The 72,089-nt window shown below is 38.6% G+C and overlaps 2 pseudogenes; both read right to left on the reverse strand.

The window, feature by feature from the left end:
* Positions 1 to 27,761: 27,761 nt before the first annotated feature.
* On the reverse strand, positions 27,762 to 59,031 carry LOC122913468 (annotated as a pseudogene).
* Positions 59,032 to 62,953: 3,922 nt separating this feature from the next.
* On the reverse strand, positions 62,954 to 66,572 carry LOC122913469 (annotated as a pseudogene).
* Positions 66,573 to 72,089: the final 5,517 nt, after the last annotated feature.

Consider the following 72,089-nt stretch of genomic DNA (forward strand, 5'->3'; position numbering starts at 1 on the left):
ATCAGCCACTAGATGGTGCCATTGCCCCTCTCTATTTGTGTGGTAATGTACTCAGGATGTTGCCCCAGCATGCATAAAGAGGTCCAGCAGAGAAGTTCCAAACTTTTGAGGACATAAATCCTCTATATCTGTTTCCCATGAAATTCAGGAAATCATGAAGACAATTTTCCTTTAAGAAAATAGGAATCTGAGCTTTATGGATGTAGATAACTTGATTCATTATCTTTGAACCTGTCTTTGAAGGTTTTTAATTTTTTTTTTATCTCACTAGCAAATACATAAAAATGAATAAATGAAACCCAGGATAGAAAACAATAGCTCATGTTGTCTTTCTTGGTATATCTTTAATTTCATTTTTGAGGCAGAAAAGATCAGTCTGTTATAATCAGCTTTGCCAGTTCTATCAGGAGACTCAAAGAACTTGAACTTTGATACAGGGTATTATATCTCTAATCTCATTCCCTATTCACAACCACCATCAATTCTATGTTCTCATCTGGCCACCTTGCCAGACATGGGAATAAAACAGTGGACAATACAGAGACTTCTGTTCACAATAAAAACTTAATAATTACTAGTTGAACAAATGAAGAAATGAATGAATGACTGAAATCTCTTTCTAAATACCTCCAACCAGTAACAAGGGGATCATTACTTTTCTCAACTTCCCTCCTGCCATGATCTTGAGCTGTCCCACAAATTGGGTCAATAGTGATCGTGTTGAATATCAAAAATAATTGATGTTGAGTTTTGTCCTTTTCTATCCAGTGGTTATCTAGTCTTAACACTCATAAGATACTTAATTAATACCTTGTGCGTTGAGTATGTAGAAGTTGGTTCTAATTAGGAGAAATAGAAGAAACTGAGCCATAGAAAATAGAGTATGGAACAATTAGAGGGAGAGATTAATGATAAAATCTGTTCATGTGTGTAATCATTCTCCCATCAGGGCAATTACTGTCCCCAACCTTTATTAACTTAGAAAAAGAAAGTTAGGCCTTGAGGCCTTCCTGAGTCAGGGGAAGCACAGCAAAGATACCCAAATGGGTTTTCCACATCTAGGTTGATTGACCGTTGAGAAACGAAAGAACAGCTTGTACTATTCTGGGTAGTACAAGCACTGTAATTTGTGACAGCTATAGGTCATGTATCTATTTTTCTGTCTGACAAGGACAAAGAGCAGCTGGTGACTGGTACAAACCCAGACTGGCTTGTTCAGGCTGTGAACTATGGAGATAGAGGCTCAGCTTTCAGCCTAAGCAATAAAATAGGTGGGGTATATGGTTAATGCTTGCATGTCTGCACAAATTTAACTGGAGCTAACAAATTTCTGGCTACAGGTGGGAAAATGAAGCTTAATGATTTTAAGAACTCTGTTTCTTAATTTCCTGAGTACGAAAAGAAAGTAGATTTTACACCTTTTTCTTTTCCCTCTCCACTCCTGCTGTGGCCACCTTCAATTCAATTAAATCTAACAAATATCAGTGGAGCCCTTATTAAATCCCTGACACTATGCTAGGCACTGAGGAAGTGAGGTGAACATGGCATGCTGTCTGTGTTTTCAGGACTAGTTTAATATTGAAGGCAGACATTTGCAATGACATGGATGGAACTAAGATGTATTATGCTAAGTGAAATAAATTAGTCAGAGAAAGACAAACATCGTATGATTTCATGCACATGTGAAATTTAAGAAACAAAACAGATGAACATAGGGGAAGGGAAGGAAAAATAAAATGAGATAAAAACAGAGGGGGAGGCAAACCATAAGAGACTTTTAAATGTACAGAACAAAGTGAGGGTTGCTTGAGGGGAGATGAATGGGGTGATGAGCTAAATGGGTGATGGGCATTAAGGAGGGTACTTTTTGGAATGAGCACTGGGTGTTGTATATAAGTGATGAGCCACTAAATTCTACTCCTGAAACTAATATTACACTATATGTTAATTAACTTGACTTTAAATAATAAATATAAATAAATAAATAAATAAATAAAGGCCATCTTTAAAAACAAACAGAAATTCTGAAGGCGGACAAGTAATCAAATATTATGGTAATGGTGACAATAGATCTATGCACAAAAATTACTAGATGCAGTACAGATAAGGGGGAGTTTACCCCATTGCTGTAGAATAGGGAAAATTATAGAAAACTTCTTAGTGGAATTTAGAAGTATACTAAAGAGTACAATGGGTCTCCAGCACATAATCCCAATTTTCCCTGCCTGTAAGTCAACTCAAAAAAAGCAAATAGGTAGAAGGACTGTCTCATCTGCATAGGTATGGATTCTTTCCAGCATGTCCCAAATCATCTTCCACCTCATGCCAAAGGATAAGCCTCCATAGCTCTGTCTGATTTGCAGCCATTCTACTAATGTTGCTAGAAGGGTACCATTAGTGTATTTTTGCCCAACTCCATTTTATTTCACTTTTTTTTCCCCTATGAAACTGTCGTGATCTTCACTTTATTTCCTTTTGGACACACACAAAAAAGATCACAGAAAATGTACTTAGCTAGAGTGTTTTGCCTTCTGTAGGCCAAAAGTACCAATGTTCCCCTTAGGCATTGTCAAAGACCCATGTAGTTATGCCACAGGTTAATGCATGTAATTAAATCAGAAATTTAGGTAGTCCAAAACACAGGATTTCCTGCCTACTTTTAGATTTCTTTACATGCTCATTAATTCTGTCCTCATTTTCCAATAGTCCTTTCTTTCTCTTTTTTTTTTTTAGGATTTAAAAAAAAATAATTTCTTTTCAGTGTAACAGATTTCATTGTTTATGCACCACACCCAGTGCTCCATGCAATACGTGCCCTCCATAATACCCACCACCATGCTCCCCCAACATCCCAACCCCCGCCCCTTCAAAACTCTCAGATTTTATTTACTTATTTGAGAGAGAGCATGAGAGAGAGAGAGGATAAGCAGGCAAAGGGGGAGGGATAAGTAGGCTTTCCACTGACCAGGGAAACTGATGTGGGGTTCAATCCCAGGACCCTGAGATCATGACCGGAGCCAAAGGCAGATGCTTAACTGACTGAGCCACCCACATGCCCTCCACCTAGTCCCTTCTTAATGACACCTTCCAACAACTCATTTCACAGACCCTTTCCTTGTTTGCCTGTTACACCTCAACAAATGGGCATATTCTTATAAACTGTCATATGATAATAGTACAATGATTTTGAAATTAATGTTCTCTATTCGAGGGAACACAATCAATGGATTGGGGCAGTACAGTGCCTCAGAAGTAGTGGAGCAGGGGGGACAAGGTAGCGGGGAAGTAGGAGGAGACACCTTTTCAACCTGTACACTAAAGTGAGCTGATTACCTACCAAAGTACTCCGATCACCCATGAAATAAGCCTGAGATCAGAATTATACACGTCTGGATCTCTACAGGGGCAGAAGATGCCAGTGGGCAGGTGGGGAATCCTGATTGCTCAGAAGTGTTCCAGGGTGCACCTTGATGGCACCACGGTCAATACATCCAGCTACATCTGTTCAGAAATCTCTCACCTAAATGAATAGGAGGAGGAATGCCCAACAAAAGAAAAACAGAGGATGGACCTTCTGGAACAGAGCTAATGGCTATCAACATAGACAATATGTCGGAAAGAGAATTCAGGCTAACAATTATCCAGGCAATAGCTAGGTTGGAGAAAGGCATGGATGACCAAATGGAATTGATTAGGGCCAAACTGAAAGCGACCAGAAAGGATGTTCACAATGTTAGGGCTGAGATGAAAGCTACCAGAGATGAACTTCACAATGCTCTCAATGAGTTCCAATCTAATTTAAATTCTCTCAAAGCTAGATAACTGAGACAGAAGATAGAATTAGTGATCTGGAGGACAAACAGATATAGAGAAAAGATCAGGAGGAAGCCTGGAAAAAACAGCTTATAAACCACGAAAACAGAATCAGGGAAACAAATGATGCCATGAAACATTCCAACATCAGAATTATTGGAATCCCTGAAGGGGAGGAGAAAGATAGAAGTCTAGAAGATATAATGGAACAAGTTTTCATGACAACTTTCCCAATCTCACGAATGGACCCAGCGTTCATGTATTAGAAGCCGAAAGGTCTCCACCCAAGATTATACATTCCAAAAAAACACAAACGCACCTGATAGTCAAATTGAGGAATGATAATAGTAGGTATAATCTCTTGAAAGCCGTTAGGACAAAGAGGCTCCTTACTTACAGAGGAAAGCCCATCAGAATAATGTCAGACCTGTCCACAGAGACCTGGCAAACCAGGAAGGGGAGGCATTTATGTTCAGAGCACTAAATGAGAAGAACATGCAGCCAAGAATACTTTATCCAGCAAGACTGACATTCAAAATGGACGCAGATATAAAGAGTTTCCAAGAACGGCAAGGCTTAAAAGACTATGCAACCACCAAGCCAACACTGCAGGAAATATTAAGGGGGGTTCTATAAAAGAGGAAAAATCCCAAGAATAGCATTGAACAGAAATATAGAGACAGTCTACAGAAAGAAAGACTTCAAAGGTAACTCGATGTCAATAAAAACGTATCTATCAATAATCACTCTCAATGTGAATGGCCTAAATGCACCCATAAAACTGCACAAGGTTGCAGATTGAATAAAACGACAGGACCCATCCATATGTTGTCTCCAAGACACCCATTTTGAACCTAAAGATAAACCCAGACTGAAAGTGAAGGGATGGAGAAGCATCTTTCATGCTAATGGGCCTCAAAAGAAGGCTGGGGTAGCGATTCTCATATCAGATAAATTGGACTTCAAACTAAAGACTGTAGTCAGAGATACAGAAGGACACTACATAATCCTTAAAGGGACTATCCACCAAGATGATCTAACAATTGTAAATATCTATGCTCCCAATATGGGAGCAGCCAATTACTTAAGAAAACTGTTAATCAAGATAAAGAGTCATATTGATATGAATACACTAATCTTAGGAGATCTTAACATGCCTCTTTCAGAATTACACAGATCATTGAAGCAGAAAATCAATAAAGAAACAAGAACATTGAATGACACACTGGACCAGATGGACCTCATAGATATATACAGAACATTCCACCCTAAAACAACAGAATACTCATTCTTCTCAAGTGCACACGGAACCTTCTCCAGATTAGACCACATACTGGGTCACAAATCAGGACTCAACTGATACGAAAAGACTGAGATTATTCCCTGCATATTCTCAGATCACAATGCTTTGAAACTGGGCTCAATCACAAGGAAAATTCTGAAGGACACAAACACCTGGAAGCTAAAGACCACCTAGCTTAAGAATGCTTGGATAAACCAGGAGATCAAAGAAGAACTGAAACTATTCATGGAAACTAATGAGAAAGAAGACACTTTGGTCTTTTATCCATTTTGAGTTTATCTTTGTGTACGGTGTAAGAGAATGGTCAATTTTCATTCTTCTACATATAGCTGCCCAGTTTTTACAGCACCATTTATTGAAGAGACTGTCTTTTTTCCACTTTATATTTTTTCCTGTTTTGTCGAAGATTATTTGGCCATAGAGTTGAGGGTCCATATCTGGGCTCTCTACTCTGTTCCACTGGTCTATGTGTCTGTTTTTATGCCAGTACCATGCTGTCTTGGTGATCACAGTTTTGTAGTAAAGCTTGAAATCAGGTAACGTGATGCCCCCAGTTTTATTTTTGTTTTTCAACATTTCCTTAGCGATTTGGGGGTCTCTTCTGATTCCATACAAATTTTTGGATTATTTGCTCCAGCTCTTTGAAGAATGCCGGTGGAATTTTGATCAGAATGGCATTAAAAGTATAGATTGCTCTAGGCAGTATAGACATTTTAACAATGTTTATTCTTCCAATCCAAGAGCATGGAATGGTCTCCCATCTTTTTGTGTCTTCTCCAATTTCTTTCATGAGTGTTCTGTAGTTCCTCAAGTACAGACCCTTTACCTCTTTGGTAAGGTTTATCCCCAGGTATCTTATGGTTCTTGGTGCTATAGTAAATGGAATCAATTCTCTAATTTCCCTTTCTGTATTTTCATTGTTAGTGTATAAAAAAGCCACTGATTTCTGCACATTGACTTTGTATCCTGCCACGCTGCTGAATTGCTGTATGAGTTCTAGTAGTTTGGGGGTGGAGTCCTTTGGATTTTCCATATAAAGAATCATGTCATCTGCGAAGAGAGAGAGTTTGACTTCTTCATTGCCAATTTGGATAGCTTTTATTTCTCTTTGTTGTCTGATTGCTGTTGCTAGGACTTCTAATACTATGTTGAACAAGAGTGGTAAAAGTGGGCATCCTTGTCTTGTTCCTGATCTCAACGGGAAGGTTGCAAGCTTTTTCCCATTGAGGATGATATTTGCTGTGGGTCTTTCATAGATAGATTTGATGAAGTTCAGGAATGTTCCCTCTATCCCTATACTTTGAAGCGTTTTAATCAGGAACGGATGCTGGATTTTGTCAAGTGCTTTTTCAGCATCAATTGAGAGGACCATGTAGTTCTTCTCTCTTCTCATATTAATTTGTTGTGTCACATTGATTGATTTGCGAATATTCAACCATCTTTGTAGCCCAGGGATGAATCTCACCTAATCATGGTGGATAATCTTTTTAATGTGCTGTTGGATCCTGTTGGCTAGGATCTTGTTGAGAATCTTTGTATCCATATTCATCAGTGATATTGGTCTGAAATTCTCCTTTGTGGTAGGGTCTTTGCCTACCACAGGGTAGGGACCAGGGTAATGCTGGATTCATAGAAAAAGTCAGGAAGTTTTCCTTCTGCTTCAATTTTTTGAAAAAGCTTCAGGAGAATAGGTGTTATTTCTTCTTTGAAAGTTTGGTAGAATTCCCCAGGGAATCCGTCAGGTCCTGGGCTCTTGTTTTTTGGGAAGTTTTTGATCACTGCTTCAATCTCGTTATTAGACATCGGTCCATTCAGGTTGTCGATTTCTTCCTGGTTCAATTTTGGTAGTTTATAGTTTTCCAGGAATGCATCCATTTCATTTAGGTTGCTAAGCTTATTGGCATATAACTGTTGATAATAACTTCTGATGATTGTTTCTACTTCCTTGGTGTTAGTTGTGATCTCTCCCTTTTCATTCATAATTTTATGAATTTGGGCTTTCTCTCTTTTCTTTTGGATTAGTGTGGCCAATGGTTTATCCATCTTTTTGATTCTTTCAAAAAACCAGCTCCTAGTTTCATTGATACGTTCTACTGTATCTCTGGTTTCTACCTCATTGATCTCAGCTCTAATCTTGATTATTTCCCTTCATATGTGTAGAGTCGGCTTGATTTGTTATTGATTCTCCAGTTCTTTAAGGTGTAGAGACAGCTGGTGTGTTCTAGATTTTTCAATTTTTTTGAGGGAGGCTTGGATGGCTATGTATTTCCCCCTTAGGACTGCCTTTGCTGTATCCCATAGGTTTTGGACAGAAGTGTCTTCATTGTCATTGGTTTTCCTTAAATTGTTTCAGTTCCTCTTTGATCTCCTGGTTGATCCAAGCATTCTTTTTTTTTTTTTTTTTAAAGATTTTACTTGACAGAGAGAGAGATCACAAGTAGGCAGAGAGATAGGCAGAGAGAGAGGGGGAAAGCAGGCTTCCTGCCGAGCAGAGAGCCCAATGCGGGGCTCGATCCCAGGACCCTGAGATCATGACCCGAGCCGCAGGCAGAGGCTTAACCCACTGAGCCACCCAAGTGCCCCTGATCCAAGCATTCTTAAGAAAGGTGGTCTTTAGCTTCCAGGTGTTTGAGTTCCTTCTGAACTTTTCCTTGTGATTGAGCTCCAGTTTCAAATCATTGTGATCTGAGAATATGCAGGGAATCATCTCAGTCTTTTAGTATCGGTTGAGTCCTGATTTGTGACCCAGTATGTGGTCTATCCTGGAGAAGGTTCCATGTGCACTTGAGAAGAATGAGTATTCTGTTGTTTTAGGGTGGAATGTTCTGTATATATCTATGAAGTCCATCTGGTCCAATGTGTCATTCAATGCTCTTGTTTCTTTATTGATTTTCTGCTTTGATGATCTGTCTATTTCTGAGAGAGGCATGTTAAGATCTCCTAAGATTAGTGTATTCATATCAATATGACTCTTTATCTTGATTAATATTTTTCTTAAGTAATTGGCTGCTCCCATATTGGGAGCATAGATATTTACAATTGTTAGATCACATTGGTGTTTCCTCAGAGCCCACTCCCTTCAGGGGGGGCGGGAGGACTCAACTCAGGATAGTCCCTTTAGGATTATGTAGTGTCCTTCTGTATCTCTGACTACAGTCTTTAGTTTAAAGTGTAATTTATCTGATATGAGAATCACTACCAGCCTTCTCTTGAGGCCCATTGGCATGAAAGATGCTTCTCCATCCCTTCACTTTCAGTCTGCGTGTATCTTTAGGTTCAAAATGGGTCTCTTGAAGACAACATATGGATGGGTCCTGTCGTTTTATCCAATCTGCAACACTGTGCCATTTTATGGGCACATTTAGGCCATTCACATTGAGAGTGATTATTGATAGATACGTTTTTATTGACATCGAGTTACCTTTGAAGTCTTTCTTTCTGTACACTGTCTTTATATTTCTGCTCAATGCTATTCTTAGGATTTTTCCTTTTTTATAGAACCCCCCTTAATATTTCCTGCATTGTCGGCTTGGTGGTTGCATAGTCTTTTAAGCCTTGCCGTTCTTGGAAACTCTTTATCTCTCCATCCATTTTGAATGTCAGTCTTGCTGGATAAAGTAACCTTGGCTGCATGTTCTTCTCATTTAGTGCCCTGAATATATCTTGCCAGCCTTTTCTGGCTTGCCAGATCTCTATGGACAGGTCTGACTTTTCTGATTGGCTTCCCTCTGTAGGTAAGGAGTCTCTTTGCCCTGGCGGCTTTCAAGAGATTATACCTACAATTATAATTCCTCAATTTGACTATCAGGTGTCGTGATGTTTTTTTGGAATGTATAATCTTGGGTGGAGAATGTTCAGCCTCTAGTGCATGAATGCTGGTTCAAGTCGTGAAATTGGGAAAATATTCATGAAGGACTTGTTCCACTATATCTTCTAGACTTCTTTCTTTCTCCTCCCCTTCAGGGATTCCAATAATTCTGATGTTGGAACGCTTCATGGCATCATTTATTTCCCTAATTCTGCTTTCATGGGATCTAAGCTGTTTGTTCCAGGCTTCCTCCTGATCCTTTCTCTCCATCTGTTTGTCTTCCAGATCACTAATTCTATCTTCTGTCTCAGTTACCCTAGCTTTGAGAGAGTTTAGATTAAATTGGAACTCATTGAGAGCATTGTGAACCTCCTCCCTGGTAGCTTTAAGCTCCGCCCTAACATTGTGAACATCCTGTCTGGTCGCTTTCAGTTTGGCCCTAATCAATTCCGTTTGGTCATCCATGGCTTTCTCCAACCTAGCTATTGCCTGGATAATTGTTAGCCTGAATTCTCCTTCCGACATATTGTCTATGTTGATAGCCATTAGCTCTGTTTCAGAAGGTCCATCCTCTGTATTTTTCTTCTGTTGGGCATTCCTCCTTCAAGTCATTTTGGTCGGAGATGACTGAACAGATGTATCAGTTGAATATATCAACTGTGGTGCAGTCAAGGTGCACCCTGGAACACTTCTGAGCAATCAGGATTCCCCACCCAAACGAGAGACAAAAGAAAAGGAAAAGAAAAAGAAAAGAAAAAAAGAGAGAGAGAGTGAAAGACAGGAAAGAAAGGGAAGATGAAAGAGAAGGTTCAGCCCACTTGGGCCCCAAGGTAAGATTTATGAAGTAGACAAACAAAAAGAGACAAAAAGACTGATACAAATATGACAAGAGAAAAAAAAATATATCTGCAAATAAAGGAAGAACCTCGTCAAAAAGAACCCCAAGTGTAAGATTTATATGCTATAAGGACAAACACAAAAACACAGAAACACTGGGGGAAGAAGAAGATGGGAGAGTTCTTATAAATTCTCAGTGTGAGTGAGGAAGGTTGTTTTGATTTTTCCTGGATGTATCTTGATATCTTTGTTAAAGGACTCAACTTTCCTAAGATAAAGGGGATTAAAAATTGGTTTCCCTATAGGGGTAGTATTGACTGGGGAAAGGGGATTACTTTGAAGTTTAACTCTATATGAATATTAGAGGATAAAAATAAAAAGGAATAAACTAGATTATACTAAACTAAAATTTAAAAAAAGGAATTCAAAAAATAAAAATGCAAAAGAAAAACAGGTGTATGTATCAAAAAGTTCGGGTTAGAAGGGTATTATGGAATTTGATGTACTGTACAGCTCGCTGTGATGGTAAATAGGTTAAAAAAATTACCTATGTGTAAAAAAAAAAAAAAAAAAAGGAACCTCAATAGTGGGAACGAGTGAACAATACAAGTTTTCCTATGAAGTAGTGGTTGTTCTCTTGTAGTCCTTTTTTTTTTTTTTATCTCTCTCTCTCTCTTTTTTTTTTTTTCTTCGTTTGTTTTCTGGGGGAGGGACCTGCCACGTGGGTTGTCAGTCAATGATGTTTCCTGAGTTGAGTCCTCCCACCCCGCTCAAGGGGGTGGGCTCTGAGGAAACTGTTTTTTTTCAGGCTTTTGTTTTCTGTCGTTTTTTATGTTTGTTCATTTTTTTTCTCTCACCTTGACCGCCTTTGATGGTTTTTGTAGTTTTAGAGGAAAACAAACCGCACCCTGATCTCCCTCTCAGAGAGAAGCCTCAGACTGGGTGCAGAGTCTAAATAGGTTCCTCCTTGGCCACTGGCAGAGCAGGTTCCAAGTTGCAGACCCTGGGGGTGCAGGATCTTTTGCTTGTAGCCAAAGCCAAGGCAGTGGCGGCTGTCTGCGAGCTCCCGACCAGAGAGGTTCCAAGCAGCAATCGCACACTGAGATTTTGCTGCAGGCCTGGGCTGGGAGGGCCTGGTCTTGCTGGGTCTAAGAGTCCCTGGCTTGCGCACACCTCTTTCAGGGGCGGCTATGGGTCACGCGCGTGTCTCAGGCACTGAGAACGGGGCGCAGGTCGGAGAGCACGAGGCTGGGCTTTTGTGCACCTTTATCAGGGGAGAGTTTGGGGCACTCAGCTTAGGCTTTGAAACAATGGCGCGTGTCAAAGAGCGCTGGCTGGGCCTTTGTAACTCTCTCAGGGGAGCATGAGGGGCGTGTGGACATATCTCAGGGTTTGTAGCTGGGCTCACATGTTCTGCCCACCGGCTTGGCTCCCATCCCCTCACAGGAGCTAGAACCCACCCATTCTCGGGTGCGCTGGTGGCTTAGGGACCAAGACCTGGTTTCTCCGCCGCACTCTCTCTGCCTCAGCACAGGGGAGGCTGTCCTGGGACCGGGGACTTAAGCCCCTCTCCCTAGCCGCCCCGATTCCCACAATTCCCACCCGCGATCCTTTGCGCTTTTGGAGTGCTTTCAACCAGTCTCCAAGTTAATGCTGGTCCTCAGATGCAAAGCACTCTCTCTCGGATTGGGGTATTACTTTCCAGCCGGTCGCCTCTGGTGGCTCCCTCCCCCTTTTGTTTATCTTCTGATATCAGGCCGCCATTCCCATTCCGCTTTACCTGCCCACTGGTGTCTTCTGCCCCTGTAGAGTTCCAGATGTGTATAATTCTGATTTCAGGCTTATTTTATAGGCTAATGGAGTTCTTTGGTAGGTAATCAGCTCACTTTGGGGTACCGCTGAAAAGGCGCCTCCTCCTACTCCCCCGCCATCTTGTCCCCCATCTCCTCTAACCACTCTTGTGTGCACTCATCAGCCACTGTGGCATATCAGGTGATCTGGCATAGGATTGGTGCCCCATTGCAAATTTTGCTAGCACCACCACCTTGCACCCAATTTCCACAATAGGAATGCTTCCTCAGAACTGGCATAACTGGGTCTCACTAACACCACAGAATGCAAACACAGCCTACAATAGGAAGAAAGTCAATGCAAACACCTGCACTGTAAGGTAAAGTGACTCAGGCACAATAATAAGGCATATGAACCACACATAGGATACTCTCCTGAAGTGCTAGGTTACAGTGGAGAGTAAACAATGTTCTTCAGGACACTTCAGGACCTCTTCTTCATTAGATCACTATTTTCAAGAGTAGAATACATAGCTGACTTTTTTTAACACACATAATCAGATACAGAGAAGAAAAGAAGAGGAAGAAAAAAGGAAATAATCAAAACAGAAATAAGTAACATGCCAGAAAGAGGATTTAAAGCAATGATCATAAGAATACTCACTCGATTCTAGAATAAAAGATGGAAGATATGAGTGAAAGACCCTTAACAGAGATAAGCAACAACATACCAGAGGTAAAGGGCCCAATAAACAAAATGAGAAATATGTCTGATGGAATGAACAGGAAAATGGAAGAAGGAGGGGAATTATTTAATGGCCTAATAGACAAGTAATGGATAGCTGAACAAAAGAGAGACAAAAGAATTATGCAGAAGAAGAATAGAATTATGAATTATGGAACCCAGTGACTCCATCAAACTTGATAAGAGTAGCATTATAAAAGACCCAGAAGAGTCTATCCAACAAGAAAATCTAACCATTGTAAATATCTATGCCCTGATCATGGAAGCAGCCAGCTACACAAGCCAGCTGTTAACCAAAATAAAGAATCAGATAGACAATAATATATTGAGTAGAAGATTTTAACACTCCACTCTCGGCACTGCGCAGATCAACTAAACACAAGATCAAAAAAGAAACAAGAGGCTTGAACAACACATTGGACCAGATGGACTTCACAGATACATACAGAACATTTCACCCTAAAACAACAGAATACTCATTCTTCTTGAATCCATACAGAACTTTCTCCAAAATAGACTGTGTACTGGGTCACAAATCAGGTCTCAGCCAATACCAAAAGATTGAAATTATTCCCTGCATATTCTCAGACTGCAATGCCTTGAAACTGGAGCTCAATCACAAGAAAAAAAATTGGAAAGAATTCAAACACTTGGAAGCTAAAAATCATCCTGCTAAAGAATTAATGGGTCAACCAGGGAATTAAAGAAGAACTTAAACAATTCATGGAAACCAATGAGAACGAAAACACATAGGTCCAAAACCTGTGGGATGCTATAAAGACTGTCCTAAGGGGGTAATACATAGCTATCCAAGTCTTTCTCAAAAAAGCAGAAAAATCCCAAATGCACAAGCTAACCCTACACCTAAAGGAGCTGGAGCCAGAAGAGCAAATAAAACCTTAATCAAGCAGGAGAAGAGAAACAATAAAGATCAGAGCAGAGATCAATGAAGTAGAAACCAGAAAAATGGTAGAACAGATGAACGAAACCAGAAGCTGGTTCTTTGAAAGAATTAATAAGTTCAATAAACCACTGGCCATACTTACCCAAAATAAAAGTTAATAAATTAATTAATAAATTAATAAAGTTAATAAAATCATGAATGAAAAGGGAGACATCACAATGAACATCAAGGAACTAGAAACAATTTGAAATTATTACCAGCAACTGTATGCCAACAAATTAAGCAACTGTAAGAAATGGATGCCTTCCTGGAAACTTATAAACTACCAAGACTGAAACAGGAAGAAATAGACAATCTGAATAAGCCAATAACCAGTAACAACATTGCAACAGTAATCAAAAGCCTCCCAAAAAGCAAAAGTTCAGGGTCAGATGGCTTCCCAGGGGGAATTTTACCAAACATTTAAAAAGAAATAATCTTCTACTGAAGCTATTAAAAAAATTATAGGAACAGAAGGAAAACTTACAAAATCTTTCCATGTGGCCAGCATTACGCTGATCCCCAAACCAGGCAAAAACCCCTCCAAAAAGGGGAACATCCCTGATAAATATAGATGTCAAAATACTAAATAAGATTTTAGCTAATAGGATCCATCAGTACATTAAAAGGATTATTTACCATGGGCAAAGTGGATTTTATGCCTGGGATGCAAGGGTGGTTCAACATTCACAAATCAATCAACAGGGTAGAGTAAATCAATAAAAGAAAAGAAGCATATGATTCTCTCCATTGATGTAGAAAAAGCATTTGACAAAATACAACCATCTGTTCCTGCTTAAAAGTCTTCAAAGTATAGGGATGTAGGGAAAATTTTTCAATATAATAAAACCATCTATGAAAAGCCCACAGTGAATATCATTGTCAATGGGGAAATCAGGAAAATGACAGGATGTCTACTCTCACCACTATTTTCAACATAGTTCTAGAAGTCCTATCCTCAGCAATCAGACAAGAAAAAGAAATAAAAGGCATTCAATGTGTAAGACTGATGATTCACAGACCTGTATCCCTGAAGCAAATAATACATTATGTGTTTATAAAAAAATAAAATAAAAGACACTCAATTTGGCAAAGAAGTCAAACTTTGCCTCTTCATGGATGACATGATACTTTATGAGGAAAATCCAAAATCTCCACCCTCAAATTACTAGAACCCATACAGCAATTCATCAATGTGGCAGGATACAAAATCGAAGCCTGGAAATCAGTTGCTTTTCTATACACTAACAGTGTAACTGTAGAGAAAGAAATTAAGGAATCAATTCCATTCACAAGAGCAACAAACACCATAAGATACATAGGACTAAACTTAACTAAAGAGATAAAGGATCTATACTCTAGGAAGTATAGAACACTTAAGAAAGAAATTGAAGAAGATATAAAAAGACGGAAAAATATTCCATGCCCATGGACTGGAACAATAAAGATTGTTAAAATGTTGATCCTCCCCATAGCTATTTACATTTTCAATGCCATTTCTATTAAAATACCATTGGCATTTTTCAAAGAACTGGAACAAAAAATCCTAAAATTTGTAAGGAACCAGAAAAGACTCTGAATCGCCAAGGGAAGGATAAACAAACAAACAAACAACCCAAAAACAACTACAAAAAACAAAGCTAGGGGGCATCAAATTACCTGAGTTCAAGCTATATTGCAAAGCTCTGATCACCAAGACAGCATGGTATTGGCACAAAAACTGACATATAGACCAACGGAACAGAATAGAGACTCTGGAAATGGACCTTCAACTCTATGGCCAACTAATCTTTGACAAATTAGGAAAAAATATCCGATGGAAAAATGACAGTATCTTCAATCAGTGGTGCTGGGAATATTGGACTGCTACATATATTAGAATAAAACTGGACCATTCCCTTATGCCATACACAAAGATAAACCCAAGATGATGAAAGACCTCAGTGTGAGACAGGAATCCATCAGAATCCTAGAGGAGAACATAGGCAGTAACCTCTTTGACAATGGCCACAGTAACTTCTTTCAAGATGCGTCTCTAAAGGCAAGTGAAACAAAAGCAAAAATGAACTTTTGGGACTTCATTAAGATAAAAATTTCTACACAGCAAAGGACACATTCAAGAAAACTAAGGAGTAGCCCACAGATTGGGAGAAGATATTTGCAAATGACAATACAGATAAAAAGCTGATATCCAAGATCAATAAATAAGTTCTCAAACTCAACACTCAAAAAACTAATAACCCAGTCAAAAAATGGGCAGAAGTCATGGACAGACACTTCTCTACAAAGACATACAAATGGCGAACAGACACATGAAAAATATCCAACATCACTAGCCATCAGGAAAATACAAACAAAAACCACAATGAGATACCATCTTACACCAGTTAGAATGGCAAAAATGAACAAAACAGGAAACAACAAATGTTGGCAAGGATGTGGAGAAAGAGGAACTTTCTTACATTGTTGGTGGGGATGCAAGTTGGTACAGCCACTCTGGAAAACAATATGGATGTTCCTCAATATGTTAATAATAGAGCTACCCTATGGACCAGCAATTGCACTACTGGGTATTTACTGCAAAGATACAGACATACTGAAAAGAAGGGGCATATGCTCCCCAGTGCTCATAGCAGCAATGTCCACAACAGCCAAACTGTGGAAGGAGCTGAGATGCCCTTCAACAGATGAATGGATATACACAATGGAATATACACAATTGAATATTATTCAGAAATCAGAAAAGATGGATACCCATGATTTGTATTGACATAGATGGAACTGGAGGAGATTATGCTAAGTGAAAAAAGTCAAATAGAAAAAGACAATTATCCTATGGCTTTCTCATATGCGGAACATAAGCAATAGCACAGAGGAACATAGGGGAAGAGGAGAAATGCAAGGGGGAGAAATCAGAGAAGATGAACCATGATAAACTATAGGCCCTGAGAAACAATCTGGGGGTTTCAAAAGGGAAGGTTGGGGGAGGGGGTAACAGGATGATGGGCATTGAGGAGGGCACATGCTGTGATGAGCACTGGGTGTTATTCTTAAGTAATGAATCATCGAACACTGTATCAAGTACTAATTATGTAATATACAGTGGCTAAATGAACATTTTTAAAAAGTCCCAGAAGAAGAAGAGAGAGAAAGGGAGGCAGAAATTTTATTTGAAGAAGCAATAGATGAATACCTTCCTAACCTAGGGAACAAAGCAGATATTCAGATCCAGTAGGCACAGAACAAGGCCGTGACCCAACAGAATCAACAGAAACATATCCACACCAAGACACATTGTAATCATGTTGGTAAAATATGGTGAGAAAGAAATAATTGTAAGAACAATGGACAAAAGAAGATGGTAACTTATAAGGGAAAACCCACAAGTCTAGTATTTCTCAGCAGACACTTAGCAAACCAGAAGGGGAAGACACAATTTATTCAAAGTGCTGAATGGAAAAAAATCTGCAGCTAAGAATATAAAGCAAAGCTGTATAGAAATATAAAAATACAGAATAGAGAGAGAGGTGAAGAGTTTCCCAGACAAACAAGACCTAAAGGAGTTCATGACTACTATGCCAGCCCTGCAAGAAATATTGAAATGGACAATTTAAGTGGAAAGAAGAACAAAAGTGATGGCATAAAAGAGGGAAACACAAAAGCAGTAAAAATAAATATTTCTGTTAAAAATCAGTCAAGAAAATCACAAGATAAAAGCGTGTAAAATATGACAACATACACCTAAAATGTGGGAAGGAGAGGAGAAAACATTGGGTTAAAAATTAGGTGAATATCAACTGAATGCAGACTACTATATGCAGAAGACTTTATATACAAATTTCACGGTAACCACATATCAAAGACCACTATAGGCATGAAAGAAATAATAAGAAATCCAGAGGTGGATGAGTGGCTCAGTCAGTTAAGTGTCTGTCTTCAGCTCAGGTCATTATCCCAGTATTGGGATCAAGCCCCATGTCAGTCTCCCTGCTTAGTGAGAGGCTTCTCCCTCTCCCTCTCCCTCTGCCCCATCCCCTGTTCATACTTTCTCTCTCACACTCTTTCTGTCTCAAATAAATAAATAAAATCTAAAAAAATCCAAATATACCATCAAAGAAAATCAGCAAACCATAAAAAAGAGAAAAAAATGATCAGAGAAAATCTTCTGAATCAATCACAAAACAAGTAATAACATGAGCATAAATGTGCATCTCTCAATTATTTCTTAGAATAAAAATGAAGAATATACTACAATGAAAAGACATAGGGTGACCAAATGGATTAAAGAAAACAAAAACAAAAACAAAAACAGGACCCATCTATATGCTGCCTATAAGAGACAGCATATGTAGGTTGGAAGACACCTACAGACTGAAAGTGAAAGAATGGAGAAATATCTATTATCTATTATATCTATTGTCTAAATGGATGTAGAAAGAAAGCTGCAGTAGTAATATTTGTATCAGTCAAAGTAGACTTTAAAACAAACACTGTAACAAGGGACAAAAAAGACTATATAATATATAAAAAGGACTATATTAAATATAATACATATTAGATAATATATAATTACTATATAATAGAAAAGGGGAGAATCCAGCAGGAAAATACAACAACTGTAAATATTTATGCACACAGGGGCGCCTGGGTGGCTCAGTGGGTTAAGCCACTGCCTTCGGCTCAGGTCATGATCCCAGGGTCCTGGGATCGAGTCCCACGTCAGGCTCTCCGCTAGGCGGAGAGCCTGCTTTCCTCTCTCTCTCTCTCTCTGCCTACTTCTCTCCTACTTGTGATCTCTCTCTGTCAAATAAATAAATAAAATCTTAAAAAAAATATTTATGCACACAACATGGGAGCACCAAAATACATATAATAGTTAATAACAAATATAAAGAAACTAATTAATAGTAGTACAATAATAGTAGGGGACTTTAACACTCCACTAAAATCAACAGACAGATCATCTAACCAGAATATCAAAAAGGAAACATTGTCTTTAAATGACACACTGGAACAGATGGACTTAACAGATATGCCCAGAACATTCCATCCTAAAACAGCAGAATATACATTCCTTTCAAATTCACATAGATCTTTAGATAAGTCACATATTATCTCACAAAACAATTCTAAATAAATTTAAGGGTATCAAAATCACACCTTGAGTCTTTTCTGACAACAATGCTATGCAACTAATCAACCACAAGAAAAAATCTGGAATGAGCACAAATATATGGAGACTAAATAATATGCTACTAAGCAATGAATGGGTCAATCATAAAATAAAAGAAGAAATTAAAAAGTACATGGAAAAGATGAAAATAAAAACACAATTGTCCAATACCTCCAGGATGCAGCAAAAGAAGTTATAAGAAGGAAGCTTATAGCAATACAGGCCTACCTCAGGAAGGAGGAAAAATCTCATATAAACAACCTAACTGCACTTAAAGGAGTCAGAAAAAGAGAAGTAAATGAAACCCCAAACCAGTAGAAGGAAGGAATAATAGAGATTAGAGTACAAATATATGACATAAAAACTTAAAAATCAATATAACACATCAATAAAATTGTAAGCTAGTTCACTGAAAAAATCAATAAAATTGATAAATGTTTTGTGAGACAGCAAGAATAAAAAGAAAAAAATTAATAAAATCACAAGTTAGAGAAGAGAGATAACAACAAACATCACAGAAATACAAACAATTCTAAGAGAATATTATTTAACAAAAAGAACACAAAGATATATTTTGGAGCGCCTGGGTGGTTCAGTTCGTTAAGAGTCTGCCTTCAGCTCAAGTCATGATCCCAACTTCCTGGGATTGAGGCCCACATCAGACTCACTGCTCAGTGGGGTGTCTACCTCACCATCTTCTTCTGCCCCTCCTCCCTGCTTATGTGTGTTCACTGTTTCTCAAATAAACAAAATCTATAAAAAAAACAAAACAAAACAAAACAAAACTATATGCTAAGAAATTGGATGACCTGGAAGAAATGGATAAATTCTTAAAAACATATAACTTACCAACACTGAAACAGAAATAAATAAGTTTGAGCAGATCTATGACCAGCAAAGAAGTTGAAACAGTAATCAAAACATTCCCAAAAAGAAGTCCAGGACCAGATAGATTCACAGATGAACTCTACCAAATATTTAAAGTAGAGCTGATACTTATTCTGAAACTGTTCCAAAAAAATAAAAAAGGAAGGTAAAGTTCTAAATTCATTCTTGAGGCCAGCATTACCCTGACACCAAACCAGATAAAAATATCATAAAAAAAGAGAACTGTATGTATCTCTGTATCTCTGATGATATTCACCAATATCCAGTGAAATTCATTCCTAGGGTGCAAGAGTGGTTCAATATCGCAAATTAATCAACATGATACATCACGTTAATAAGAGAAAATAAAAACCACATGATAATTTCAATAAATGCAGAGAAAGCATTTGATAAAGTACAAATTCATTCATGATAAAGGTGAATAACAAAGAAAGTTTATAGGCAATCTACAAAAAACCCACAACTAACATCATCTTCAATGGGGAAAAAACAGAGCCTTTCCCCTAAGGTCAGGAACAAGACAAGGATGTCCATTCTCACCACTTTATTCAACATGATACTGGAAGTCCTAACCATAGCATTCAGAAAACAAAAAGAAATAATAGTCATCTAAATCAGTAATGAAGAAGTAAAGCTTTCAATATTTTCAAAAGACATGGTACTTAAATATAGAAAACCTGAATGGCTCTAGCAGAAACCTGCTAGAAATCATAAATGAAATCAGTAAAGTATCAGTATACAAAATCAATTTACAGAAATCTGCTTAATTTCTATGCATTGGTAATGAATAACAAAGCAGCAAAGAGATAAATAAAGAAAATAATGCCATTTACAATTGCATCCAAAATAATAAGATACCTAGGAATAAACTAAAGTGAAAGCCTTGTACTCTGAAAACTAGAAAACACTGATGAAAGAAATCGAAGATGACCTGAAGAAATGGAAAGATACTCCATGCTCATGGTTTGGAGGAACAAATACTGTTAAAATGTCTATACTATTCAAAGCACTCTACACATTTAATGAAATCCCTACCAAAATAACATAATTTTCATTTTCAGAGAAGTAGAACAATCTTAAAACTTGTATGGAACCACAAATGACCACAAATAGTCAAAGCACTCTGAAGAAAGAAAACAAAGCTGGAGGCATCACAATTCTAGACTTTGAGTTATAGTACAAATATTTAGTAATGAAAAAATACCATACTGCCACAAAGATAGACAAATAGATCAATGGAATAGAAAAGAAAATCCACAAATAAACCGACAATTATCTGGTCAGCTTTTGACAAAGCAGGAAAAAATAGGGAAAAATTTCTTCAACAAATGTTGGGAAAATTGTACAGCAACATGCAAAACAATGAAACTGGACCACTTTCTTAAACTATAAACAAAAATAAATTCAAAATGTATTAATGACCTAAAACAAGATATGAAACCCTAAAAATCCAGGAAGAGAGAACAGGCAGTAACTTCTTTGACTTTGGCAGTAGGAACTTCTTTCTAGATATGTCTCCTGTGGTAAGGAAAATAAAGCAAAAATAAACTATTAGGACTACATCAAAATAAAAAGCTTCTGCAACACTGAAGGAAATAATCAACAAAACTAAAAAGTAGCCTATGGAATGAGAGAACTTACTTGTAAATGACATATCTGATACAGAGTTAGTATACAAAAACTAAGAATAGCTTATACAATTAAACACCCAATAGTCAAACTGTGGAAGGACCTGAGATGTCCTTCAACAGATGAATGGATAAAGATGTGGTACATAGAAACAACGGAATATTATTCAGCAATCAGAAAGGATGGATACCCATGATTTGCATCGACATGGATAAAACTGGAGGGGATTATGTTAAGTGAAGTCAGTCAATCAGGAAGGACAATCATCACACGGTTTCACACATATGTGGAACATAAGAAACAACATGGAAGAATTAGGGGAAGGGAGGGAAATCTGAAGGAGGAGAAATCAGAGAGGGAGGTAAACCATGAGAGACTATGGACCCCAGGAAACAAACTAAGGTTTCAGATGGGAAGAGGATGGGGTTATGGGTCAGTCCAGTGATGGGTATTAAGTAGGGCACATGTTGTGATGAGCATTCGGTGTTATCAAAAGCTACTGATGTACTATACAGTGGTTAACTGAACATAATAAAAAAGTATATTCCCTATAAAAAATAAACACCCAAAGCCAAATAACCCAATTAAAAAATGGACAAAAGACAGACATTTCTCCAAAGAAGACATACAAATGTTAACAGACATATGAAAAGATGTTCATCATTATTTACCATAAATAAAATGTAAATCAAAGTACAATGAGATAATGCCTGACAACTATCAGACTGGCTAACATCAACAACACAAGAAACAACAGATGTTAAGGATGTGGAGGAAATGGACCACATGTGCAGTGTTTGTGGGAATGAAAACTGAGGCAGCCACACTGGAAAACAGTATGGAGATTCCTCAAAAGGTTAAAAAGAGAACTGGGTGACCGGCATTAAGGAGCACACATGATGTGATGAGCACTGAGTGTTATATGCAACTGATGAATTACTGAACTCTACATGTGAAACTAATGATGTACTATATGTTGGATAATTGAATTTTAAAAAGAGCCACCTTATGACCCAGCAATCATATTGCTGGATATTTACCTTAAAAATACAAAAACACCTACCAACAGATGGGCATGGATTGCATGGAACACTGGGTTTGGTACATAAACAATGAATCTTGAAACACTGAAAAAATAAAAATAAATTAAAAAATAAAAAACACTCAGTGTGGTTTTAATTTGAATCTCTCTGAGGGCTAGTGATGATGAACATTTTTTCATGTGTCTGATAGCCATTTGTATGTCTTTTTTAAAAAAATTAATTTTATTTATTTTCAGCATAACAGTATTCACTATTTTTTCACCACACCCAGTGCTCCATGCAATCCATGCCCTCTATAATACCCACCACTTGGTACCACAAACTCCAACCCCCCCCGCCACTTCAAACCCCTCAGATTGTTTTCAGAGTCCATAGTCTCTCATGATTCACCTCCCCTTCCAATTTACCCCAACTCCCTTCTCTCTAACCCCCATGTCCTCCATGCTATTTGTTATGCTCCACAAATAAGTGAAACCATATGATAATTGACTCTCTCTGCTCGACTTATTTCACTCAGCATAATCTCTTCCAATCCTGTCCATGTTGCTACAAAAGTTGGGTATTCATCCTTTCTGATGGAGGCATAATACTCCATAGTGTATATGGACCACATCTTTTTTTATCCATTCATCCGTTGAAGGGCATCTTGGTTCTTTCCACAGTTTGGCGACCGTGGCCATTGCTGCTATAAACATTGGGGTACAGATGGCCCTTCTTTTCATGACATCTGTATCTTTGGGGTAAATACCCAGGAGGGCAATTGCAGGGTCATAGGGAAGCTCCATTTTTAATTTCTTGAGGAATATGCACACTGTTCTCCAAAGAGGCTGCACCAACCTGCATTCCCACCAACAGTGGAAGAGGGTTCCCCTTTCTCCACATCCCCTCCAACACATGTTGTTTCCTGTCTTGCTAATTTTGGCCATTCTTACTGATGTAAGGTGGTATCTCAATGTATTTTAATTTGAATCTCCCTGAGGGCTAGTGATGATAAACATTTTTTCATGTGTCTGATAGCCATTTGTATGTCTTCATTGGAGAAGTCTCTGTTCATAACTTCTACCCATTTTTTGATATAATTGTCTGTTTTGTGTGTGTTGAGTTTGAGGAGTTCATTATAGATCCTGGATATCAATCTTTCGTCTGTACTGTCATTTGCAAATATCTTCTCCCATTCCGTGGGTTGCCTCTTTGTTTTTTTGGCTGTTTCCTTTGCTGTGCAGAAGCTTTTGATTTTGATGAAGTCCCAAAAGTTCATTTTCGCTTTTGTTTCCTTTGCCTTTGGAGACATATCTTGAAAGAAGTTGCTGTGGCTGATATCGAAGATATTACTGCTTATGTTCTCCTCTGGGATTCTGATGGATTCCTGTCTCACATTGAGGTCTTTTATCCATTTTGAGTTTATCTTTGTGTACGGTGTAAGAGAATGGTCGAATTTCATTCTTCTACATATAGCTGTCCAGTTTTCCCAGCACCATTTATTGAAGAGACTGTATTTTTTCCACTGTATATTTTTTCCTGTTTTGTCAAAGATTAATTGACTATAGAGTTGAGGGTCCATATCTGGGCTCTCAGGATACAAAATCAATGTGCAGAAATCAGTGGCTTTCTTATACACTAACAATGAAAATACAGAAAGGGAAATTAGAGAATTGATTCCATTTACCATAGCACCAAGAACCATAAGATACCTGGGAATAAACCTAACCAAAGAGGTAAAGGATCTGTACTTGAGGAACTACAGAACACTCATGAAGGAAATTGAAGAAGACACAAAAAGATGGAAGACCATTCCATGCTCTTGGATCGGAAGAATAAACATTATTAAAGTGTCTATACTGCCTAGAGCAATCTATCCTTTTAATGCCATTTCAATCAAAATTCCACCAGTATTCTTCAAAGAGCTGGAGCTAATAATCCAGAAATTTGTATGATTCCGAAGAGACCCCGAATCGCTAAGGAAATGTTGAAAAACAAAAAAATAAAACTGGGGGCATTTGTATGTCTTAATTGGAGAAGTGTCTGCTTACACCAGTTAGAATGGCCAAAATTAACAAAACAGGAAACAACATGTGTTGGAGAGGATGTGGAGAAAGGGGAACCCTCTTCCACTGTTGGTGGGAATGTAAGTTGGTGCAGCCTCTTTGGAGAATAGTGTGGAGATTCCTCAAGAAATTAAAAATAGAAATTCCCTATGACTCTGCAATTGCACTCCTGGGTATTGACCCCAAAGATACAGATGTCGTGAAAAGAAGGGCCATCTGTACCCCAATGTTTATAGAAGCAATGGCCACGGTCGCCAAACTGTGGAAAGAACCAAGATGCCCTTCAATGGATGAATGGATAAAAAAGATGTGGTCCATATACACTATGGAGTATTATGCCTCTGTCAGAAAGGATGAATACCCAACTTATGTAGCAACATGGACGGGACTGGAAGAGATTATGCTGAGTGAAATAAGTCGAGCAGAGAGAGTCAATTATCATAGGGTTTCACTTATTTGTGGAGCATAACAAATAGCATGGAGGACATGGGGAGTTAGATAGGTGAAGGGAGTTGGGGTAAATTGGAAGGGGAGGTGAATCATGAGAGACTATGGACTCTGAAAACAATCTGAGGGGTTTGAAGTGGTGGGGGTTGGGATGCGGGGTACCAGGTGGTGGGTATTATAGAGGGCATGGATTGCATGGAGCACTGGGTGTGGTGAAAAAATAATGAATACTGTTTTTCTGAAAATAAATAAATTGGAAAAAAATACAAAAACACTAATTCAAAGGGATACATGTGCTCCTACATTTATAGCAGTATTATTTACAATAGTCACGTTATGGTAGAAGTCCAAGTGTTCATCATAAAGAAGAATGTGACACATATATAATAGATAATTAGTCGGCCATAAAAAATGAAATCTTGCCATTTGCAATGATACGGATGACATGGATGGAACTATAGAGTATAATACTAAGAGAAATACATCAGTCGGAAAAAGACAAATACCATATGATATCACTCATATGTGGAATTTAAGAAACAAAACAAATGAACAGGGGAAAAACAGAGAGGAAGAGAGACAAATCAAGAAACACACTTTTAATTATAGATAACAAATTTATGGTTATCAGAAAGAAGGGGTGGAGATGGGTTAAAATGTGATGGGGATTATGACATACATTTGTCTTGATGAAAACCAGGTGATGTATGCATGTGTTGAATCACTATATTCTATACATGAAACTAATGTACCACTGCATATTATTGTTATAACATTATATATATTATAAGTACCACTGTAAATTATTGGAATTAAAATAAAAACTTTTTTTAAAAAAAGAAATTGTTACAAAACACCAAAAAGTGACTTTGACTGGGGTGGTGGCAGTGGAGTTAAACAGATGTGCATAGATTCCAAAATTATTGAACATAATCAACATGATTGTTCATTAGGTGGATTAAGAGAAGTGATATGGCTACACACAGTTAACTGATCATATTCATTCCTCCACTTGTCTCTTTGTCTTGTCTTCAGAGCCCAAGTACCTAGCATAGCATCAGTCACATAACAGGTATTCTGGGAATAATTCATTGGTTCACTCAACACATATTTATTCTAAAATACAATGAAAAGATGCTGATTTATTTTCTGGATGTTGCTATTTAGACACTAAGGGCTATCAAATATTATCTAGATGTAAAAATTGCTAATAAAGAATTTGAATAAATAGACTATCCTTGGTTTGCTCATCCTTGATAAAAGCATATATCCATGGATGGGACTGGAAGAGATTATGCTGAGTAAAATAAGTCAAGCAGAGAAAATCAATTATCTTATGGTTTCACTTATTTGTGGAGCATAACAAATAGCATGGAGGACAAGGGGCGTTAGAGAGGAGAAGGGAATTTGGGTAAATTGGAAGGGGAGGTGAACCATGAGAGACTATGGACTCTGAAAAACACTCTGAGGGTTTGAAGTGGCGGGGGTGGGGGGTGGGAGGTTGAGGTACCAGGTGGTGGGTATTATAGAGGGCACGGCTTGCATGGAGCACTGGGTGTGGTGAAAAAATAATGAATACTGTTTTTCTGAAAATAAATAAATTGAAATAAAAAAGCATATACCCACGTGAATTAATTTAAAATGAATTCTTGGATTTTTAAAAGCATTATAAAAAGTACATAATGGGGACACCCACTGGCTCAGTGGGTTAAAGCCTCTGCCTATTGCTCAGGTCATGATCTCAGGGTCCTGGGATCAAGCCCCGAATCGGGCTCTCTGCTCAGCAGTGAGCCTGCTTCCTCCTCTCTCTCTGCCTGCCTCTCTGCCTACTTGTGATTTCTGTCCGTCAAATAAATAAATAAAATCTTTAAAAAAAAAAAGAAAGTACATAATGACTAAGCACATTAAAAATCCAGTAGATTGAGATTCTACCAGCATGCAGTATATCTCAATTTGTAGTCAAAAGTCTAAATATTGAACGTGTTGGGATTTCTGTTTTGTTTTGCTTTTATGTTTTCATCACTGAAAGACTTCTCTGCCCCAGACAGGTTTTATTGACCTTTCAGGTTAGAACTCTATGAAAGCACTTACTGATTACATAAAAATGATTGGATTTCTAGTCAGACTCCTCTTGTTTGAGTTCAAACTTCCTAAGGATGTCAATGAAGTTTTATTTATTTTTATGTCCTTATAGATAGTATTTGGAACAAAACCAATGTTTAATAAATATTGAATAAGTGTAACTCTGTGTTCACTCTTCACTTCTGCTCCCCAAATGTATTTAGATTATCAAAAGAATGGATAAGTTGAGTGATATTCAGTCTAAAAATGCTTTTGGTTTGTAGTTTAGTTGAGTTCATGTTCACTATAAATTTAAGACTTATTCTTTCATGATTTAGCTACCTAATTTCTTTTTTTTTTTTTGGTACCTGGTTCTCAACTTCAGTATTGCAAACATTTTTGACAGATAATTCTTGTGTGTGTGTGTGTGTGTGTGTGTGTGTGTGTGTGCTTCCTTGTGCATTATGGATTGTTTGACAGCTTTCTTGGGCTCTACCCACTTAGCACCCACCCTGTTATCATAATCAAATATGCCTCCAGACAAGTTCAAGTGTCCCCTGTGGGGTAAAATCACTCCAGGCTAAAAACCACTGGTTATGTCTGTCTGGAACTGTATGGTACAGAGGAATAAGGAATACAAAGTAAGGCAAAACAAAACAAAACCTTAAGACAGGTCATTTAGCATGTATAACATTACCTGACTCAAAAGTGAGAGCCAGAATCCAATCTCCAGGTGGATTACAATGGGAATAAAGCCTACTCAAGTTTTATGGTGGGAATTACATGTGATAAAATGTGTAAGTATAACTGATAGAGTTCTTGGCATGTTGGTCTGTGGAAGTATTTGTGAATATGAATAGTGATATAGAATGGCTTTGGAAAAAAATGTAACTTAGCAAAAACTGGCATCAAAGACATTTTGTGTTTGCTATCAACATGTTCAACTTCTTTAGTGGTAGTTTTCATGTTCCAGTATACCTAGTTTCCATCCTTTGAATCTTTTCTCAGATTTCTCACTCTAGTTGTTGCATCAGTAACCATACCAAAACCACAGCATGTCTATCAGTGTGTTGAGGTAAAAACCCTGAATATGGTAAGGGAAAAATTCACATTAGTAATTTAAGCATTTCATTATAGTTCACAACTACTGCAGTAACATGGCTTCAGCAACATTTTTTTTTTGCAACATGTGTTTTTTAAGTTTTTTTTTTTAAATGGATCAGTTATTTAATTAGGTTCTTTGTAAGAAATTTAGAGCACCAATTTGTGAGGGTAAATTCCATTTGTGAGAGAAAACACAGAGTGGAGTTAGCCTTGAAGCTGAGGAACAGACTTGATTTTTGGCAGAATTTGCGAGTCCAGAGCTTTCTGATCAACCTTGCATTGCTCTGTAATCTCATATTTCTCTTTCTTGGTGTGGAAGATCTCACCCTCCTGGTGTCTGGGCTTATGCAACTTCTTCTTCTTGAAATAAGCATCAGTGAGATGTTTGCAGATTTTCACACTGCTGATACCAATTTTGGTAGAAGTGGCAATGACGAATTTCTGGTGTGTTCTACACAGAGGAACTTGATTGAGGGACAGAAGTCCAGTCACAAGTAGCAAACTCAGTTTTTTTCAGGAAAACTACCCTATTGATTCTGTGGTGCCCAGAGAGGATGATCAAAATGGTTCCAGGGGTGGGGCGCCTGGGTGGCTCAGTGGGTTGAAGCCTCTGCCTTCGGCTTGGGTCATGATCTCAGGGTCCTGGGATCGAGTCCTGCATCGGGCTCTCTGCTCAGCAGGGAGCCTGCTTCCTTTCCTCTCTCTCTGCCTGCCTCTCTGCCTACTTGTGATCTCTCTCTGTCAAATAAATAAATAAAATCTTTAAAAAAAAAATGGTTCCAGGGGTGATGCTAGCTCGCAGTTTTCTCACGTGCTGACTGCTCCAGGCAGTCCTTCAGTGGGATAATATCTAGGCATTTTGCAATGTTTAACCACTTGGGTACCACCATTCTTGTAACCACCAACTGGTTTTTTGACAGTAGCAAGAACCTTCTTTTTTTCCTTTTCAACCCTGGATTTAGCTGCCAAATACTTCCTCTCATACACGGCCTTTCTGGAATACATAGCCAATGGGGAGTATCTGCCAATTCTTTCGACTAGGACAGGGTTTCAGCTGCAGTGGGGCTTCCCCTCTTTGGCATTTGAGCCTTCTGGTTACCCTTCTTAGCCTTGCTACAGACATTAGCCTTCTTGGCTTCAGGTCTCTTCTCCTTAGTATTAAGTTTCTCAGTATTTTTCTCCCGCCATCTTGCAAAATGGGAAAAGAGCTGTCTTTCTTTTCTTTTTTTAAAGTTTTCACCTAGAAAAAAATAACACAAACAAGATAGCCTTCATCTTTAGAAATATGTACAAAAGAAGGATTATACTATCTATACCATCACAGAACATTATTGACATGCAGAATGAAATAACAAAATGGCCTATTTTCCATGCTTGAAATCCTCTTACTTCTTTACCTTTTGTTACCATTTACAAAAATATAGAACGACAGTGCCTTATCTTATAGTGCCTTAATTACTTTAATTGAATTATTATATATTGTTAAATTTTAATTTGTTCTATTTAAAATGCATTTTGACATAAATGGAGCCTCACTACCACCAAAGTCAACATTTGACAAAAGTCATTACATCTTCCAGACTATTTTAGCCATTTTTAAAAATTTTGACCTAAAAAGATAATTAAGGAGGGTAAGTAAACCTAAGTCTACATTTGTTTGTTGACAAGTCACTAAAAGAAGATACTAAATTATTACACAAAGGAACACTATGATTTTTAATATTTTAAGTTGTTATTTAAATGCCAATTAGCTAACAGTGCAATTAGTTTCAGTTGTGCAATATAGTGATTCAACACTTCCATATATCAAATAGTGCTCATCACAACAAGTGTACTCCTTTATCCCCATCACCTACTAAAAACAAACATACAAAAAAAGGACATTGCCACATACCCTCCAACACATGTTGTTTCCTGTCTTGTTAATTTTGGCCATTCTAACTGGTGTAAAGTGATATCTCAATGTGGTTTTAATTTGAATCTCACTGATGGCTAGTGATAATGAACATTTTTTCATGTGTCTGATAGCCATTTGTATGTCTTCATTGGAGAAGTGTCTGTTCATATCTTCTGTCCATTTTTTGATATGATTACCTGTTTTGTGTAGGTTGAGTTTGTCTGTACTGTCATTTACAAATATCTTATCCCATTCCGTGGGTTGTCTCTTTGTTTTCTTTTTTTTTTTTTTTCCCAATTTATTTATTTTCAGAAAAACAGTATTCATTATTTTTTCACCACACCCAGTGCTCCATGCAAGCTGTGCCCTCTATAATACCCACCACCTGGTACCCCAACCTCCCACCCCCCCGCCACTTCAAACCCCTCAGACTGTTTTTCAGAGTCCATAGTCTCTCATGGTTCACCTCCCCTTCCAATTTACCCAAATTCCCTACTACTCTCTAACGCCCCTTGTCCTCCATGCTATTGGTTATGCTCCACAAATGAGTGAAACCATATGATAATTGACTCTCTCTGCTTGACTGATTTCACTCAGCATAATCTCTTCCAGTCCCGTCCATGTTGCTACAAAAGTTGGATATTCGTCCTTTCTGATGGAGGCATAATACTCCATAGTGTATATGGACCACATCTTCCTTATCCATTCATCCGTTGAAGGGCATCTTGGTTCTTTCCATAGTTTGGCGACTGTGGCCATTGCTGCTATAAACATTGGGGTACAGATGGCCCTTCTTTTCACGACATCTGTATCTTTGGGGTAAATACCCAGGAGTGCAATTGCAGGGTCGTAGGGAAGCTCTATTTTTAATTTCTTGAGGAATCTCCACACTGTTCTCCAAAGAGGCTGCACCAACTTGCATTCCCACCAACAGTGTAAGAGGGTTCCCCTTTCTCCACATCCTCTCCAACACATGTTGTTTCCTGTTTTGTTAATTTTGGCCATTCTAACTGGTGTAAGGTGATATCTCAATGTGGTTTTAATTTGAATCTCCCTGAGGGCTAATGATGATGAGCATTTTTTCATGTGTCTGATAGCCATTTGTATTTCTTGATTGGAGAAGTGTCTGTTCATATCTTCTGCCCATTTTTTGATGTGTTTGTCTGTTTCGTGTGGGTTGAGTTTGAGGAGTTCATTATAGATCCTGGATATCAACCTTTTGTCTGTACTGTCATTTGCAAATATCTTCTCCCATTCCGTGGGTTGCCTCTTTGTTTTTTTGACTGTTTCCTTTGCTGTGCAGAAGCTTTTGATTTTGATGAAGTCCCAGAAGTCTATTTTCGCTTTTGTTTCCTTTGCCTTTGGAGACGTATCTTGAAAGAAGTTGCTGTGGCTGATATCGAAGAGATTACTGCCTATGTTCTCCTCTAAGATTCTGATAGATTCCTGTCTCTCATTGAGGTCTTTTATCCATTTTGAGTTGATCTTTGTGTACGGTGTAAGAGAATGGTCGAGTTTCATTCTTCTACATATAGCTGTCCAGTTTTCCCAGCACCATTTATTGAAGAGACTGTCTTTTTTCCACTGTATATTTTTTCCTGTTTTGTCGAAGATTAATTGACCATAGAGTTGAGGGTCCATATCAGGGCTCTCTACTCTGTTCCACTGGTCTATGTGTCTGTTTTTATGCCAGTACCATGCTGTCTTGGTGATCACAGCTTTGTAATAAAGCTTGAAATCAGGTAAGGTGATGCCGCCAGCTTTATTTTTGTTTTTCAACGTTTCCTTAGCGATTCGGGGTCTCTTCTGATTCCATACAAATTTTTGGATTATTTGCTCCAGCTCTTTGAAGAATGCCGGTGGAATTTTGATCGGAATGGCATTAAAAGTATAGATTGCTCTAGGCAGTATAGACATTTTAACGATGTTTATTCTTCCGATCCAAGAGCATGGAATGGTCTTCCATCTTTTTGTGTCTTCTTCAATTTCTTTCATGAGTGTTCTATAGTTCCTCAAGTATAGATCCTTTACCTCTTTAGTTAGGTTTATTCCCAGGTATCTTATGGTTCTTGGTGCTATAGTAAATGGAATCGATTCTCTAATTTCCCTTTCTGTATTTTCCTTGTTAGTGTATAAGAAAGCCACTGATTTCTGCACATTGACTTTGTATCCTGCCACGCTGCTGAATTGCTGTATGAGTTCTAGTAGTTTGGGGGTGGAGTCTTTTGGGTTTTCCATACAAAGAATCATGTCATCTGCGAAGAGAGAGAGTTTGACTTCTTCATTACCAATTTGGATACCTTTTATTTCTCTCTGTTGTCTGATTGCTGTTGCTAGGACTTCTAATACTATGTTGAACAAGAGTGGTGAAAGTGGGCATCCTTGTCTTGTTCCTGATCTCAACGGGAAGGCTGCAAGCTTTTTCCCATTGAGGATGATATTTGCTGTGGGTCTTTCATAGATAGATTTGATGAGGTTCAGGAATGTTCCCTCTATCCCTATACTTTGAAGCGTTTTAATCAGGAACGGATGTTGGATTTTGTCAAATGCTTTTTCTGCATCAATTGAGAGGACCATGTGGTTCTTCTCTCTTCTCCTATTAATTTGTTGTATCACATTGATTGATTTACGAATGTTGAACCATCCTTGTAGCCCAGGGATGAATCCCACCTGATCATGGTGGATAATCTTTTTAATGTGTTGTTGGATCCTGTTGGCTAGGATCTTGTTGAGAATCTTAGCATCCATATTCATCAGTGATATTGGTCTGAAATTCTCCTTTTTGGTATGGTCCTTGCCTGGTTTGGGGATCAGGGTAATGCTGGCTTCATAGAAAGAGTCTGGAAGTTTTCCTTCTGCTTCAATTTTTTGAAACAGCTTCAGGAGAATAGGTGTTATTTCTTCTTGGAAGGCTTGGTAGAATTCCCCAGGGAATCCGTCAGGTCCTGGGCTCTTGTTTTTTGGGAGATTTTTGATCACTGCTTCAATCTCGTTATTAGATATCGGTCTATTCAGGTTGTTGATTTCTTCCTGGTTCAATTTTGGTAGTTTATATTTTTCCAGGAATGCATCCATTTCATCAAGGTTGCTAAGCTTATTGGCATATAACTGTTCGTAGTAACTTCTGATGATTGTTTCTACTTCCTTGGTGTTAGTTGTGATCTCTCCCCTTTCATTCATAATTTTATGAATTTGGGATTTCTCTCTTTTCTTTTGGATTAGTGTAGCCAGTGGCTTATCGATCTTATTGATTCTTTCAAAAAACCAGCTTCTAGTTTCATTGATACGTTCTACTGTATCTCTGGTTTCTCCCTCATTGATCTCAGCTCTAATCTTGATGATTTCCCTTCTTATGTGTGGAGTTGGTTTGATTTGTTGTTGATCCTCCAGTTCTTTAAGGTGTAGAGACATCTGGTGTGTTCTGGATTTTTCAATTTTTTTGAGCAAGGCTTGGATGGCTATATATTTTCCCCTTAGGACCGCCTTTGCTGTATCCCATAGGTTTTGGACCGAAGTGTCTTCATTCTCATTGGTTTCCATGAATTGTTTCAGTTCTTCTTTGATCTCCTGGTTGATCCAAGCATTCTTAAGCAAGGTGGTCTTTAGCTTCCAGGTGTTTGACTTCCTTCGGAACTTTTCCTTGTGATTGAGCTCCAGTTTCAAAGCATTGTGATCTGAGAATATGCAGGGAATAATCTCAGTGTTTTGGTATCGGCTGAGTCCTGATTTGTGACCCAGTATGTGGTCTATTCTGGAGAAGGTTCCGTGTGCACTTGAGAAGAATGAGTATTCTGCTGTTTTAGGGTGGAATGTTCTGTATATATCTATGAGGTCCATCTGGTCCAATGTGTCGTTCAATGCTCTTGTTTCTTTATTGATTTTCTGCTTCGATGATCTGTCTAATTCTGAAAGAGGCGTGTTAAGATCACCTACGATTAGTGTATTCATATCAATATGACTCTTTATCTTGATTAACAGTTTTCTTAAGTAATTGGCTGCTCCCATATTGGGAGCATAGATATTTACAATTGTTAGATCATCTTGGTGGATAGTCCCTTTAAGGATTATGTAGTGTCCTTCTGTATCTCTGACTACAGTCTTTAGTTTGAAGTCTAATTTATCTGATATGAGAATAGCTACCCCAGCCTTCTTTTGAGTCCCATTGGCATGAAAGATGCTTCTCCACCCCTTCACTTTCAGTCTGCGTGTATCTTTAGGTTCAAAATGGGTCTCTTGTAGACAGCATATGGATGGGTCCTGTCGTTTTATCCAATCTGCAACCCTGTGCCGTTTTATGGGTGCATTGAGGCCATTCACATTGAGAGTGATTATTGATAGATACGTTTTTATTGACATCGAGTTACCTTTGAAGTCTTTCTTTCTGTAGACTGTCTCTATATTTCTGTTCAATGCTATTCTTGGGATTTTTCCTCTTTTATAGAACCCCCCTTAATATTTCCTGCAGTATCGGCTTGGTGGTTGCATAGTCTTTTAAGTCTTGCCGGTCTTGGAAACTCTTTATCTCTCCATCCATTTTGAATGTCAGTCTTGCTGGATAAAGTATTCTTGGCTGCATGTTCTTCTCATTTAGTGCCCTGAATATATCTTGCCAGCCTCTTCTGGCTTGCCAGGTCTCTGTGGACAGGTCTGACGTTATTCTGATGGGCTTCCCTCTGTAAGTAAGGAGCCTCTTTGCCCTGGCAGCTTTCAAGAGATTATACCTACAATTATAATTTCTCAATTTGACTATCAGGTGTCGTGATGTTTTTTTGGAGTGTATAATCTTGGGTGGAGACCGTTCCGCCTCTAGTACATGAACGCTGGTTTCATTCTCGAGATTCGGAAAGTTTTCATGAAGGACTTGTTCCACGACATCTTCTAGACTTCTTTCTTTCTCCTCCCCTTCAGGAATTCCAATAATTCTGACGTTGGAACGCTTCATGGCATCACTTATTTCCCTAATTCTGCTTTCGTGGGATCTAAGCTGTTTGTTCCAGGCTTCCTCCTGATCCTTTCTCTCTATCTGTTTGTCTTCCAGATCACTAATTCTATCTTCTGTCTCAGTTACCCTAGCTTTGAGAGAGTTTAGATTGGATTGGAACTCATTGAGAGCATTGTGGACCTCCTCCCTGGTAGCTTTAAGCTCCGCCCTAACATTGTGAACATCCTGTCTGGTCGCTTTCAGTTCGGCTCTAATCAATTCTGTTTGGTCATCCATGGCTTTCTCCAACCTAGCTATTGCCTGGATAATTGTTAGCCTGAATTCTCTTTCCGACATATTGTCTATGTTGATAGCCGTTAGCTCTGTTGCGGAAGGTCCATCCTCTGTATTTTTCTTCTGTTGGGCATTCCTCCTCCTAGTCATTTTGGTGGGAGAAGACTGAACAGATGTAGCTGGATGTATCAACTCTGGTGCAGTCAAGGTGCACCCTGGAACACTTCCTGATCTCCGTCTCAGAAGCCTCAGTCTGGGTGCAGAAGCTGAATAAATTCCCCCTTGGATGCTGGCAGTGCAGGTTCCAAGTTAAAGACCCTGGGGGTGCAGGATCTTTTGCTCGTCCCCAAAGCCAAGGCAGTGGCGGCTGTCTGGGAGCTCCTGACCGCCAGAGAGGTTCCAAGCAGCGATCGCACTCTGAGATTTTGCAGCTGGCCGGGGCTGGGAGTGCCCGGCTTGCGCGCACCTCTCTTCAGAGGTGGCTGTGGGTCGGGCGCGCGTCTGGGGCACTGAGAACGGGGCGCTGGTCCGTAAGCCGCAGGCTGGGCTTTTGCGCGCCTCTGTCCGGGGAAGAGTTTCGCGGGCGCGAGGCTTAGACTTTGAAACAATGGCCCGGGTCTAGAAGCGCCCCAGGGCCTTAGAAACCCAGGAGAGCTGGAGCGACGTGCACGCGCATCTCAAGCTTTGTGGTAGGGCTAGCGCGCGTTCTGCAGACCGGCTCCCATCCCCTCACAGGAGCCGGAACCCCGCGCTCTGGGGCACGCTGGCGGCTTAGGGACCAGGAGCCGGTTTCTCCGCCGCACTCTCTCTGCCTCCGCGCCGGGGAGGCCGTCTGGGACCGGGGACTCAAGCCCCTGTCCCTAGCCGCCCCGATTCCCACAGTTTGCCCCCGCGATCCTTTGCTCTTTTGGAGTGCTTTCAACCAGTCTCCGAGTTAATGCTGGTCCCCAGACGCAGGGCACTCTCGCTCGTATCGGGGTATTACTTTCGCACCGGTCGCCTCTGGTGGCTCCCTCCCCCTTTTGTTTATCTTCCGATCTCAGTCCGCTGTTCCCATTCCGCTTTACCTGCTCACTGGCGTCTTCTGCCCCTGTAGAGATCCAGACGTGTATAATTCTGATCTCAGGCTGATTTCATGGGTGATCAGAGTTCTTTGGTAGGTAATCAGCTCACTTTGGGGTACCAGCTGAAAAGACGCCTCTTCCTAGTATCCCGCCATCTTGTCCCCCCCTGTCTCTTTGTTTTCTTGACTGTTTCCTTTGCTGTGCAGAAGCTTTTGATTCTTACACTGTTGGTGGGAATGTAGGTTGGTACAGCCACTTTGGACAACAGTGTGGAGATTCCTCAAGAAATTAAAAATGGAGCTAACTTATGACCCTGCAATTGCACTCCTGGGTATTTACCCCAAAGATACAGATGTAGTGAAAATAAGGGCCATCTGTACCCCAATGTTTATAGCAGCAATGGCCACGGTCGCCAAACTGTGGAAAGAACCAAGATGCCCTTCAACAGACGAATGGATAAGGAAGATGTGGTCCATATACACTATGGAGTATTATGCCTTCATCAGAAAGGATGAATACCCAACTTTTGTAGCAACATGGACGGGACTGGAAGAGATTATGCTGAGTGAAATCAGTCAAGCAGAGAGAGAGTCAATTATCATATGGTTTCACTTATTTGTGGAGCATAACAAATAACATGGAGGACATGGGGAGATGGAGAGGAGAAGGGAGCTGAGGGAAACTGGAAAAGGAGGTGAACCATGAGAGACTATGGACTCTGAAAAACAATCTGAGAGGTTTGAAGAGGCAGGGGATGGGAGGTTGGGGGAACCGGGTGGTGGGTATTAGAGAGGGCACAGATAGCATGGAGCACTGGGTGTGGTGCAAAAACAAGGAATACTGTTATGCTGAAAATAAAAAAAAAAGAAAAAAGAAGATAAACAAAACAAAACAAAACAAAAACCCCAACAACAACAACAAAAAGACATTGCCATTTCTAAGGAACATATTTTTAAAGAACTGTACTTTTTTTTAATTTTTTTTAAATTCCATCTTGCAAAATCTATTTTTCATCTCATATCCAAATTTTTATATTAATCAAATACTAATAAGGAGAAGATTTAAAAAATACACAAGTGCACAACATGCATTTTCTAGAAATATGAATGCCAAATAATTTACAAAACTGAATATGTAGTTTAAGTCGTAGATTCTGTCTCATTTCCTGGCCCAGGCTTGAATATGAAAGTTCATGTTGTCCTACTGAACAGGTCTCCATGGATTTGGGTGTAGTTCCATTTGCTGTCGTAGAGGAAAGAACAAAGAACTGTTTTCCCTGCTTTTAGGCAGGGGCAGCTCAGCTCTTGGCAATTTTACTGCATTCCATTGGTTTTGAAAACAGCTTACACAGAGTCCTGGACATCTTACCATCCTGGGAATTCCTTGGGAGTCCGAGAAGAGTTTGAGATCAAATTTAAGGCAGGGGTTGTACATAGACCAAAAGGCAGGTAACCACTCCTACTCAAGCAACATCTGAATGTTCAGGTCTTGACTCTCCACCACAACCCTGGAGACCCATATCCATAGCTCCCTATTATTTTCCTTGGTGTAGATGCTTTAAAAATTTCTCCAACTACCTTCCTCAGGACTGCCTCAAAGACCCTCCACAAGACTCTGCTCTTCCCAGTGCCATGACAACTCCACATACTACTTCATCACTGCTAGCCCCATGACCGTGACTTCTTGCTTCTCTTGGAAACCCTTATAAAGAAGCCTAATTTCATCGAAATCAAAATCTTCTGCACAGCAAAGAAAACAGTCAAGAAAACAAAGAGGCAACCCATGGAATGGGAGAAGATATTTGCAAATGACAGTACAGACTAAAGGTTGATAACCAGGATCTATAATGAATTCCTCAAACCCAACACACACAAAACAGGCAATCATATCAAAAAATGGGCAGAAGATATGGACAGACATTTCTCCAATAAAGACATACAAATGGCTATCAGACACATGAAAAATTCTTCATCATCACTAGCCCTCAGGGAGATTCAAATTAAAACCACATTGAGATATCATCTTAATCCAGTTAGAATGGCCAAAATTAGCAAGACAGGAAACAACATGTGTTGGAGGGGATGTGGAGAAAGGGGAACCCTCTTCCACTGTTGGTGGGAATGCAAGTTGGTGCAGCCTCTTTGGAGAACAGTGTGGAGATTCCTCAAGAAATTAAAAATGGAGCTTCCCTATGACCCTGCAATTGCACTCCTGAGTATTTACCACAAAGATACAGATGTAGTGAAAAGAAGGGCCATCTGTACCCCAATGTTTATAGCAGCAATGGCCATGGTCACCAAATTGTGGAAAGAACCAAGATGCCCTTCAGCAGATGAATGGATAAAGAAGATGTGGTCCATGTACACTATGGAGTATTATGCCTCCATCAGAAAGGATGAATACCTAACTTTTGTAGCAACATCGACGGGACTGGAAGAGATTATGCTGAGTGAAATAAGTCAAGCAGAGAGAATCAATTATCATAGGGTTTCACTTATGTGGAGCAAAACAAATAGCATGGAGGACAAAGGGTGTTAGAGAGAAGAAGGGAGTTGGGGGAAATTGGAAGGGGAGGTGAACCATGAGAGACGATGGACTCTAAAAAACAATCTGAGGGTTTTGAAGGAGCGGGGGATGGGAGGTCGGGGTACCAGGTGGTGGGTATTATAGAGGACACAGATTGCATGGAGCACTGGGTGTGGTGCAAAAATAATGAATACTGTTATGCTGAAAATATCAAATAAATTTCAAAAAAAGGAGCTACATCTGAATCTTTAGTGAAAAGAAGGGCCATCAGTACCCCAAAATTTATAGCAGCAATGGCCACGGTCGCCAAATTGTGGAAAGAACCAAGATGACCTTCAACAGATGAATGGATAAGGAAGATGTGGTCCATATACACTATGGAGTATTATGCCTCCATCAGAAAGGACGAATACCCACTTTTATAGCAACATGGACGGGACTGGAAGAGATTATGCTAAGTGAAATCAGTCAAACAGAGAGAGTCATTTATCACATGGTTTCACTTATTTGTGGAGCGTAACAAAAAGCATGGAGGACATGGGGATTTAGAGAAGGGGTTTGGGGTTAATTGGAAGGGGAGGTGCATCATGAGAGACTGTGGACACTGAAAAACAATCTGAGGGGTTTGAAGTGGTGGGGAGGTGGAAGGTTGGGTACCAGGTGGTGAGTATTATAGAGGGCACAAATTGCATGGAGCACTGGGTGTGGTGAAAAAATAATGATACTGTTATGCTGAAAATAAATAAATGTAAAAAAAAAGAAAAATCAATAAAGAAACAAGAGTATTGAATGACACCTTGGACCAGATGGACCTCATAGATATATACAGAACATTCCACCTTAAAACAACAGAATACTCATTCTTCTCAAGTGCACACGGAACCTTCTCCAGATTAGACCACATACTGGGTCACAAATCAGGACTCAACCGATACCCTGCCGATTATTCCCTGCATATTTTCAGATAACAATGCTTTGAAACTGGAGCTCAATCACAAGGAAAAATTCAGAAGGAACTCAAACACCTGGAAGCTAAAGACCACCTAGCTTAAGAATGCTTGGATCAACCAGGAGATCAAAGAAGAACTGAAACAATTCATGGAAACCAATGAGTATGAAGACAATTTGGTCCAAGCCTATGGGATACATCAAAGGTGGTCCTAATGGGGAAATACATAGCCATCCAAGCCTCCCTCAAAAAAAATAGAAAAATCCAGAATACACCAGCTGACTCTACACCTTAAAGAACTGGAGAATCAACAACAAATCAAACCAACTCCACACATAAGAAGGGAAATCAAGATTAGAGCTGAGATCAATGAGGTAGAAACCAGAGATACAGTAGAACGTATCAATGAAACTAGAAGCTTGTTTTTTTTTTGAAAGAATCAATAAGATCAATAAACCATTGGCCGCACTAACCCAAAAGAAAAGAGAGAAAGCCCAAATTCATAAAATTATGAAGGAAAAGAGAGAGATCACAACTAACCCCAAGGAAGTAGAAACAATCATCAGAAGTTATTATCAACAGTTATATGCCAATAAGCTTAGCAAACTAGATGAAATGGACGCATTCCTGGAAAACTATAAACTACCAAAATTGAAGCAGGAAGAAATCGACAACCTGAATAGACCTAAATCTAATAATGAGATTGAAGCAGTGGTCAAAAAGCTCCCAAAAAACAAGAGCCCAGGACCTGACGGATTCCCTGGGGAATTCTACCAAACTTTCAAAGAAGAAATAACACCTATTCTCCTGAAGCTGTGTCAAAAAATTGAAGCAGAAGGAAAACTTCCAGCCTCTTTCTATGAAGCCAGCATTACCCTGGTCCCCAAACCAGGCAAAGACCCTACCAAAAAGGAGAATTTCAGACCAATATCACTGAAGAATATGGATGCTAAGATTCTCAACAAGATCCTAGCCAACAGGATCCAAAAGCACATTAGAAAGATTATCCACCATGATCAGGTGGGATTCATCCCTGGGCTAGAAGGATGGTTCAACATTCGCAAATCAATCAATGTGATACAACAAATTAATATGAGAAGAGAGAAGAACAACATGGACCTCTCAATTGATGCAGAAAAAAGCATTTGACAAAATCCAGCATCCGTTCCTGATTAAAACGCTTCAAAGGTTAGGGATAGAGGGAACATTCCTGAACCTCATCAAATCTATCTATGAAAGACCCACAGCAAATATCATCTTCAATGGGAAAAAACTTGCGTCCTTCCTGTTGAGATCATGAACACGACAAGGATGCCCACTTTTACCACTCTTGTTCAACATAGTATTAGAAGTCCTAGCAACAGCAATCAGACAACAAAGAGAAATAAAAGCTATCCAAATTGGCAATGAAGAAGTCAAACCCTCTCTATTCACAGATGACATGATTCTTTATATGAAAAACCCAAAAGACTCCACCCCCAAACTACTAGAACTCATACAGCAATTCAGCAACGTGGCAGGATACAAAGTCAATTTGCAGAAATTAGTGGCTTTCTCATGCACTAACAATGAAAATACAGAAAGGGAAATTAGAGAATTGATTCCATTTACTATAGTACCAAGAAACATAAGATACCTGGGAATAAACCTAACCAAAGAGGTAAAGGATCTGTACTCAAGGAACTACAGAACACACATGAAAGAAATTGAAGAAGACAAAAAAATATGGAAGGCCATTCCGTGCTCTTGGATCAGAAGAATAAACATTGTTAAAATGTCTATACTGCCTAGAGCAATCTACACTTTTAATCCATTCTGATCAAAATTCCATCAGTATTTTCAAAGAGCTGGAGCAAATAATCCAAAAATTTGTATGGAATCAGAAGAGACCCTGAATCGCTAAGGAAATGTTGAAAAACAAAAATAAAACTGGGGGCATCACGTTACCTGATTTCAAGCTTTATTACAAAGCTGTGATCACCAAGACATCATGCTCCTGGCATAAAAACAGACACATTGGCCAGTGGAACAGAGTAAAGATCCCAGATATGGACCCTCAACTCTATGGCCAAATAATCTTCGACAAAACAGGAAAAAATATACAGTGGAAAAAAGACAGGCTCTTCAATAAATGGTGCTGTAAAAACTGGACAGCTATATGTAGAAGAATGAAAATCGACCATTCTCTTACACCATACACAAAGATAAACTCAAAACGGATAAAAGACCTCAACGTGAGACAGGAATCTATCAGAATCCTAGAGGAGAACATAGGCAGTAATCTATTCAATATCAGCCACAGCAACTTCTTTCAAGATATGTCTCCAAAGGCAAAGGAAATAAAAGCGAAAATAAACTTTTGGGACTTCATCAAAATCAAAAGCTTCTGCACAGCAAAGGAAACAGTCAAGAAAACAAAGAGGAATGCATCACACTATACAGTGCTTACACAGGTGTTTTGTTCTATTTTGGAAACCAAATGGCAATAATAGGTTGAGGCAATGGCCCCAGAACAAAATACAGTGGACAAGGACAAAGCTCAGGCACTTCACACAAGATCTTGCAAGACCATTTTGATCAGGAAACCAAAAATCCAAAGACAAGCACCTCTTCTGAGGAAAATGCTCACTATCATACAGCTTGTAATTGATGTTGTCATTCAAAAATGCCCTATTGTATCAGGTAACACACTCCCACTTGAAACTCTCTGCACTGACATTAGATATATCACCTGAGATGTCCAGGCTCCGACTTTAATAGCTTAGTTCTCTTGAAGAAGAAAACAAAATGTACTATGGAGTATTATGCCTCCATCAGAAAGGACGAATACCCAACTTTTGTAGCAACATGGATGAAACTGGAAGAAATTATGCTGAGTGAAATAAGTCAAGCAGACAGAGTCAATTATCATATGGTTTCACTTATTTGTGGAGCATAACAAATAGCATGGAGGACAAGGGGTGTTAGAGAGGAGAAGGGAGTTGGGGGAAAATTGAAGGGGTGGTGAACCATGAGAGACTATGGACTCTGAAAAACAATCTGGGGGTATTGAAGGGTGGGGGTGGGAGGTTGGGGTACCAGGTGGTGGGTATTATAGAGGGCATGGATTGCATGGAACACTGGGTGTGGTGCAAAAATAGTGAATACTGTTATGTGGAAAATGAATAAAAAATAAAGAAAGAAAAAAAAAGGAAAACAAAGAGTCAACCCATGGAATGGGAGAAGATATTTGCAAATGACAGCACAGACAAAAGGTTGATATCCAGGATCTATAATGAACTCAAACTCAACACACACGAAACAGGCAAACATATCAAAAAATGGGCAGAAGATATGAACAGACACTTCTCTAATAAAGACACACAAATGGCTACCAGACACATGAAAAAATGTTTATTATCACTAGCCAGCAGGGAGATTCAAATTAAAACCACATTGAGATACCACCTTACACCAGTTAGAATGGCCAAAATTAGCAAGACAAGAAACAGCATGTGTTGGAGAGGATGTGGAGAATGGGGAACTCTTATACTGTTAGTGGGAATGCGAGTAGGTGCAGTGTCTTTGGAGAACACTGTGGAGATTTCTCAAGAAATTAGAAATAGAACTTCCCTATGACCCTGCCATTGCACTCCTGGGTATTGACCCCAAAGATACATATGTAGTGAAAAGAAGGGCCATCTGTACCCCAATGTTTATAGCAGCAAAGGCCACGGTCACCAAACTGTGAAAAGAACCAAGATGCCCTTCAACGGACGAATGAATAAGGAAGATGTGGTCCATATACACTATGGAGTAGTATGCCTCCATCAGAAAGGACAAATACCCAACTTTTGTAGCAACATGGACGGGACTGGAAGAGATTATGCTGAGTGAAATCAGTCAAGCAGAAAGAGTCAATTATCATATGGTTTCACTTATTTGTGGAGCATAACAAATAGCATGTAGTATGTGGGGAGTTAGAGAGGAGAAGGGAGTTGAGGGAAATTGGAAAGGGAGGTGAACCATCAGAGACTATGGACTCTGAAAAACAATCTGAGGATTTTTAAGGAGCGGGGGGTGGGAGGTTGGGGTACCAGGTGTTGGGTATTATAGAGGGCACTGGTTGCATGGAGCACTGGGTGTAGTGCAAAAACAATGACTACTGTTATGCTGAAAATAAAAAATAAATTAAAAAAAAAGAGAAACCTGATCCTCTAAATAAATAAATAAAAAAAACAGTTCTATTTCAATAAGTTAAGCAACGTAGATGAAATGGATGCATTCCTGGAAAAGTATAAACTTGCAAAACTAAACCAGGAATTGACAACCTGAATAGACCAATATCTAGTAATGAGATTGAGACAGTGATCAAAAACTTCCCAAAAAACAAGGCCCCAATAACTGACGGATTCCCTGGGGAATTCTACCAAACTTTCAAAGAAGAAATAACACTTATTCTTCTGAAGCTGCTTCAAAAAATTGAAGCAGAAGGAAAACTTCCAGGCTCTTTTTAAGCATCCAGCATTACTCTGATCAACAAACCAGGAAAAGACCCCACCAAAAAGGAGAATTTCAGACCAATATCACTGATGAATATGGACGCTAAGATTCTCAATAAGATCCTAGCAAATAGGATCCAACAGCCCATTAAAAAGATTATCCACCATGACCAGGTGGGATTCATCCCTGGGTTGCAAGTGTGGTTCAACATTTGCAAATCAATCAATGTGATAGAACAAATCAATAAGAGAAGAGAGAAGAACCACATGGTCCTCTCAATTGATGCATTTGACAAAATCCAGGATCTGTTGCTGACTAAAATGCTTCAAAGTATAGGGATAGAGGAAACATACCTCTACTTCATAAAGTCCATCTATGAAAACCCACAGCAAATATCTTCCTCAATGGGAGAAACCTGACAGCCTTTTCATTGAGATCAGGAACATGACGAGGTTGCCCACTCTCACCACTCTTGTTCAACATAGTGGGACGCCTGGATGGCTCAGTTGGTTAAGCAGCTGCCTTCGGCTCAGGTCATGATTCCAGCGTCCTGGGATCGAGTCCCACATCGGGCTCCTTGCTCGGCAGGGAGCCTGCTTCTCCCTCTGCCTCTGCCTGCCTCTCTGTCTGCCTGTGCTCGCTCTCTCTCCCTCTCTCTCTGACAAATAAATAAATAAAATCTTTAAAAAAAAAAAAAAGTCCTAGCAATAGCAATCAGACAACAAAGGGAAATAAAAGGCATTCAAATTGGCAGCGAGGAAGTCAAACTCTCTCTCTTCCCAGATGACATGATTTTTTATATGGAAAACCCAAAAGATTCCACCCACAAACAACCAGAACTCATACAGAAATTCAGTAATGTGTCAGGATCCAAAGTCAATGTACAGAAATCAGTTGCTTTCTTATACCATAACAACGAAAATATAGAAAGGGAAATTAGAGAATTGATTCCAGTTACTAAAACCAAGAACCATAAGATATCTGGGAATAAACCTAACCAAAGACGTAAAGGATCTGAACTCGAGAAACTAAGGAACACTCATGAAAGAAATTGAAGAAGACACAAAAAGATGGAAGACCATTCCATGTTCATGGATAGGAAAAAATATATATTTTTTAAATTTCTGTATTGCCTAAAGCCATCTCTTATTTCAAGGACATTTTGATAAAATTTCCCCTGGCATTTTTCAAAGAGCTGGAGGAAATAATCCTAAAATTTGTATGGAATCACAAGAGACCCTGAATTGCTAAGGAAATATGAAAAAGAAAATCAAAACGGAGAGCATCACATTGCCTGATTTCAAGCTTTATTAAAAAGCTGTGATCACCAAGGCAGCATGGTACTGACATAAAAACAGACACATAGACCAGTGGAACAGAGTAGAGAGACCAGATAAGGACCCTCAACTCTGTGGTCAAATAATCTTTGACAAAGCTGGAAAAAATATACAGTGGGAAAAAGACAGTCTCTTTAATCAATGGTGATGGGAAAATTGGACAGCTATGTGTAGAAGAATGAAACTCTGACCATTCTCTTACACCATACACAATGATAAAATTGAAATGGATAAAAGACCTCAACATGAGGCAGGAATCTATCACAATTCTAGAGGAGAACATAGGCAGTAACCTCTTTGATATCAGCCACAGCAACTTCTTTCAAAATATGTGTCCATAGTGTATATGGATCACATCTTCCTTATCCATTCATATGTTGAAGGGCATCTTGGTTCTTTCCACAGTTTGGCGAACATGACCATTGCTGCTATAAATATTGGGGTACAGATGGCACTTCTTTTCACTACATCTGTATCTTTGGGGTCAATACTCAGTAGTGCAATGGCAGGGTCACAGGGAAGTTCTTTTTTAAATTTCTTGAGGAATCTCCACACTGTTCTCCAAAGTGGCTGCACCAACTTTCATTCCCACCAACAGTATAAGGGGGTTCCCCTTTCTCCACATCTTCTCCAACACATGTTGTTTCCTGTCTTGCTAATTTTGGCTATTCTAAATGGTGTAAGGTGGTATCTCAATGTGGTTTTAATTTGAATCTCCCTGAGGCCTAGTGATGATCAACATTTTTTCATGTGTCTGATAGCCATTTGTATGTCTTCATTGGAGAAGTGTCTGTTCATATCTTCTGCCCATTTTTTTATATGATTGTCTGTTTTATGTGTGTTGAGTTTGAGGAGTTCTTTATAGATTCTGGATATCAACCTTTGTCTGTACTGAAAAACTATCTGAGGGTTTTGAAGGGGAGGGGTTGGGAGGTTGGGGGATCCAGGTGGTGGGTATTAGAGAGGGCACAGATTGCATGGAGCACTGGGTGTGGTGCAAAAACAATGAATAAAGATAGGCTGAAAAGAAATTTTAAAAAAAGTCTCTAAAGGCATCGAAAACAAAAGCAAAAATGAAATTTTGAGACTTTCAAGATAAAAAGCTTCTATACAGCAAAGGAAACAGTCAACAAACCAAGATGCAACCCACAGAATGGGAGAAGATATTCGCAAATGACAATACAGACAAAGGACTGATATCCAGGATCTATAAAGAACTCCTCAAACTCAACAAACACTAAATAGATAATCATGTCCAAAAATGGGCAGAAGTCATGAAGAGACACTTCTCCATTGAAGACATACAAATGCCTAACACATACATGAAAAAATGTTCATCAATAGACATCAGGGAGATTCAAATCAAAACCACATTGATATACCACTTTAAACCAGTTAGAATGGCCAAAATTAATAAGACAGTAAACAAAAAGTGTTGGAGAGGATGTGGAGAAAGGGCAACCTCTTACACTTTTGGTCAGAATGGCAGTTGGTATAGTACTTTGTAAAACAATATGAAAATTCCTTAAGAAATTAAAAATAGAGCCTCTCCATGACCCTGAAATTGAACCACTTGGTATTTACTGCAAAGATACAGATGCAGTGGGAAAAAGGGCCATCTGTACCCCAACAATCATAGCAGCAATGGCCATGGTCGACAAACTGTGGAAAGAACCAAGATGCCCTTCAACGGACGAATGGATAAGGAAGATGTGCTCCATATACACTAAGGAGTATTATGCCTCTATCAGAAAGGATGAAATCCCAACTTTGTATCAACATGGATGGGACTGAAAGAGAGTATGCTGAGTGAAATAAGTCAAGCAGAGAGAGTTAATTATCATATGGTTACACTTCTTTGTGGAGCATTAGAAATAACATGGAGATCATGGGGAGATTGAGAGGAGAAGTGAGTTGGGGGGAAATTGGTGGGGGAGACGAATCATGAGAGACTATTAACTATGAAAAACAATCTGAGGGTTTGGAGGGGAATGGCTGAGGTTTTCGTGAGCCTGCTGGTGGGTGTTATGGAGTGCACATATTGCAAGGAGCACTGAGTGTGGTACAGAAACAATGAATTCTAGAACACTGTAAAGAAATTTAAGAGATAAATAAAAATTAAAAATATAGAAAATAGAAGGAGAGATTAAAGAGCTTCCAGGACAAACAAAAAATAAAGAATTTGTAAATACCAACCAGCTCTACAGCAAATATAGAAAGGGGTCCTCTAAACAAAGAGAGATCCTAATAGTAGTAGACCAGATTGGAACAGAGACAATATACAGGAACAGTCACCTTACACACAATAAAATGGCACTAAATTCATATTTCTCAGTAGTTACCCTGAATGTGAGTGGGCTAAATTCCCCCAAGCAAAAGACACACTGTATCAGAATGGATTAAAAAAAAATCAATATGGGGGAGGAGTCAAGATGGCGGAGAAGTAGCAGACTGAGACTACTTCAGCTAGCAGGAGATCAGCTAGAGAGCTTATCTAAAGATTGCAAACACCTGCAAATCCATCGGCAGATCGAAGAGAAGAAGAACAGCAATTCCAGAAACAGAAAAACAACCACTTTCTGAAAGGTAGGACTGGCGGAGAAGTGAATTCAAAGCGACGGGAAGATAGACCCCGGGGGGAGGGGCCGGCTCCTGGCAAGCGGCGGAGCAACAGAGCACAATTTCAGGACTTTTAAAAGTCTGTTCTGCTGAGGGACATTGCTCCAGAGGCTAAACCTGGGCAAAGCCCACGCGGGGTAGGCGTGGCCTCAGGTCTCGCAGGGTCACAGAAGGATCGGGGGTGTCTCAGTGTTGCAGAGCTTGCAGATATTGGAACGGGAAAGCCAGCTACAGAGACAGAGCTGACAGTAAGCTCACAGCTCGGTGTTGCCTTGAACTGGTCGCAGGCTCGGTGAGCTCGGAGCGTGGCCAGAGGTTAGGCAGAAGGGAGTTACTAGGAGCTGTTCGCTGAGGGCGCACTGGGGAGCGGGGCCCCGAGGCCGCCGACCAGCAAGCCGCCATTTGTATTCCCGTCCTCCAGAACTCTACGGAAAGCGCTCAGGGAACAAAAGCTCCTGAAAGCAAACCCGAGCAGATCACTCAGCCCGGCCCCTGGTAAGGGCGGTGCAATTCCACCTGGGGCAAAAACACTTGAGAATCACTACAACAGGCCCCTCCCCCAGAAGATAAGCAAGAAATCCAGGCAAGACCAAGTTCACCTACCAAGGAGTGCAGTTTCAATACCAAGGAGAGCAGCAGAATTCCAGAGGAGGAGAAAACAAACCACGGAACTCATGGCTTTCTCCCTGTGATTTTTTAGTCTTGCAGTTAATTTAATTTTTTTCTTTTTCATGTTTTTTCTCTACTTCTGCTAAAATTTTTATTAACTTTTACCGTTTTCTTTTTTACGTTTTTAAACCAGTTTATCTAATATTTATATATATATATATATATCGTTTTCTTTTTTTTTAATTATTTTTTTTCTTTCTTTCTTTTTGAACCTCTTTTTATCCCCAAATCAGAAGAGATCCTGAGATCCCAATCAGAGGAGATCCCAATCAGAGGAGATCCCTCACCCAATCATGAGGGGGGAGAAATCCCCCCCTCACGATTTGGGATCTCATCTGATTTGGTTAAAGCATATTTTCCTGAAATTGTTGCCACCCTTTTAGTATTTTACTTGCTCCTTCATATACTCTTAGCTGGACAAAATGACAAGGCGGAAAAATTCACAACAAAAAAAAGAATAAGAGGCAGTACCGAAAGCTAGGGACCTAATCAATACAGACATTGGTAATATGTCAGATCTAGAGTTCAAAATGACAATTCTCAAGGTTCTAGCCAGGCTTGAAAAAGGCATGGAAGATATTAGAGAAACCCTCTCCAGAGATATAAAAGCCCTTTCTGGAGAAATAAAAGAACTAAAATCTAACCAAGTTGAAATCAAAAAAGCTATTAATGAGGTTCAATAAAAAATGGAGGCTCTCGCTGCTAGGATAAATAAGGCAGAAGAAAGAATTAGCAATATAGAAGACCAAATGACAGAGAATAAAGAAGCTGAGCAAAAGAGGGACAAAGAGCTACTGGACCACGAGGGGAGAATTCGAGAGATAAGTGACACCATAAGACGAAACAACATTAGAAAAATCGGGATTCCAGAAGGAGAAGAAAGAGAGAGGGGAGCAGAAGGTATACTAGAGAAAATTATTGGGGAGAATTTCCCCAATATGGCAAAGGGAACGAGCATCAAAATTCAGGAGATAAAGAGAACGCCCCTCAAAATCAATAAGAATAGGCCCACACCCCGTCACCTAATAGTAAAATTTACAAGTCTTAGTGACAAACAGAAAATCCTGAAAGCAGCCTGAGAAAAGAAGTCTGTAACATACAATGCTAAAAGTATTAGATTGGCAGCTGACTTATCCACAGAGACCTGGCAGACCAGAAAGAGCTGGCATGATATTTTCAGAGCACTTAACGAGAAAAACATGCAGCCAAGAATACTATATCCAGCTAGGCTATCATTGAAAATAGAAGGAGAGATTAAAAGCTTCCAGGACAAACAAAAACTGAAAGAATTTGCAAACACCAAACCAGCTTTACAGGAAATATTGAAAGGGGTTTTCTAAGCAAAGAGAGAGCCTACAAGTGGTAGATCAGAAAGGAACAGAGACAATATACAGTAACAGTCACCTTACAGGCAATACAATGGCACTAAAATCATATCTCTCAATAGTTACCCTGAATGTTAATGGGCTAAATGCCCCAATCAAAAAACACGGGGTATCAGAAGGGATAAAAAAACAAAACTCATCTATATGTTGCCTTCAAAAAACTCATTTTAAACTCGAAGACAACTCCAGATTTAATGTGAGGGGGTGGAAAAGAATTTACCATGCTAATGGACATCAGAAAAATGCAGGAGTGGCAATCCTTATATCAGATCAATTAGATTTTAAGCCAAAGACTATAATAAGAGATGAGGACGAACACTATATCATACTCAAAGGGTCTGTCCAACAAGAAGATCTAACAATTTTAAATATCTATGCCCCCAACGTGGGAGCAGCCAACTATATAAACCAATTAATAACAAAATCAAAGAAACACATCAACAATAGTACAATAATAGTAGGGGACTTTAACACTCCCCTTACTGAAATGGACAGATCATCCAAGCAAAAGATTAACAGGGAAATAAAGGCCTTAAATAATACACTGGATGAGATGGACATCACAGATATATTCAGAACAATTCATCCCAAAGCAACAGAATACACATTCTTCTCTAGTGCACATGGAACATTCTCCAGAATAGATCACATCCTTGGTCCTAAATCAGGACTCAACCGGTATCAAAAGATTGGGATCATTCCCTGCATATTTTCAGACCACAATGCTCTGAAGCTAGAACTCAACCACAAGAGGAAGTTTGGAAAGAACACAAATACATGGAGACTAAACAGTATCATTCTAAAGAATGAATGGGTCAACCAGGAAATTAAAGTAGAATTGAAAAAAATCATGGAAACAAATGATAATGAAAATACAATGGTTCAAAATCTGTGGGACACAACAAAGGCAGTCCTGAGAGGAAAATATATAGCGGTACAAGCTTTTCTCAAGAAACAAGAAAGGTCTCAGGTACACAACCTAACCCTACACCTAAAGGAGCTGGAGAAAGAACAAGAAAGAAACCCTAAGCCCAGCAGGAGAAGAGAAATCATAAAGAGCAGAGCAGAAATCAATGAAATAGAAACCAAAAAAACAATAGAACAAATCAATGAAACTAGGAGCTGGTTCTTTGAAAGAATTAATAAAATTGATAAACCCCTGGCCAGACTTATCCAAAAGAAAAGAGAAAGGACCCAAATAAATAAAATCATGAATGAAAGAGGAGAGACCACAACTAACACCAAAGAAATACAACCTATTATAAGAACATACTATGAGCAACTCTATGCCAACAATTTTGACAATCTGGAAGAAATGGATGCATTCCTAGAAACATATTAAATACCACAACTGAACCAGGAAGAAATAGAAAGCCTGAACAGACCCATAACCAGTAAGGAGATTGAAACAGTCATTAAAAATCTCCAAACAAACAAAAGCCCAGGGCCAGAAGGCTTCCCGGGGGAATTCTACCAAATATTTAAAGAAGAACTAATTCCTATTCTCCTGAAACTGTTCCAAAAAGTAGAAATGGAAGGAAAACTCCAAAATTCATTTTATGAGGCCAGCATCACCTTGATCCCAAAACAAGACAAGGATCCCATCAAAAAAGAGAGCTATAGACCAATATCCTTGATGAACACAGATGTGAAAATTCTCACCAAAATACTAGCCAATAGGATTCAACAGTACATTAAAAGGATGATTCACCACGACCAAGTGGGATTTATTCCAGTGCTGCAAGGTTGTTTCAACATCCGCAAATCAGTCAATGTGATAAAACACATCAATAAAAGAAAGAACAAGAACCATATGATACTCTCAATAGATGCTGAAAAAGCATTTGACAAAGTACAGCATCCCTTCCTGATGAAAATTCTTCAAAGTGTAGGGATAGAGGGCACATACCTCAATATCATCAAAGCCATCTATGAAAAACCCACCGCAAATATCATTCTCAATGGAGAAAAACTGAAAGCTTTTCCACTAAGGTCAGGAACATGGCAGGGATGTCCATTATCACCACTGCTATTCAACATAGTACTAGAAGTCCTAGCCTCAGCAATCAGACAACAAAAGGAAATTAAAGACATCCAAATCGGCAAAGAAGAAGTCAAATTATCACTCTTCACAGATGATATGATACTATATGTGGAAAACCCAAAAGACTCCACTCCAAAACTGCTAGAACTTGTACAGGAATTCAGTAAAGTGTCAGGATATAAAATCAATGCACAGAAATCAGTTGCATTTCTCTACACCAACAACAAGACAGAAGAAAGAGAAATTAAGGAGTCCATCCCATTTACAATTGCACCCCAAACCATAAGATACCTAGGAATAAACCTAACCAAAGAGGCTAAGAATCTATACTCAGAAAACTATAAAGTACTCATGAAAGAAATTGAGGAAGACACAAAGAAATGGAAAAATGTTCCATGCTCCTGGATTGGAAGAATAAATATTGTGAAAATGTCTATGCTACCTAAAGCAATCTACACATTTAATGCAATTCCTATCAAAGTACCATCCATCTTTTTCAAAGAAATGGAACAAATAATTTTAAATTTTATATGGAACCAGAAAAGACCTCGAATAGCCAAAGGGACATTGAAAAAGAAAGCCAAAGTTGGTGGCATCACAATTCCGGACTTCAAGCTCTATTACAAAGCTGTCATCATCAAGACAGCATGGTACTGGCACAAAAACAGACACATAGATCAATGGAACAGAATAGAGACCCTCAACTCTATGGTCAACTAATCTTTGACAAAGCAGGAAAGACTGTCCAATGGGAAAAAGACAGCCTCTTTAATAAATGGTGTTGGGAAAATTGGACAGCCACGTGCAGAAAAATGCAATTGGACCATTTCCTTACACCACACACAAAAATAGACTCAAAATGGATGAAGGACCTCAATGTGAGAAAGGAATCCATCAAAATCCTTGAGGAGAACACAGGCAGCAACCTCTTCTACCTCAGCCGCAGCAACATCTTCCTAGGAACATCGCCAAAGGCAAGGGAAGCAAAGGCAAAAATGAACTTTTGGAATTTCATCAAGATCAAAAGCTTTTGCACAGCAAAGGAAACAGTTCACAAAATCAAAAGACAACTGACAGAATCGGAGAAGATATTTGCAAACGACATATCAGATAAAGGACTAGTGTCCAAAATCTATAAAGAACTTAACAAACTCAACACCCAAAGAACAAATAATCCAATCAAGAAATGGGCAGAGGACATGAACAGACGTTTCTGCAAAGAAGACATCCAGATGGCCAACCGACACATGAAAAAGTGCTCCATATCACTCGGCATCAGGGAAATACAAATCAAAACCACAATGAGATATCACCTCACACCAGTCAGAATGGCTAAAATCAACAAGTTAGGAAATGACAGATGCTGGCGAGGATGTGGAGAAAGGGGAACCCTCCTACACTGTTGGTGGGAATGCAAGCTGGTGCAACCACTCTGGAAAACAGCATGGAGGTTCCTCAAAGTTTTTAAAATAGAACTGCCCTATGACCCAGCAATTGCACTACTGGGTATTTACCCTAAAGATACATATGTAGTTATCCAAAGGGGCACGTGCATCAGAATGTTTATAGCAGCAATGTCCACAATAGCCCAACTATGGAAAGAACCTTGATGTCCATCAACAGATGAATAGATCAAGAAGATGTGGTATATATACACAATGGAATACTATGCAGCCGTCAAAAGAAACGAAATCTTGCCATTTGTGACAACATGGATGGAACTAGAGCATATCATGCTTCGCGAAATAAGTCAAGCGGAGAAAGACAACTATCATATGATCTCCCTGATATGAGGAAGTGGTGATTCAACATGGGGGCTTAAGTGGGTAGGAGAAGAATCCATGAAACAAGATGGGACTGGGAGGGAGACAAAACATAAGTGACTCTTAATCTCATGAAACAAACTGAGGGTTGCTGGGGGGAGGGGTTTGGGAGAAGGGGGGTAGGGTTATGGACATTGGGGAGGGTATGTGCTTTTGGGTAAATTGGAAGGGGAGGTGAACCGTGAGAGACTATGGACTCTGAAAAACAATCTGAGGGGTTTGAAGTGACGGGGGTGGGGGTGGGAGGTTGGGGTACCAGGTGGTGGGTATTATAGAGGGCACGGCTTGCATGGAGCACTGGGTGTGGTGAAAAAATAATGAAAAATGTTTTTCTGAAAATAAATAAATTGGAAAAAAATCCAAAAAAATATCAATATGCTGTCTACACGAAACTCATTTTGGACCCAAAGACACCTCCAGATTTAAAGTGAGGGGTTGGAAAACAATTTACCATGCTAATAGACACTGAAGGAAAGCTGGAGTGGCAATCCTTATATCAGATAAATTATATTTTAAGCCAAAACTATAATAAGAGATCAGGAAGGACACTCTATCAAACTCAAAGGGTTTCTCCAACAAGAAGATCTAACAATTTTAATTATCTATGCCCCTAACATTGGATCAGCCAACTATATAAACCAGTTAGTAACAAAATCAAAAAAAAAAAAATTGAAACAATACAATAATAGTAGGGGACTTTAACACCCCCCCCTCACTGCAGTGGATAGATCATCCAAGCAAAAGATCAACAAGGAAATACAGGCCTTAAATGACACACTGGACCAGATGGACATCACAGATATATTCAGAACATTCCATCCCATAGCAACAGAATACACATTGTTCTCTAGTACACATGGAAATTTCTGAAGAATAGATTACATCCTGAGTCACAAATCAGATCTCAACCTGTACCAAAAGGTTGGGATCATTCCCTGCATATTTTCAGACCATAATGCTCTGAAGCTAGAACTCAATCACAAGAGGAAACTTGGAAAGTATCAAATACATGGAAGCTAAAGAGCATCCGACTGAATAATGAATGGGTCAACCAGGAAATTAAAGGAGAATTGAAAAATTTCATGGAACCAAATCATAATGAAACACACCAGTTCAAAATCTGTGGGACACAGCAAAGGCTGTCCTGAGAGGAAAATATACAGCAGTACAAAACTTTCTCAAGAAACAGAAAGTTCTCAAATATACATCCTAACCCTACACCTAAAGGAGCTGAAGAAAGAAAAACAAAGAAAGCCTAAACCCAGCAGGAGAAGAGAAATAATTAAGATTGGAGCAGAAATCAATGAAATAGAAACAATAAATAAATAAATAAATAAATAAATAAATAAATAAATAAATAAAACCAATAAAAAAAATCAACGAAACTAGGAGCTAGAAACTAGGAGCAATGAAACTAGGAGCTGGTTCTTTGAAATAATTAATAAGATTGATAAAACCCTGGCCAGACTTATCAATAAGAAAAGAGAAAGGACCCAAATAAATAAAATCATGAATGGAAGAGGAGAGATTACAACCAACACCAAAGAAATACAAATAATTAAAAGAACGTATTATGAGCAACTATGCACAAGCAAATTTGACAATTTGGAAGAAATGGAGGTATTCCTAAAACCTTCCTGAACCAGGAAGAAATAGAAAACTTGAATAGGCCCATAACCAGTAAGGAGATTGAAACAGTCATCAAAAAATCTCCCCAAAACAGAGCTCAGGTCCAGGTGGCTTCCCAGGGGAATTCTACCAAACATTTAAAAGAATTAATTCCTATTCTCCTGAAACTGTTCCAAAAAAAGTAGAAATATAAGAAAAACTTCCAAACTCATTTTATGAGGCCAGCGTTACCTGATCTCAAAACCAAAGACCCCATCAAAAAAGAGAATTATACACCAATATCCAATTATACACCAATATCCTTGATGAACACAGATACCAAAATTCTCACCAAAATACTAGACAGTAGGATCCAACAATACATTAGAAGTATTATTCACCACGACCAAGTGGGATTTATTCCTGGGCTGCAAGGTTGGTTCAACATCCGCAAATCAATCAATGTGATACAATGCATTAATAAAAGAAAGAATAAGAACCATATGATACTCTCAATAGATGCTGAAAAAGCATTTGACAAAATAGAGCATTCTTTCTTAATCAAAGCTCTTCAAAGTGTAGGGATAGAGGGTACATACCTCATCATCAAAGCCACAGTGAATATCGTTCTCAATGGAGAAAAACTGAGAGCTTTTCCACTTGGGTCAGAAACATGGCAGGGATGTCCATTATCACCACTGCTATTCAATACAGTACTAGAAGTCAGCATCAGCAGTCAGACAACAAAAATAAATTAAAGGCATCCAAATCAGCAAAGAAGTCAAACTCTCATTCTTTGCAGATAATATGATACTTTATGTGGAAAACCCAAAAGACTCCACTCCAAATCTGCTAGAACTTGTACAGGAATTCAGTAAAGCATCAGGATATAAAATCAATACACATAAATCAGTTGCATTTCTATACACCAACAAGACAGAAGAAAGAGAAATTAAGGAGTCTATTCCATTTACAATTGTATCCAAAATCATAAGATACCTAGGAATAAACCTAACTAAAGAGGGAAAGAATCCATACTCAGAAAACTATAAAGTACTCATGAAAGAAATTGAGGAAGACACAAAGAAATGGAAAAATGTTCCACAAATATTGTGAAAATGTCTATGCTACCTAAAGCAATCTACACATTTAATGCAATCCTTATCAAAATGCCATCAATTTTTTCTAAGAAATGGAACAAATAATCCTTAAATTTATATGGAACAAAGAAAGACCTCGAATACCCTGAGCAATGTTGAAAAAGAAAGCCAAAGTTGGTGGCATCAGAATTCCAGACTTCAAGCTCTATTACAAAGCTGTCATCATCAAGACAGTATGGTACTGGCACAAAAACAGACACATGGGTCAGTGGAACAGAATAGAGAGCCCAGAAATAGACCCTCAACTCTATGGTCAACTTATCTTTGACAAAGCAGGAAAGAATGAGCAATGGAAAAAAAAAGACCGTCTCTTCAACAAATGGTGTTGGGAAAATTGGACAGCCTCATGCAGAGAAATGAAACTGGACCATTTCCTTACACCACACACAAAAATAGACTCCAAATGGATGAAAGCCCTCAATGTGAGAAAGTAATACATCAAAATCCTTGAGGAGAACTCAGGCAACAACCTCTTCGACCTCTGCTGCAGCAAATTTTTCCTAGAAATATGGCCAAGGGCAAGGGAAGCAAGGGCAAAAATGAGCTATTGGGACTTCATCAAGATCAAAATCTTTTGCACAGCAAAGGAAACAGTCAACAAAACCAGAAGATAACTGACAGAATGGGAGAAGATATTTGCAAACAACATATCAGATAAAGGGCTTGTGTCCAAAATCTATAAAGAACTTAGCAAACTCAACACCCAAAGAACAAATAATCCAATCAAGAAATGGGCAGAGGACATGAAGAGACATTTCTGCAATGAGGACATCCAGATGGCCGACAGATACATGTAAAAGTGCTCCACATCACTCAGCATCAGGGAAATACAAATCAAAACCACAGTGAGATACCACCTCACCCCAGTCAGAATGGCTAAAATTAAGAAGTCAAGAAATGACAGATGCTGGCAAGGATGCGGAGAAAGGGGAACCCTCCTACACTGTTGGTGGGAATGCAAGCTGGTGCAACCACTCTGGAAAACAGCATGTAGGTTCCTCAAAAAATTGAAAATAGAGCTAACCTATGATAGAGCAATTGCACTACAGGGTATTTTCCCTAAAGATAGAAATGTAATGATCCAAAGGAGCACTTGCACCTGAATATTTATAACAACAACATGCACAATAGCCAAACTATGAAAGAACCTAGATGTTCATCAACAGATGAGTGGATAAAGAAGAGGTGGTATATATACCACCTGTTGTATATACACCATGGAATACTACACAATGGAATACTATACAACCATCAAAAGAAATGAAATTATTGCCTTTTGCAATGATGTGGTTGGAACTAGAGGGTATTATGCTGAGCAAAATAAGTCAATCAGAGAAAGACAATTATCATATGATCATATATATATAGGTATATATACATACACACACAATAGAATACTATGCAACCATCAAAAGAAATGAAATATTGCCTTTTGCAATGATGTGGATGGAACTAGAGGGTATTATGCTGAGTGAAATAAGTCAATCAGAGAAAGAAAATTATCATATGACCTTCCTGATATGAAGAGCTTGAGAGGCAACGTGGGGTGTTTGGGGGGTAGGGAAGGAAAAAATGGAACAATATGTGATTGGGAGGGAGACAAACCATGAGACACTCTTAATCTCACAAAACAAACTGAGGAACTGAGAGTTCCTGGGGGAAGGGGTGTAGGGGGAGGGTGGTTGAGTTATGAACATTGGGGAGGGAATGTGCTATGGTGAATGCTGTGAAGGGTGTAAACCTGGCGATTCACAGACCTGTACCCCTGGGGCTAATTATACATCATATGTTAATAAAAAATTAAAAAAAAATTAAAAACACTGGAATGTTTTAGGGTTGTGCGACTAATGTCCAGTATGACATAGAAGAAATATTGGAACACAGAGCTTATTAGAACAAAGTGATTCCTTAGCCATTTCTGTAGTTTTCAGGGAGAACAAGCTGCCTCTTTTCACTTCCAGAATTTTTTTTTTGTATCTATGTGCCTTGAATTCCCCCCATCTACTCTGTGATTGATTGCTTCCTGTTACTAGCCCAAATCTGCCATCATTGGGCAATTTTCAATAATCTACAACCACCAATTCCTACCGGCCATATCATTACCAAGGCTCTTTCCCCAAAGAAATAGATAATTTTAGCCATGGTTGATGTTGGGGTGGGAGTGAGATGAATCATTAAAATGAATCACACTAGGCACTGGGGTGGCTCAATTGGTTAAGTGTCTGCCTTTGTCTCAGGTCATGATCCCAGGGTGCTGGAATCAAGCCCACTTTGGACTCTCTGCTCAGTGGGGATCCTTCTTCTCCCAATATCCCTGTCCCCCACTGAGGATCCCTCTCTCTCACTCTCTTTGCCAAATAAATAAAATCTCACAAAAATGAAAATAAAATGAATTGCACTAAGGCATAAATAACTAATATTCCACTTCATACCTCCCCAAAACTCTTCCATTTTTGACAAATAGTCCAATACCTCACAAAATAATAATTCTTTGGTGGTTGAACTCTAGGAAAGGTAAGTTTCACTTTATGTGCATTAAACTTATCTGGTTAAATAAAAGATTAAGAACTACAAATGAGATTTCAAGAATTCACCTAAGTGTTGACCCTATTTTCTTACCTCATAGTCACCTGATCCAAATTTAAATAAACATTCCTTTCCAGTAAAGATGAACTTAATGAAACAATATTAACTCTTAAGCTAAATGCTAGCTTTTTTCTAGGAAATAATGAACCACATTTATATAACCAGTGTAGACTCCTTTTGGAAGGGATTTTAATCATTAAAAAATATAGGCTCTTGATTCACTTGAGGAGCTATATAATCCTGTTTGAGTAATTTCGTATTCTCTGGGTCTTTTTCCTCATTGGTAAAATGATGACGTTGAACTAGACTTACGATGTTGGGGATCACAGGAATGTCTGATCTGTATTACTTGTGAGCTCATGAAATACAAACTTTTTCTTAAAAAAATGCACTAGCTAAGTCATACAAGCTTCTTTTTTTAAATTTATTTTTTATTTTCAGCATAACAGTATTCATTATTTTTGCACCACACCCAGTGCTCCATGCAATCCATGCCCTCTATAATACCCACCACCTGGTACCCCGACCTCCCACCCCCCCGCCCCTTCAAAACCCTCAGATTGTTTTTCAGAGTCCATAGTCTCTCATGATTCACCTCCCCTTCCAATTTACCCCAACTCCCTTCTCCTCTCTAATTCCCCATGTCCTCCATGCTATTTGTTATGCTCCACAAATAAGTGAAACCATATGATAATTGACTCTCTCTGCTTGACTTATTTCATATACAAGCTTCTTTTGACACAGCATTCAATAGATAATCACAGCATCCTTCTTTAGTCAACAGAAAATACCATTGATTTAAAATGACTAAAGAACACCTGAACTTATGACAACTAATAAAATATTTTAAAGTAGTAAAAATAATGTAATACAATCATAAAATTGTTTACCAAATACATATTTTCTAATTCTTGTATTTGTATTTTTGCTTTCTATTTGAAAGGTGAACACCAAAACAGTTTCTTCTGTTTCATGCTACAAAGTTAAAACACATTCAAAAAAAGCTAGATAGAGTTTGTGTAGTGCGATACATGCAGCTAGGCAGTCGCAGGGCTCTCAGGATGACTCTAAAACAACTTGAAGATTTTTATGGAGATGGCTAAGTAGCGTGTCCCAGGAGTTAAACTGAGTCATGATTTTGACCAGATTAGATTTCAGATGACAAAAAAAAAAAAAAAAAAAAAAAAAAAAAAAAAAAAAAAAGGTGAGGAACAATCCTGAAAGGAAGAAGTTTCTTTCTTAAATCTTGTGCTGGCAACTTTTCCTTTTTAAAAATATTAATTAATTTATTTTTACTTAAATTCAATTAGTCAACATATAGTACCTTCAATTGTTCATTAGTTGAGTGTAACATCCAGTGCTCATCACATCATGTGGCCTCCTTAATTCCCATCACTGAGTTATCCCACGCCCTCCACTCACTTCCCTTTCTGCAACTCTGGTTGGCAAATTTTCCTTTTAATAGTTCATCAGTACCCCTCATTCCAGACCTTTTATTCATGAAACTGCTTTACTTTTTATGGAATTCAATTGAATCCATTCTTGAAAGATTTATCTAACCTAAACCTTAATTAACAGTATTTGCTTCTAAATGCCTTTTCTTCTTTTTAAGCTTTTATTATAACTCCAGTATTGTTAACACACTGTATTATGTTAGTTTCCCATTCAACAATTCTGTGCATTACTAAGTGTTTACCATGATAAATGTAGTCTTTAATCTCCAACACCTATTTCACTCCCGCCACCTCCCCTTTCATAATGCCCAGCTTGTTCTCCTTAGTTAAAAGTCTGTTCCTTGATTTGGCTTTCTCTCTCTCTCTCCCTTTTTTTTTTTTTTTTTTGCCCATTTGTTTTGTTTCCTAAATTCCACACATGAGTGAAATCATAGGGTATTTTTCTTTATCTGACTGACTTATTTCATTTAACATTGCACTCTTTAGCTCCATTCATGTTGTTGTAAATGGTAAGATTTCATTCTTTTTACTAGTTGAATAAAGTATATATATATATATATATAGTGTCTACATAATATATTATATAGACACATAATATATATCTTCTTCTTTATTCATTCATCTACCAATGGACATTTGAGCTGCTTTCATAATTTGTGTATTATAAATAATGCAACTATAGAACTATAGACATAGAGGTAACTCTATCCTTTTGAATTAGTATTTTTGTATTTCTGGGTAAATACCCAGTAGTGCAATTTCTGGGTAGTTGGGTACCCCTATTTTTAACTTTTTGAGGAACCTAGATACTGTTTTCCACAGTGGTTGCACGAGTTTACATTCCCACCAAACCTCAAATACCCAAAGCAATCTTGAAAAAGCAAAGCAAAGTTGGAGGCATCCCAATTCCAGACTTCAAGTTATACTATAAATCTGTAGTAATCAAAATAGTATGGTACTGGCAAAAAACAAATACAAAAACAAAAAACCACATAGATAAATGGAACACAATTAAAAAAATCCCAAAAAGAAACCCACAGTTATATCATCAATTAATCTTTGACAAAACAAGAAACAATATTCAATGGGAAAAAGACAGTCTCCTGGCACCCAGGTGGCTCAGAGGGTTAAAAGCCTCTGCCTTCGGCTCAGGTCATATTCCAGGGTCCTGGGATTGAGCCCTGCATTGGGCTCTCTGCTTAGCAGGGAGCCTGCTTCCTCCTCTCTCTCTCTCCCTGTCTTTCTGCCTACTTGTGATCTCTGTCTGTCAATTAAATAAACTACATCTTAAAAAAAAAAGACAGTCTCTTCAACAAATAGTGTTGGGGAAACTGGTCAGGTACAGAATGAAACTGGATCACTTTTTATAAAAAAGAAATAGAAAAATTTGAACAGAACAATTACCAGCAATAAATTTGAATAAAAAATCTCCCAACAAAAAACAACCTAGGATTAGATGGCTTCACAGGAGAACTCTACTAAATATTCATTCATTCATTCATTTATTCATTCACTTATAGAGGACACACAAATACTTTACTGCTCACCTTTCACACAAAACACACTTCCAGTTTTCTTTTACAGTTTGACAGTGTTTATGTACACAAATCCCACCAAGAAGCTTCATGTAGATTTCAGTAAGTAAATGTAAAACATCAACTCAGCCAGGCTTTTTTTTTTCCAGCAATAATAAAGGACCTCCTGAACTAAGCAAAAATCCATCCTCTTACTTGGTAGTACATTTTTTTCATTACAAAAATGTGTTCTGGCCAAAGCAAGCTAACTTATATTTGCTGAGCCAGTGGCATCAACTCATGAATAAAGCAAATTTCAGTTTGCTGTTTCTTCTAACAGATTTCAAGTAAAGATAAGGTTTAAGGAGGAATTTGTTTTGAGTGGATACATGTCAGTTTGAGTTTTTATACTATATAAATGCCTACAGGTACTGTACATTCATGAAATAGTTTGCTTTTAGAATCCTTATGGATTTTGGCCATGTTCAAGGTTTTCAGAGTCGAGCATATGATACAGTATCCCATTATATGGACAAAGCTACTGAATGTGCTATCTGCATGAAAGCTCATTTAATAGGAACTGACTTGAACTCTATCATGAAACAAATGTGGCATCATGTCTCTGAATAAAAAGCCAGTCAGGGCAGAACTGTGTTTGGAAAATAGGCATTAGAATACATTAAGGAAAACATATATAAATGGATTGTTTGAGGAAGTTTCCTAGGTGTAAACCTAAAAAAAAATCTAGGTGAATCTTCATTTCCAAAACTTCTTTTTGAAAACTACTTATTCAAGTGATTTCTTCCTAAAAATGCATATTCTGACTGTGGAATTAATCTATTGATCAATTAAAGGAAGTTTTGATTGCCTTTTTAAAAGTTCTTTATATAAAAAGAGATGTTAAGTAAGTTTATCAAACTGTGTTACATAAATTAAAAAAAAAAAAAAAGTAAACCCAGCAACAGAATTGAGTGAAGACATACAAATACTTATGCCAAGCAAGAATCTGCCTTCCACCTGTGATCTCACATTAATTCTAAATTGATGCTGGGCTCAGGATTCTGAAACTAAGTTTCTATTACTTGAGCTCTAGCAAAGTGTAAGGTTCTGTGGCCTCAATTTGCATTTCTTTCCTCTCTAAATCCAGAATGATTATACTAATAAACTCCATGCTGAACACACTGTTCAAATTGTTCCCCTTGGTGATAATGCTGGCTCAACATACCCCCCCAACCTCCTCCCTGGCCTCCACATCCACCTTGGCCTCTGTGACCACCTCTCCCTCCACGACTACTGCCTTGATCGTTATGGCGCCCACTGTCTTAGTATCTATTGTCCTGCTGGCATCCACCACACTGGTATCCACTTTCTACTTATATAGATGTTTGGAAGCCACCATAACCACCACCTTGATAGCTACCACTGTGTCCACCATGATAGGCACCTGGCTGGAAACCAGAATCTCAATAAAAACCATCTTGGTAGCCACCTCTTTCTCCACTCCTTCCACCTGTCCAGGCACTTTGATGCTTATTTCATTTTCTTCCCCTATGGCTACCATGGTCAGAGCCACCACATTCCTCTCTCTCCTCCTTTTTCATGACATACTTGCTCTCCATATGAGTAATTTTTATAACCATCTATCTCTCCTCCTTAGCCTCCTACTTGCTACTAGGGGCCATCTTGCCTTTTCCAACATGATGGCATCTCTGGAAGTGGAGGTCTACCTCCTCTGTCAGGTTCCCTGCCCATCAATACCTTATTTTTTTTTATATTTATTTTATTTTACTTTATTTTTTCCCAATTTATTTATTTTCAGAAAAACAGTATTCATTATTTTTTCACCACACCCAGTGCTCCATGCAAGCTGTGCCCTCTATAATACCCACCACCTGGTACCCCAACCTCCCACCCCCCCCCGCCACTTCAAACCCCTTAGATTGTTTTTCAGAGTCCATAGTCTCTCATGGTTCACCTCCCCTTCCAATTTACCCAAAAGCACATCAATACCTTATTGATGGCACAGGCAGTCTTTTCTCTTAGAGAGCCACTGCTTGTCCTTAAAATCTTCAACAAGTCTTGTCTTTCAGCCCAAAGATTAGAAACAGAAGTAGTACTTTTAGGAGAAAAAATTGAGCTTTTTGTCTGGTAGACCTTTGCTGATTTTTCTATTAGCTCTGTCAGACCATTCAAAAGACTGGACACTTACATGCAAATATTTTATTAGAAGCTTTCTCTGAACTGCATATTCATTGGCTATGGCTTTGTTAATTGTTTCTATCTTTTCCCAGTGGGTGGTCCAATTGACCTCTTCAATAAAGTTTTTCCCACATGGTTGGAAGGAACTTTTGCTTATGTCTCCCTTATTATTATTTTTTTAATCCCACTGAAGAATTGGAATATAGTTGTATTGGCTGGAGGTTTGGACATTCCTAGAGCAATATATATATGCCTTTCAGCACTTGAAAGACCTCACTACTGCCTCCTTCTTGAGCTTTTTTGGAGGAATATTCACAGAGTATTCTGGCAGCTTTTAGTTCTGAGATGAGGTATGTAAGCAAAAGGAGGCAATTCTTCTGAGGGAAAAGGCACTGGGTCACATCTGCAGATATTAATGATAGATATGGACAGTTTATCTTGCCTAGTAGCCCACTCACCCCTAGCTGGAATTCTTCAGCTTCACTCAGGCTGTTAGTTGTTTGCACATTTTCCTCTAGTTTACAGAACACTCTTAATTCGGAATCCAGTTAATCACAGAGTTTGGCAAACTCTGCCAGAGACAGAGCACCATCTTCCAAAAATGGACACTTTATAACCTAGATCTTCCAATGACTCCAAAATGTCAGTCTCTATGAGGTCACCACAATCAAATGTGACTTATTCCTGGGCTGAGAGGGTGGTTCAGTATTCACAAATCAATCAACATGATACACCACATTAATAAAAGAAAATATATGAACTGTATGATCCTTTTAATAGATGCAGAAAAAAGCATTTGACAAGTAAAACACCCATTCATGATAAAAACCTACAGCAAATTAGAAATAGAGGGAACAAGTTTCAACATAACAAAGGCCATAAATTAAAAACCCACAGCTAATATCAATGTGGAAAGTTTGAGAGATTTTTATCTATAGTCAGGAACAAGGCAGGGATGGCCATACACACTAGTGTTATTTTTTTTACCTTTTTTTAATTAATTAATTTATTTTCAGAAAAACAGTATTCATTATTTTTTCACCACACCCAGTGCTCCATGCAATCCGTGCCCTCTATAATACCCACCACCTGGTACCACAACCTCCCACCCTCCCACCATTTCAAGCCCCTCAGATTGTTTTTCAGAGTCCATAGTCTCTCATGATTCACCTCCCCTTCCAATTTACCCCAACTCCCTTCTCCTCTCTAACACCCCTTGTCCTCCATATTTTTTATGCTCCACAAATAAGTGAAACCATATGATAATTGACTCTCTCTGCTTGACTTATTTCACTCAGCATAATCTCTTCCAGTCCGGTCCATGTTGCTACAAAATTTGGGTATTCATCCTTTCTGATGGAGGCATAATACTCCATAGTGTATATGGGCCACATCTTCCTTATCCATTCATCCATTAAAGGGCATCTCACTAGTGTTATTTAACGTAGTAGTGGAAGTCCTAAATTCAGCCAATAGACAGCACAAAAAAATAAAAGACATCCGAACCAGCAAAGAAGTAGAATTTTCACTATTTGCAGATGACGTGGTACTCTGTAAAAAGCTCTAAAGACTCCACTAAAAAGTTGCTAGAACTGATACACAAGTTCAGTAAAGTTTAGTAAAGAATAGAAAATCAATGTACAATAATCTATTGCATTTCTATACACCAATAATGAAACATCAGAAAGAGAAATAAAGGCATTGATCTCATTTACAATTGTACTCCAAACCATAAGATACCTAGGAATAAACCTAACCAAATAGGTGAAGAATCTGCTGTACTCTGAAAGCTACAAAACACTGATGAACAAAACCGAAAATGGCACAAAGAAATGTAAAAAAAGAAAAAAAAGAAATGTAAAATATAGGTAGAACAAATATTGTTATAATGTCTATATTACCCAAAGTAATCTACACTTTTAAGGCACTATTAAGACGCCATCAACATTTTTTATAAGTTTGTTCTACAGAGCATTTGAAATGAGCCTCTCTTATTGATTGTTTTTATTGACCCAGACCCAGATTACTGGATTCTGTTGACTTCAGGATTAAAAAGAGAACAGTCTTGGTTATCGTCATAATGATATGAACCAGTGTGATGGTGAAATGTGATGAAGCTCTAAAATAGAACTGTAGCTACTGTTTCAGCATTTATCACTTCATTCCTGACTTTGTCATCATATACTATGGGGGAAAATGGGAAAATGCAAGGTAAGATATGCGGAGTCATTAATCTGCTGGGAGATATCAGAAGATAAACAGAAGTGAGAGGATACCTCCATAAGTTTGCTCCTGGAACGTGGTATAACACTGGAGCAGAAAATCGGAACCCTTAGAAATATTCTCCAGTGATAGACACCCTTCTCTGAAAGGGGCTCTGGAAATGAAAATGCAGAATTCTAGGTAGAGCATTGTGGTCTTGGGATATGAGGAACCACAGAGGAAAAGAGGGTGCCTGAATGGGTCCAGCCTGAGCAATGGAGTCAGGAAGCATGTTATGGTCAGAGAGCCCAGGAAGGAGCTCTCAGCTCTGATCACCATAAACCATGAGCCAGGCTAGTCAATAATTGATCTTTTCTTGAATCTGGAACCTGTGCCCAAAACTGTATAAAAAGTTTCAGGGAGGTAGTGGCCTGGAAAGGACATTAGGGTGGCACCCAGACATGATTCAAGAGCTTTTGGTGCTTGCTCGAGTCCACTGTTGCTCATGGTTTTGGACACAATTGCTGGTGGAACTCCCAGGCTCCTAGAACTGCCTCTGAAAGAGTTGCTCTGGGTGCACAACTCAGGAGACTGCAGCCCTTGGCAGTGCATACAGAAGAGGAGACCGTTAGTCCTGGAAGGTTATTAAAGAGGGAAGACTGAATTTTCTGCTCTGGGCCAGAGATTGGCAGGGCAAATTTTGCTCTGATCCTCTGAAAAGGCAAAGAAAGTCTGCAGGGAACAAAAGCCACAGAAAGGATGAGTATGTACTGAGCCCATCCCCTGACAAGGGTGGGGCAACTCTGTCCAGGCAGTATTACATGAGAACTAGCACAGCAGGCTCTTCCCCAAGAAAACAGGCTGGAAGAACAAGTAGATGACAATCCTATGGATCACAGAATCCTGTAAAATCCCAATGCCAGGGTAAAACAGTATATCGAGCTCTAGGTGTGGCCTCACGACTTATTTTTCAGATAAAATTTCCCTTTTCTTTCTTTTTTATTTCTTATGCTTTTTCTCTTTTTTTAAACTTCTCCTCATTTCAGCTAGATGTTTATTATATCAATTTATATCTCATAGTCGCTTTTTAACATGTATTTTTTAAATTTTTTTTTAATTTTTTAACATGTATTTTTAAACCTGTATTTTTATAGATAAGATTTATTTTCGTCACTTTTTCACTGAATTCAATTTTACCTTTATATATATACAATTCTTACCTTCCTGGTAATTTTGAGATGTAATGTACTCTAACAACAGACCAAAATACACCCAGGAACAGCTGAAACACCTGTTTTGTCCACACTGGGAGATTATAGTCCCCATTCCCCTACACTCTTTCTAATTTTTTTAAAAAAAATTATTAGATTTTACTTTTGTGTTTCATTTTGGCTTTGTTTTTCATGGTGGCTTCTGATCACACCGGATTTTGCTAGCGTGTGGTTGGGTCATGGTTGATATTTTGGACTCTGCTCATTCAATCCACCATCCCTTAACAGAATGACTAGGAGGAGGAACTCTCAACAAAGAAAAGAAACAGAGACAATGTCCTCTGCCACAGAACTAATTGATATGGATATAAGCAAGATATCAGAGTTAGAATTCAGGATAGCAATCATAAAGTCAATAGGTAGATTTGAAAAGAGCATATTGCATGGAGCACTGGGTGTGGTGCATAAACAATGAATCTTGGAAAACTGAAAAAAAAATAAAATTAAACTGAGATGTTAAAAGGTAATGATTAAATATTAAAAAATTAAAAGAGCATTAGTGATAATATAAAATCTCTAAGAGCAGAAATGACACCTAATCAGGCCAAACTTAAAAATGCTATGGAGATGCAGTCTAAACTGGGTCCTCTAACAGTCAGGGTAAATGAGGCAGAAGAGAGATTAGTGATCTAGAAGATAAGCTGATGGAAAGGATTTAAGTTGAGGAAAACAGTGATAGGCTACTGGTAGCACATGAAAAAAGGCTTAGAGTGATTAATGATGCCATTAAATATTCCAATGTCAGAATTGTTGGGATTCCCAAGGGGATGGAAAGAGAGAGAGAGAGAGGTCTAGAAGGTATATTTGAGCATCATAGCTGAGACCTTCTCTAATCTGGGGAAGGAAACAAGCATTCAACTCCAAGAGACAGAGAGGATCTCCCCAAAAATCAATAAAAATAGATCAAACCCTGAAATATAATAGTGGAACTTCAAATTTTAAAGCCAAAGAAACTATCCTAAGAGTAGCCAGGGAGAGGAGTTTCCTTACATAGGGAGGGTGGAACATCAGAATAACATCAGACCTGTCCACAGAGACCTGGCAAACCAGAAAGGGCTGGCAGACATTTTCAAGGTACTGAATGAGAAGAGCTTGCAAGCAAGAATACTTTATCCAACTAGGCTGTCATTCAGAATGGATGGATAGAGAAAGAGATTTCAGGACAGGCAGAAATAGAAAGACTATGTGACCACCAAGCCAGCCCTGCAAGAAATATTAAGGGAGACCATGTAAACAAAGAGAGACACCAAGAGTCACCTAGGCCAGAAAGAAACAGAGACTTTACAACAGAAACAGGGACTTTACAGGCAATACAACACTAAATTCAAATCTTTCAATAGTTATTCTGAATGTAAATGAGCTGAATGCTCCAACTGAAAGACACAGGGTGGCAGATTGGATAAAAAAGCAGGATCTATCCATAGGCTGTCTTCAAGAGGATGACTGAACCTAAAAACACCTCCAGATTGAAAGTAAGGGGATGGAGAAATATTTACCACACTAAGGGACATCAAAAGAAAGCTGAGGTAGCAATCCTCAGGTCAGACATATTAGATTTTAAACAAAAGACTGTAGTAAGAGATGCAGAGGGACATCATAACATATTTAAAGGGTCTATTCAACAAGAAGATCCAACAACTGTAAATATCTGCCCCCGACATGGAAGGAGTCAATTATATAAAACAATTGATAACTAAAATAAAGAAAAACATTGATAAGAACACATTAATAATAGGACACCTCAACACTCCACTCACAGCAATGGACAGATCCTCTAAGTAGATCAACAAAGAAACTAGAGCTTTGAATGACACTTTGGACTAGATGGACTTCATAGACATCTATACAGAACATTGCTTCCTAAAAAAAGAGGATACACATTCTTCTAGAACACACATGGAACTTTCTCCAGAATAGATCACATACGGGATCACAAATTAGGTCTCAACTGACACCAAAAGATTGAGATTATTCCCTGCATTTTTTCAGACCAGAGTGCTGTGAAACTGGTACTCAACCACATGAAGAAATTTGGGAGGAACTCAAACACTTGGAAGTTAAAGAACATCTTGCTAAAGAATGAATGGGCTGACCAAGAAATTAAAGAAAAACTTAAACAATTCATTAAACCAGTGGCAATGGAAGCACAGCAGTTCAAAATCTATGGGATACTACAAAGGTGGTCCTCAGAGGGAAATATACAGTCACCCAAGTCTCTCTCAAAAAATTAAAAAATCCCAAATACACAAGCTAAACTTACACTTAAAGAACCTGGAGGAAGAATAACAAATAAAGCTTAAATTCAGCAGGAGAAGTGAAAGTATAAAGATTAGGACAGAAGTCAATGAGATGGAAACCAGAAAAACAGTAGAACAGATCAATGAACGTGGAAGCTAGTTTTTTGAAAGAATCAATAAGATCAGAAAAGCACTGGCTAGACTTATCCAAAAGAGAAAGGACCCAAATCTATAAAATCATGAGTGAAAGGGGAGAGATCATGACTAATACCGAGTAAATGAAACAAAAATAAAAAGTTTTTTATCAGGAACTGTATGTCAACAATTAAGCAACCTGGAAGAAATGGATGCATTCCTGGAAACTTATAAACTACTAAACTGAAACAAGAATAGACAATCTCAACAGACTAATAACCAGCAAGGAAATTGAAGTAGTCATCAAAAACCTCCCCAAAACCAAGAGTCTAAGAGACCAGATGGCTTCCAAATGGAATTCTACCAAATATTTGAAGAAGAAATAATACCTACTCTACAGAAACTGTTTCAAAAAAAAAAATTGAAAGTGAAAGTGAACTTCTGGTCTCATCCTATGAAGCCAGCATTACCCTGATCCCAAAACCAGACAAAGACCCCATCAAAAAGAATTACAAACCAATATCCCTGATGCTAAAATACTCAATAAGATCCTAGGCAGTAAGATGCAACAGTCCAGTTAAAAGGATTATTCACCATGACCAGGTGGAATTTTTTCTTGAGATGTAAGTGTGGTTCAATAATTGCAAATAATCAAAGTGATAAATTGCATAAATAAAAGAAGAGGTAAGAACCTTATGATCCTCTCAATTGACAGGCAATGTATTTGACAAAATACAGCATCCTTTCCTGATTAACACTTTTCAAAGTATAGGGATAGAGGGAATATATCTCAATATCATAAAAGCCATCTGTGAAAAGCTCACAGCAAATATCATTCTCAATGGGGGAAAACAGAGCTTTCCCTTAAGCTTAGGAACATGAGAGGGATGCCCACTCTCACCTCTTTTGTTCCATATAGTACTAGAAGTCTTAGCCTCAGCAATCAAACAATGAAAAGAAATAAAATGTCCTCAAATTGGCAAGAAGTCAAATTTTCTATCTTCACAGATGACATGATACTTTACATGGAAAGCCCAAAAGACTCCACCCCCAAATTACTAGATTTCATATGGTAATTCAGCAATGTAACAGGATACAAAATCAATGGGCAGAAATCAGTCACATTTCTATACACTAACAATGTAACAGAAGAAAGAGAAATTAAGGAATTGATTTCATTTACAATAAACCAAAACCCATAAGGCACCTAGGAATAAATCTAAGCAAAGAGGTAAAGGACCTATACTCGAGAATCTACAGAACACTTATGAAAGAAATTAAGAAAGACACAGAGATGGAAACACATGTCATGCTAATGGATTGGAAGAATAAGCATTGTTATTCTGTTACATTGACCTATGTATCTATGTTTCTGCCAGTATCGTGTTGTTTTGATTACTAAAGCTTTGGACTATATATGATATCTGCGATTGTATACCTCCATCTTTGTTCTTGTTCTCAATATTGCTTTGCAATTGGGGTCTTTTGCAGTTCCATACAAATTTTAGGATATTTTTTTCTAGTTCTGTGAAAAATTCTATTGGTATTTTTATAAGGATTGAATTAAATTTGTAGATTTATTTGCATACTACATTTTAACAATATTGGTTCTTCCAGTACATGAGCTTGGAATATCTTTCCATTTGTTGGTGTCATTTTCAAATTCTTTAGTCAATACTATACAGTACTCAGAAAATGAGCACTTTACCTCCTTGGTTTAGTTCATTCTTAGGTATTTTATTATTTTTGGTGCAATTGTGAAGGGGATTTTTTTTTTTTTAAGAATTTATTTATTTATTTGATAGACAGAGACCACAAGTAGGCAGAGACGCAGGCAATCAGAGAGGAGGAAGCAGGGTCCCTGCTGAGCAGACAGTCCTATGCGGGGCTCGATCCCAGGACCCTGGGATCATGACCTGAGCTGAAGGCAGAGGCTTTAACCCACTGAGCCACCCAGGTGCCCCAAGGGGTTTGTTTTCTAATTTTTTCTTTCTTCTACTTCATTATTAATGTGCAAAATGCAAATGATTTCTGTATATTAATTTTATTTTCTCTGAGTTTGCTGAATTCATTTATCAGTTCTA

The sequence above is a fragment of the Neovison vison genome, chromosome 7, assembly GCF_020171115.1.
Source record: "Neovison vison isolate M4711 chromosome 7, ASM_NN_V1, whole genome shotgun sequence".
Lineage (NCBI taxonomy): Eukaryota > Metazoa > Chordata > Mammalia > Carnivora > Mustelidae > Neogale > Neogale vison.